This window comes from Xenopus tropicalis, chromosome 7 (assembly GCF_000004195.4).
Source record: "Xenopus tropicalis strain Nigerian chromosome 7, UCB_Xtro_10.0, whole genome shotgun sequence".
Taxonomy (NCBI): Eukaryota; Metazoa; Chordata; class Amphibia; order Anura; family Pipidae; genus Xenopus; species Xenopus tropicalis.
This window is the reverse complement of record NC_030683.2, coordinates 57,052,471-57,124,559: the sequence shown is the minus strand read 5'-3', so window position 1 is coordinate 57,124,559 and position 72,089 is coordinate 57,052,471. Positions and strand designations below refer to the sequence as shown.

Sequence of the window (72,089 nt, the reverse complement as noted above, 5' to 3'; positions counted from 1 at the left end):
CTTCAGCCATTCAGAGGTGGATTTGCTGGTGTGTTTTGGGTCATTGTCCTGCTGCAGCACCCAAGATTGCTTCAGCTTGAGTTGACGAACAGATGGCCGGACATTCTCCTTCAGGATTTTTTGGTAGACAGTAGAATTCATTGTTCTATCTATCACAGCAAACTTTCCAGGTCCTGAAGCAGCAAAACAACCCCAGACCATCACACTACCACCACCATATTTTACTGTTGGTATGATGTTCTTTTTCTGAAATGCTGTGTTACTTTTACGCCAGATGTAACGGGACACACACCTTCCAAAAAGTTCAACTTTTGTCTCGTCGGTCCACAAGGTATTTTCCCAAAAGTCTTGGCAATCATTGAGATGTTTTTTAGCAAAATTGAGACGAGCCTTAATGTTCTTTTTGCTTAAAAGTGGTTTGCGCCTTGGAAATCTGCCATGCAGGCCGTTTTTGCCCAGTCTCTTTCTTATGGTGGAGTCGTGAACACTGACCTTAATTGAGGCAAGTGAGGCCTGCAGTTCTTTAGATGTTGTCCTGGGGTCTTTTGTGGCCTCTCGGATGAGTTGTCTCTGCGCTCTTGGGGTAATTTTGGTCGGCCGGCCACTCCTGGGAAGGTTCAACACTGTTCCATGTTTTTGCCATTTGTGGATAATGGCTCTCACTGTGGTTCGCTGGAGTCCCAAAGCTTTAGAAATGGCTTTATAACCTTTACCAGACTGATAGATCTCAATTACTTTTGTTCTCATTTGTTCCTGAATTTCTTTGGATCTTGGCATGATGTCTAGCTTTTGAGGTGCTTTTGGTCTACTTCTCTGTGTCAGGTAGCTCCTATTTAAGTGATTTCTTGATTGAAACAGGTGTGGCAGTAATCAGGCCTGGGGGTGACTACAGAAATTGATATTGAAATTGAAAATTGAAATTGATAAACCACAGTTAAGTTATTTTTTAACAAGGGGGGCAATCACTTTTTCACACAGGGCCATGTAGATTTGAAGTTTTTTTTTCTCCCTTAATAACGTAAACCTTCATTTAAAAACTGCATTTTGTGTTCAATTATGTTATCTTTGACTAATAGTTAACGGTTTTTGATGAGCAGAAACATTTAAGTGCGACAAACATGCAAATGAATAAGAAATCAGGAAGGGGGCAAATAGTTTTTCACACCACTGTACATACAGATATAGTATCAGTTATCCAGAAAACCATGAATCTCCTATAGAGTCAATTTTAAACAAATCTAATTTTTAAAATTGATTTAATTTTTCTCAGTAATAAATTACAGTACAGGTATGGGACCCATTATCCAGAATGCTCGGGGGCCTCGGGTATTCTGTATAAGGGGTCTTCAGAACAGTAAACAGTAATTAAACCCAATAGCATTGTTTTGGCTCCAATAAGGATGAATTATATCTTAGTTGGTACAAGGTACTGTTTTATTATTACAGAGAAAAAGGGAACCATTTTTAAAAATGTAAATTATATGATTAAAATGGAGTCTAATGGGAGATGGGCTTTCCGTAATTTGGAACTTTTTGGATAATGGGGTTCCGAAAAGGGTCTGATACCTGTACTTTGCAATCAGTCCAAACTAAGCCACTTAAATCCATATTGGTAATCCTCCTTGCTTTATTTTATATTTTAATAATTTTTAAATATCTTCGGAAAACCCAAGGTCCCTGAGCCTTCTGTATAATATATACTGTATATGTGTGGGTCTATATATGTATGGAGGTGTCAGATTTATTGAACTGACTTGTGAATTATTTAGCTCTATGTATTTTCTCTACATATTTTGTTTTTTCTCTTTTTTTTCCCTATAGGTCAACTACCAGCACACTATAAAAAGCGGTGTTTTGGGGGAGGGGGGAGTTGCATATATGGCCCATGGCACAGAATTGTTTCCATAGCATCTAACGTTTTCAAGAAGTTGTGTGATATTGCAAAGTGCCTACAGAGGTCTACGTAATTACTGAAGTTTGGTAGGGCTGGTGTTGGGCAGAACTGGACATGCTTCCTTAAAAAAGGGGTTTTTGTGGAGGAGGCTTTATTTGCAGTAAAGAAAAGGATACCATACACTTGGAAAGCCAGTAACAAATTAGCAGTTATGATTATGCTGTGAATGATTTTAAAAAATTAGGAAATGGAATTACAGTCCCTGTTTATGTATAATGCAATATATATAAATAAATGTATAGTATTCTTAGGATGTGCTCCTAGGTCATAATCCTGTATTTTTAATCTATTAGACTGTGTCTGAATTTAAAAAAAGAGGTAAAAGAACAATCAAATGGGTTTCTATCAGTATCACTTCACATTTTAAAATGGGAAGACACTTAGTGATGCCCTTAAGTGTTTTTAGACAGGAAATACCCATTAATGATCAGTAAGGTCTAAGTGTTTTTTCATGTCCTACGTTTGCTTGCACAAATCTTTTTATTGACCTAGAATGGTCTCCAATACATTTAGCTTTTACCCTTTGTAAAAGAGTGTGAATTGTTAACTTGGTGGAAAGCTTCCAGCCAGTACATCAGTTTTCTCCAGACAGGCATTTTAGGTCACCAAAAGTGGTTATTCTCATCTAATCCAAGCCTGCAGTGGGGTTATTTTGCATGTCCAATGATGAAAAAAATGTACACATTCAGAAGCAGGTAATGATTCTCAATTAAACCCATTGCCACATGTGGCATGTTCTTGGCCTGCAGATAAACACATGCCAGGAATCCACCCCTATGCTTCTAAAAGCTTTTTGATATGCATTCACCCAGAGCCATTGCTTGAAAATCTGCTTTGTGCCTGTGTGCACAATGGCTCCAGGTGCAGGCACATCAAGTGTATAAGAGAGTAGGGATGAATTCTTGACCTGCAGAGAAACCGCCTCACATGTGGCAATAGCCTTAGTCATATTTCAAACGCAAACTATTATACTGAACACCATTCAGCTTTTATCACATCTGAGATTGTTTGCTTTTTTTTCTGAATTAGACATTTCAAATGTAAATCAAAACTTTCTGCAAAAAAAAGCCTATTTTAATAAAGATGATTAAAACTTGTTGTTTTTTTGTGTAATGCTTAATAATCAGCTTACTTTTAATGCTAAATACATAACTTTTTGTTAAGTTCTGACCAAGAACAGGAATGCGCATTGCTAGTCAATCTGCTGGAAACATTTTCTGTGCTGGAACTTAGGTTAACTTTGGCCTACTATGTTGAACATATGTTTTCCCAATGGCGATTTACAGCCAGTGGAAAAGCATTTTTTTTTTTTTTTGAAAGGTAATGAGAAAGATGCATTAGTCTTTCTTTTCCAGGTCTACCTTTTAGGAAAAGCATTTTTAGTTGCCAGCAGTAAAGCAGGTTCACTGTGGGCACTAATCTCCTGTGTACCCATAGGAAGATCAATTTTAAAATTTAGGTCTTTGCTCATATAACCTTAGCAGTTCTGATTCCCTATGTATGTAAACCTTTTGCAGGTAGATTAACTGCCGGCTAATATTTTACAATTTTAGCACCTTTCAATCATTGCAGATGCTTAGGTTTTTCCACAGAAAAACAACCATGAAATAAGGCAAATTTATACATCTTTGTTTCTGCAAAAGAATTGGGCTTTAACATATAAATCTTTGTTTCTGCAAAAGAATTGGGCTTTAACATATAAACATAAATATTTCTTTATTTTACATCTCTAGAAAAAATTCAAAATTTTGTTTGTTTATATGTTAAAGCCCAATTCTTTCCAGAAAAGGTGTATAATTTTGCTTGCAAGAAAAAATAGGTTTGCCGCAATGTTAGTTTTTGTAAAAGCCGTGATTCTCCTGGATCCAAAGGAAAATGTGTACGAACAACCCACTTTTTTCATTTGAAAAAAAATTGTTTTTTCCACAATACAAAAGCATATTCAATATACGTTCTGTACAACTAGATCAGCATTATTTTACAATTGTTCTGTAAGGACGTCTGTGCATGACATCAGTTTGAAAGGTAAGTATGCATACAAATCTTATGCTTGGATTTGCTTCCTAACAGTGTATCTTCTATCAGATGTCTCAGGTCGGATGTTACAATGTAATAAAATTATATTTTCCTTTTTTTTTTTTTATTTTTATAACTTAATCAAATAATAAACCAATAAAAACCTTCTTGTAAACATTGTGTGGTGTGCATTGTTTTTTCCCCATATACATATTGGTTATCCGGAGGGGTTGTTATCTATGATCCTTTTAGGGTTTGCTGCCAAAGATCTTAATCTATACCTGTACTGATGGGGTGCTTACTTATGGTTGCCAAATTTTTCTAAATTTTTTTACCTTATTATTCACCAATGCTGTAATTTTTTCCATCATCATTATTTCTCCTATTTTGGCCTCTATTGCTGCACATTTAAAGGAACAGTAACACCAAAAAATGTATATATTTCAAAGAAATTAAACTATAATGTACTGCTGCCCTGCACTGGTAAAAGTTTTGTGTTTGCTTCAGCAACATTACTAGAGTTTATATAAACCCTGGTATGTAGCCATGGGGGCAGCCATTCAAAAGAAGAAAAGGCACAGGTTATATAGCAGCTAAACCCTGTAGAATACAATGGTGTCTTATCTGTTATCTGCTATGTAACCTGTGCCTTTTTTCCAGCTTGAATGGCTGCCCCCAGCAGCTTATTTATATAAACTTTAGTAGTGTTCCTGAAGCAAACACCCCAGTTTTACCAGCGCAGGGCCACAGTACATTATATTTCAATTACTTTTAAAACACTTTCATTTTTTGGTGTTACTGTTCCTTTAATTATCAGGCGTTTAGTGCTTTCGTTATAGGGGTCTCTACCGGAAATAGGTTGAGTAGGGCAATATGTGGTTCGGGGGTCAGAGCCAGGCCATTGCAAGCATTTATTTCCTGAAAGACCATCTCCTAAACCTTCTTTGCGTGTGGGCATTCCCACCACATATACATATATGTTCCTATCTCCCCACATCCTCTTAAAGCATGTAGGGGGTAGGCTATTCTGTATTTTGTGTAGTTTTCGTGGTGTCATGTACCACCTGGCAATGGTTTTATAGCCATTGCTTCAATAGGGTATTAGTTGAGATTTTGGTGATGTTTTCATATACTTCATCCCATGCCTCTTAATCTAAGGGGCTGTCTAGTTCGGTTGCCCTTTGTTCTTGGTATTTAGGGGGTTTGTTATCAGTTTTATGTATCAAATGATAATATATTCGTGAAATAGAGCCCCTGAGTTTCACTCCTTTTTTGCATTCAGATTCATAGCAGTATAGCTTCCATCACAGCCCTCTTTTATGAAGGCTTTCAACCAGTGTGACTGTTGTAAGTAGCGGTAGTGTTCCTTCAGTGGGATATCATATTTTTCTTGCAATGCATTAAATGATTTAACTCTATTCCTCTCGACCAAGCCGCCCACTCTTGTGATATCTTTCTGTACCCACCATTGAAAATCAGATATAGTATTACCCGGGGAAAAGGCTGGCTTTTGGAACAGTGGGGTCATTAAGGTTTGCGGTTTACATAGTTTATCTTTATACTTATGGGTTGCCCATAACTGTAGTGAATGGGCCACACTTGGTGGAGCTTGTTTCTTTTCTACTGGGGAGGTAGGCTTCCACATGATTTCTGCTAGGTTTGCATCTGGGTATAGTGCTTGCTCTAATGTAACCCATCGCGGTTGCTCCACCTGCATGTGCCAGGCTTGGATTTGGGCTAGTTGAGCAGCTTTGTAGTATGTGTATAAGTCTGGTACTCAGAGGCCTCCCTTGTATTTGCTTTTCTGTAGTATTTTTCTATTAATTCTGGCTTTTTTCCCTTCCCATATAAACTTATCCATGGACCGTTGGTTATATTCCCTCTGACCTTGGGTACTTGATTGGGTGGGTTCTAAAGAGGTATAGGATTCTAGCCAGCGTATTCATTTTTAGACAGTAAATACATCCCAGCCATGATATGCTATACCCCTGCCAGAGCTGTATATCTTTTTTCAGCTTGTCCATCAGGGGCGTATAATTATGTTTCGAGAGCTCTAGGGAGTTTTTGGTGAGGATTACTCCCAGATATTTCACTGCAGTTGATTTCCATTTAAAATGAAAGGATTGGGCCATTGCTGTCGCTCTGTATAAGGGTATGTGCAGGTTCAAGGCTTCTCATTTCGTAAGGTTTATTTTATAGCCCGAAATTTTGCAAAAGTTGTCTAGTTTTCTATATAGATTGGGGGAGAGATATTTGGGGATTGACTAGTGTTAATAGGATGTCATCTGCAAATAGGCTTAATTTTTAGGTTTCCTTGTAATGTCTGCATTTAGTCTTATTGTCTAAGCCAATGGCTCAATGCAAAGTGCGAAGAGAAGGGGCTACAGGGGGCAGCCTTGTCGTGTTCCGCTCCTAATCTCAAAGGGGGGGGTTGACCTTTGTGAGCCTGTTCTGACTTCGGCCTGTGGGTTTGTGTATAGGCGTTAGATAGCGTTAAGAAATTAGCCTTTTATGCCAAATGCTTCTAAGGCTGTGTTTAGATACCACCAGTCTAAGTGGTCAAACGCCTTCTCGGCATCCAATGACAGTAGTATGGTCTGCCACTTTTTGGTATTCACTTGGTCTGTTATGTTTACTGTCCTTCTTATATTATCTGCCACATCACGGCCCCTTACGAACCCTACCTGGTCAGGGTGTATCAGACTTGGTAGTATGGGATTAAGGCGTTCTGCCAATATTTTAGCAAAAATCTTTATATCGGTATTTATTAATGATATAGGGCAGTAGCTTGAGCAAAGCTTAGAGTCTTTTCCCTCTTTATGGATTACTATAATCCGGGATGTTAGCATTTCTGGGGGTATAGAAGTATCTGTCAGAAATGCGTTATATAGTTTCGTCATCTGCGGGGCTAACTCTTCCTTAAATGTTTTATAATACTTACCCGTGAAAAACTACCCAAAAATAAAATAGTATTTTGTACAAATTGGTAAGTTGGGGGATGTTCTTTTTTCCCATAAAAACAATCAGCGCACCAGAGGTCACCCCTATAGATTAGAGGAACAGAGCTTCCATTTGAAGCAGCGTAGGTGGTTTTTCACGGTGAGGGCAGTGAGGCTGTGGAATGCCCTTCCTAGTGATGTGGTAATGGCAGACTCTGTTAATGCCTTTAAGAGGGGCCTGGATGAGTTTTTGAACAAGCAGAATATCCAAGGCTATTGTGATACTAATATCTACAGTTAGTATTACTGGTTGTATATATATAGTTTATGTATGTGAGTGTATAGATTGGTTAGTATAGGTTGTGTGCTGGGTTTACTCGGATGGGTTGAACTTGATGGACAATGGTCTTTTTTCAACCCTATGTAACTATGTAAGCAAATCTTTGTTTCTTTTTAAAACATTTTATTGAAGTTTTGCAATAAACATGTAAGATGAATAATGACAAATTATTTAAACATAGGTTGTACAACAATTGTCACATTCAACAGTTTGTTCTTCAAAAAGATAATAAATTAAGAAAATAGAATACTTACAGAGAAACAAAATAAGTAATTTAAATAGAGAAAAACAAAACAAAAACAAATTAACTAACTTTGCAGTGGATAAACTATAAAAAGAAAAGGAAAAAAGTTTCCTAGAGAGCAAAATCAAGGATAATTTTGCTTATATGTTCGTGAATTATTGAAATAAATCTATATATGCAGTATTTTATAAATCTGATCCTTATTTCTTATATCTATAGCATTAAAGAAAAATGATCATGTATTTTTAAAAGGAATCCTGGATTTAGGTTCACTTGTTTTTGCTTTGATGGCCTCTTGCCAGCTAAGCTGATTTAGATAAGAAATAATTTCTGTTATAGGAGGGGTTTCCTCTTTTAACCAATAATAAAATAATGCTTTTTTAGAGGCAGCCATAAACAAAAATAATAATCAATTTTTTGTGCTAAGGAGACTGGTAAAATGCTTGATAACACCTCCCCTTTTTTAATGTGTAATAGAGCGAAACTAGGAGATAACTTTATATTTAAATTCAACCTGTGGTTCAAGAATCTTTCCACCATGTTCCAGAAGTTACCAATCTTCAAACAAGACCATAGGTAGTGGAATAAATTAACACCAATTTCGTTACATTTGGGGCAATAAGAGTTTGTTTTAAAGCACTTATTACAAACAAAAAGTTTTCCATATCCTAAATGGACAAGTTTGATTTGCTGAATCCTCCAGCTTTCTGCAAAAATCAGATTGTTGAATTCATGCATAGACATTTATCAATTTCAAGTAACTCAATTTTTTCTTTAAACCATGGCCAGGGAATTAAAGAATAATTTTTTGGATCTAGTAGTGGTTTTTTTTTCTCAGATGTTAGTAAAAAGGAAGAAGACCTTAATGGGTCAGAGGTTTTCAATAGAAGTTTAACTGGCATGAAGGGAGTTTGAAAGTAACTGAAGCCATGTCTGGAGAATAGATATTTCCATACAAAAATAGTGTCCCGATATAGAGGATTCCTTTTAATATCTCTTGGTAAATTACTATGTAATGCAGAAAATATATCAGAATAAGGTTCATGGAGTAATTCTGTTTCTGGGTTGGTGTATTTGTTACTTTGAAAGATCCATTCAATAAGGTATCTTGTTAGAGCAGACAGGTTAAATGTTCTAAAATTCTGTATTTTTAGTCCACCAAGTTTAGCAGGTCCCCTTAATTTGGACAAAGCTATTTTATTTTTTTTTTTTCATTCCAAATAAATTTCACGTGCAGAATCTAGCTTTCTAATATCAGAATGTCTAATAAGTAAAGGTAAGTTGATTAAAGAATAAATCAGTTTAGGAAAGATTAAAGTTTTGAAATGCCTGCCTTTTAAATTTAATGGGGAATGCATCCTTTTTTTACACATTGAGATGATATTATTAATGGCAGGAGTGATGTTCAAGGAATACAACTTATTTAAATCTATGGGAATAGTTAAGCCCAAATATTTGAGTTGTGTTTTTTTTAATTGCACCTTCTTTAAAAGAGAGTTAAGATATAGAGCCAAATGGATTCATTATCTCAGTCTTGGCAACATTTACTTTATATCCTGAAAAGGACTGAAAATTCACAAGCATATCAAAAACGGCTTTAAGAGAGTTATTGGGATTTTTTATGATTAGCAGCAAGTCATCTGCAAAATGCTAGTACCTTAAGTTGCTGCTTGTTAATAGTAATACCTTGGAAAGCCTTAGAAGAATTGAAAGCTCTAATCAATGGTTCTAAAGCTATATTAAATAGCAAGGGAGATGAGGGGCAGCCTTGTCTAGTCCCCTTAAAAATTTTTAAAGGTTTGGATTGGGCACCTCCTAAAATGACTTGAGTTTTGGGATTAGAGTAAAGATATTGAATGTAATGATAAAATGGGCCATTAATTCCAAATAAATACAAACAACTGAAAAGATGGTCCCAAATCAAATTATCGAAAGCTTTCTCAGCATCAATATTAATTATGGAGCAAAGGAATCTTATGTTTCTTGGTATAAAATATTATATTAAGTAAAGCTCTTATGTTCTTAACCCCTGATCTATTTTTAATAGAGCTCCGGAGATAACAAAAGGAAGGATCAGGGACAATCTTTCAGCCAAAATTTTTGATAATAACTTAATATCTTGATTTAATAGAGATATTGGCCTATAAGATGAGGGGAGAGAAAGATCTTTATCTTTTTTCGGTTTAACTTTAAGGCTAGAAAGTTCACTAGAAGGAAGTTTTTTACCAGATAGAAGAATATCATTAAAGATTAGTTAGGAAAGGAGACATTTTGTCCTTCAGAAGTTTATAAAAAGTGGGGGGGAGGCCATCAGGACCACCCACTTTTCTAGATTTTAAATTGTCAATGGCATAAGTAACTTCAATTAAAATTGGCCAATTAAGATCTTTTAATTGTTCCAAAGAAATTTGGGGGATCTTGCAGTTAGTAAGAAACAATGTCTTTGTCTCAGAGTTGTTATGAGTGTTATGTGAGTATAGCTTTTCATAGTAATTTTTGAATATATCAACTATATTATTGGGATCATTAGTTAATACATTGTTTTTATCTGTAATTCTAATTAGTTTAGTATGTCATGTAATTTTGTTAGATTGGAAAGCATATAATTAGCTTTGTTATTTAAATTACTATATTTAGCATGTAAATATGAAGCAAAAAAGGTGTTTCTAAAGTCAATCCAGGCCTTGAGGTCTTCAGTAACTTTTTTGTATTTTAAAGCATTCCAAAGAGGGAAATTGTTTAAGGCGAAGATATAAATCTTTTTGCCTTTTACTTAAGTTTAGAAAGTTTTTTTGTACCTTACGATAATAATGAGACCTAAAAGATAAAATCTCTCCCCTAATCACAGCTTTCCAAGTTTCCCAAAACAATGGGAGATTATCTAAATGGTCTTTATTATCAATTAAAAACATATCCCATCTATCTTGAAGCATTTTGATGAAGTCAGGGTTATCTTTCGAAGGACCAAGAAACAAAACTTTTAGATGTGGTTGAATTGGAGAACTGGATAGAAACTGGTGCATGGTCAGATATATCAGTTACCTATATCAGCTCTTATAATTTTACTTAGTAAATTATTTGACGTCAAAATATAATCTATTCTAGTTCCTATATTGTGGGGAGAGGAGAAAAAGGTAAAGTCTTTCTCTGTTGGATGGAAAATTCTCCAAGTATCATTTAGGCCAGTGTCTTTAAAGAATTCATGTAAAAGTTTAGATTTTTTGAAATGATCTTTAAATTTCCAGATAGTTCCGTCAAGGGACCATAAATAAGATTCATTTAAGTCACCTGCTAAAATTAGATTAGTATGGAGAAGTGAAGAAATTTGTTGTTTAAGCCAGGAGAAGTATTCATTTTTGGCATTATTTGGAGCATAAGCAGAACATAAGTGCAATGGAGTATCATTAATAAGTACCTCTATGTAAATATATTGGCCTTGCTCATCTTTGACTGATTGTAGTATAGCTACATATAGTTTGTCGTTAGAATAGCTACACCACATTTTTTATTAACTGCTGGAGAAAAAACTACTTCTCCTACCCAACCCTTTTTTAACTTTCCGTTATCTGATTCATTCAGGTGGGTCTCTTGTAAAAAAGCTACATCACATTTAAAGCTTTTTAATTTTTGTGAAATACTTTTCCTTTTTATATGATGATTTAATCCATTGACATTCCATGAAACTATGTTCAATGGTGAAGACTTATGTTGGAATTATATCAGAAAAGATGAGCAAGAGCCAAATTTGATACTCTAACATACTTGTAATAACATCCACTGGGCAAAAATATTCAACAATATTAACAATTAATGCGAATAGCATAACTATTAGGTAGATAAAATAATAAGCTAAAAAGGCATAACAATTTTAAACAATACAATCTAATCATATGTAACTTCCTTTTTTCCTAAAGGATAAAGGTCTGAATACTCTCTCTAAGAGAAGAGTTATCAGGGAGAAAAGAATTCCCTTGTGGGTCAGGCACAATTAGGGCTCTGGCACACGGGGAGATTAGTCGCCCGCGATAAATCTCCCTTGTCACAGGCGACTAATCTCCCCGAGTTGCCATGACCCGCCATCCCACCGGCGAGATGGCACACGCGGCGGCGTGATTTACCGAAATCGCGCCGCCGTGTGTGCCATCCCGCCAGTGACTTACGTGTTCGCCGGTGGGATGGCGGGTCATGGCAACTCGGGGAGATTATTCGCCCGCGAACATGGAGTTTTGTCGCGGGCGACTAATTTCCCCGTGTGCCAGAGCCCTTAAGCATGGCTGATCATGTTTCAAATAACATTTCATCTTTGCTGATATGTGAGGGGTTAATTCCCCTGGGAGGATGAGGTGACCTTGATTTTGATCTGGAATTGGAGTGAGTTTGTAGTGTAGTAGGCTTCAGCTCTTCGGAAATCTTAGAATGGCGTGGTTTATCATATTTGTGGGCTCTCTGGCTATTAGAGTGGATTTTAGTTGTATTGTCTATTTTTCCATCAAGAGAAGTTTTGGTGACTTCCTTTCTTTCCAGATAGTTGACAAAAGTGGATGCTTCTAAAGGATAATTAAAGACTCTTGTACCTAAAGGCAAGAAGATTTTGAGTTTTGCAGGGTACATTAGAGAAAAGTTAATGTTGCGGTTTATAAGTGCTTGGCAAACCTTTGAGAATTCTTTACGCTTTTGAGAAAGGAAGAGTGAATAATCCTGAAAAGTAAGGATTCTTTTTCCTTCTAAATCTAGCATTTTCACATACATAGTAACATAGTAAGTTGGGTTGAAAAAAGACATACGCCCATCTAGTTCAACCATAATGCCTATATATAACCTGCCTAACTACTAGTTGATCCAGAGGAAGGCAAAAAACCCTATCTGAAGCCTCTCAAGCCATCTGAAGCCCCATTTACAAAGAGTGGTGGTAAATGGAACATTTTATAAGTGGGCCAGTGTTGTTAGTGGAGTACTGCAGGGGTCAGTCATTGGTCCTATGCTTTTTGACTTGTTTATTAATGACCTGGAGTTGGGCATAAAAAGTACCGTTTCTATTTTTGCAGATGATACTAAATTGTGCAAAACTATAAGATCCATGCAGGATGCTGCCACTTTGCAGAGGGATTTGACAAAACTGGGCAGCAAAATGGAAAATGAGGTTCAAAGTTGGAAAGTGCAAGGTTATGCACTTTGGTAGAAATAATATAAATGCAAGTTATACACTAAGGGGCTGATTTACTAATCCACTAATCCGCATCCCGAATGGGAAAAAATCGGATTGGAAATGAACATTTTGCAAATTTTTCGTAAATTGTCGCGACTTTTTCATAGCCATTACGACTTGCTCGTAAATTGTTGCGACTTTTTCATAGCCATTACGGCTTGCTCGTATATTGTCGCGACTTTTTCGTATTGAGCGCTCGTAAACGGCGGGAAAACCTTTGCGACTTTGCATGATTTTGGAAGCCTCCCATAGGACTCAATGGCACTCTGCAGCTCCAACCTGGCCCAAGGAAAGTCACAATACTGAAGCTAGAATGAATCCGAAACTTTCGTACTCGGCACGACGGCTACGAAAAAGTCGCGATAATTTACGAGCAAGTAGTAATGGCTACGAAAAAGTCGCAACAATTTACGAGCAAGTCGTAATGGCTACGAAAAAGTCGCAAAATACCGATCATTACGAAAAACTGCATTCGGACGCTTTTCGGACGTTCGTGGATTAGTAAATGTGCCCCTAAATGTTAGTGTGTTGGGGGGTATCGTAAATTTAGAAGGATCTGGCGATTTTTGTAGATAACAAGTTGTCTTATTCCATGCAGTGTCATTCTGTGGCTAGTAACGCAAATTAAGTGCAAAAAAAAAAAGGGCATTGACTCAAGGGAGGAAAACATCATTTTGCCTATTTATAGGTCTCTGTTAAGGCCTTATATTGAGTATGCAGTGCAATTTTGAGCTCTAGTCCTTAAAGAAGGATATTAATGAGCTGGAAAGAGGGTAGAGACATGCAACTAAACTGGTAAAGGGGATGGAAGATTTAAACTATGAAGTTAGACTGTCAAGGTTGGGGTTGTTTTCTCTGGAAAAAAAAAAAAGGCGCTTGCGAGGGGACATGATTACTCTGTACAAGTACATTAGAGGGGATTATAGGCAGATAGGGGATGTCTTTTCCCCCCCCATAAAAACTACCAGCTCACTGGAGGCCAACCCTTTAGATTAGAGGGCAGTAAGGTTGTGTAATGCTTTTCCAAGTGATGTGTTGATGCCTTTTAAGAGGGGCTTGGATGAGTTCTTAAACAAGCATAGTATCCAAAGTATCCAAGACTATCTACAGTCTACAGTCAGTATTGATGTTGGTATATATTTTTTTATGTGTATGAGTGTATAGATAGGTCAGTATAGTTTTGTGGGTTTACTTCGAAGGGTTGAAGTTGATGGTCTTTTTTCAACCCAATATAACTATGATGCGGCCGTCGGGTTGCTGGAGGGTCACCATAGCCCTCTACACTTCTTATAAACAAACACTTAACCTTGTAAAATTGTATATCATTTAGATTCTTAGAGCTAATGTTAAAAACTTTTGCTCCCAGGGAGAGCGAGTTGGAATGCAATCTGCCAACATTCAGACTGAAATTGTAGGATAGAGCCCTAAAAATAAATCTGAGAATGTTCTGAACAGGGCCGAAACTAGGGGTAGGAAGAAGAGGCACCTGCCAAGGGCACAAAGATGAGGGGGCTTCAGACAGGTATCTATCCTGCCTACCCCTACTCTATGCTCCATTGTCATTGTCCATGCGCACACATTGGGGGGGGGGGGGTTTCAGAGGCGAGGTGGCGGACCAGGTTGCCTAGGGTGCCCGATCAGCTTGGCCCACCCCTGGTTCTGAGCATGAAATAATTGGCACAAAAGTGACTTCTTGGAAGTGCATTGTAGGTCCCCTAAGGTTATTGTTACCGTCAATACATGCACAACTTTTATCTTTATCTGATTGGACATGCTATAAAACCCCTATCAACTAAGCAACTGATCACCATGGTACGATAATTCTGAGCCCACACACAGTCCATGTGTAAGTGTTTGCAAGGCTTACTATAGAAACGTAATGGTGCACATCTACATTCCTCTACATTGCTCTGTCTAGTGCTTTCTGGTGTTATTAATGATATTATGAACTTTACACATTGCTGGATGAAAAGTATGCAAAAACTGTATGCACTTACTGCCTACACTTCTAAATTTAGATTAAAGCAAAAATACACCCACAATCTGTCTTACTCTATTCACTTCCAATTGAAGAAAATCCAGTGGATATTCTCTCTGTATAAATGTATTAGTCATTGTTGACAATCTTTGATCCAGTATAGTCCTCACTCACTATCATTTTAAAACAAAAAACTGTATGAGGAGAGTTAATACATAATTGTGGATGAAAGGACTAATATTATAAAAGATTGTTACGATCTGAATCCATAACAAATAAGTCAGTCAAGATTCTACCATCTTTAATGTAAACTGTAGAACCTAAAAATGCAACTGATTTAAGGTAAAAAAAAAAGTAGGCAAAAGCATGTCATATAACTTTCAATGTTTATATTTACATGTTCTGATTAACCACTTGTGAGTTTAACAATTAAATTTTTTTAATAATAGAAATTTTAATCAAAACATTTGTATAAAATTTTTTGAGGGAAGGTTGTTTAATTTATCTTATAAGGTACTGGTTACCATAACGATTTTTTTTTTTTTTTTTTAGCAATGAGGGAATTTGTATGTAGTGTGGAAAAAAAAAAAAGACAACCATTTTTAGTAATTTATGCTGTTATACCCTTATTGCTACAGCAATGACCTGTGCAGAAATACCCTACATGGTACAGGTTCTTGAGAAACATGATTATGACTGCAAAAAAAAAATAGTAAAAGTTCCATTGTGCAGGTGCTGGCTCTTTCTAAAAGCTTTGAATCAGGAAATGGCTGCCTACACACAAACATTACAGCTAAAAATTATACTTATTGGTTTAAGAATAAAATTTTAAATGGTATAAATAATTATTTGCAATGTACATTAGTACATTATGTAATTTAGTAATAAAATCTACACCATATAAATCAAGACAGAATCCCTTTAAGCAAAAATCAGTCTAAGCAAAAAAGATGACCGCTCCACCAAGGTTTACATGAAACAAGGGAAAACTTCTGCCTCATGGACTGTTCTATCTCCAGTATGTTCTGATGAATTTGTACAGAAGTGCGCAAGTAATGTGCAGGCTGGCCCGATACCTGTGGGTTCGGGCTGCCCTCACCACATCATCTGCGGGTTGCGGGCGAGTTTGGGTTGAGCGCCTCCTCTCACCCTCCCTGCCCGCAACCTTACACTGCTGGCTTCCTCTTTGGCTCTCTAATTTATAGGCACGTGCCCAGCACGCCCCACCTCCTTTTGTGACATCAATGCATAAATAGAGGGAGAAAGCCAGGTTGGGTAGGGTACAGGTTGAGTATTTCTCGACCCGCACATCACTAAAGTGTGGCAATTGACCCAAGACAACCTGGTTGCTACCATTTCCCGAAAATTGTCCCACTACTGGCTATGTCAATAGGCCCAGCAGACTTGCATCTAAAAAAGCAGCAGAAATGAACTCGTGTATCCAATTTGTAAAAATGCACAAGGACAACTGTTCATGTTTTACCCCATCAGACACACTTGCACCAAGCACAAATCAGCAAGCCCTGGAATCTCTGTATTTTGGGTAAAAGATAGCAAACTGCAGGGCTTTGTAGGCAAAATATATATATATATATATATATATAGTGTAAAGAAGACCAGCAACACCGGGATTTCTTGTGAAAAATGAAAAACCTATATTTAAAACATTAACAGCCGACGTAACGTTTCAGTCCCCATCGGGACCTTTCTCAAGGCATCCATGCCTTGTAACACACATCCTTAAATAGCCAAAACCAGCAAACCAATAGGAAGTGACTTCACCGTGAGCTACCATAAAATGGCCGAAGCCATAAAAAAAAGTGCAAGTGCCGAAAAGTGCTGTGAAGTGTGCAGTGTTAGGCAACATCAGCCTAATAAAGTGTTAAACAGCATTGGCATAATAAAGTGAATACATTTTTTTTTCCGTGAAAGGTTAATATGCAACATAAGATACTTTGTCAACAGTGTACCACATATATAAAGTGCATGTGCAAGATATATTATTATGTATTAAAATCCAAAGTTAAACATATTCTTTATTACGCTGCGCAAGCTGATTAACTAACCTCACCATCCTGGCTATTGGGGGCCCCCAATTTCATATAATTCAACTATTTAGTTAAATATCTTCATATGCCAGGTACTTAGTGACACTTATAAAGCAAAAACACATTAATACAACAAATATGCAGAAAAAATAAATAAAACAAACAGACCTAAAATCCATAATTATTTAAGACATTTATAGGACCAGTTGATTTACAAGAAGCAGCTCAAGGACAATGAGCTATTTAAACCTTTAGGGGCCACACAGTTCAATTCGTATGTCCAGAAGGATTCCTTTTGTAATAAAATCCGATCTATGTTCCCACCTCTCGATAAATCTGGAACACAGTCAATAGGCATACATTTAAACGCAAAAGCAGGGTGTTTGGCTTGAAGCCAATGTTGTGCAACAGGTTGCTTAGAGATATCTTGCTTGCCCTCTTTTTTCTCACTCTTTATGTTAGGGTCCAGAGCCACCCTAATTGTTGCGCGGTGCATACTGATTCTCTCCCTTAATTGCTTACATGTCTTACCACAGTATAGCAGTCCACATGGGCATTTAATAATGTATAATACGTTACGGGAGGTACATGTCAATCTATGCCTGATAGAGTAGGTCTTGTGTGTGGGTAAGAGAATGTATCCCCAATAATCAGTGTGTTGCACATGACACAATTACTACATTTATAAACTCCCATTTTATTTACTCTTATTTGTGGGGTATATTTACTCACAGGGTATATTTACTCACAGCCAGAGAAAGGAGTTCCTTGAGGTTCCAGTTCCTCCTATAACCAAATTTAATCCTTTTACGATTGATAGCTGTTAACTCAATATCAGACTTCACGATGGGCCAATGCTGTAATACAGATTTTTTTAATCAGCGGAGTACGTGCATCGTAGGTAGTCATATAAAACAATGATGAATCATTATTACTGCCATCTTGGGTCTTCCTTGTACTGCTCATCAATGCTTCCCTATCCAGAGATTTGGCCTAAGTTATGGTATCAGTGACCAGTTTGGTTGGATACCCCCTCTCCAGAAATCGTACTGCCATATTGTCTAGGGCTCCCATCCTCTCATCCCTTTCACTTGTTAACCGGACCACCCGTAACATTTGGGATTTAGGTAAAGAATCCAACAGGTGCCGGGAATGGCTACTAGTGTAATGCAGTAACGTATTTCTATCTGTTGGCTTCTGATAAATCTTTGTATGCAATTGCTGCGATGTCAGATCCTTATACACTGTGACATCCAGAAAATTGACACTGTGGAAATCCCTGTGCACTGTGAATCTAATTGTGGATGGTAGCCTGTTCAAGTCATCCACAAATGTCATAAGGTCACTTTCAGAACCGTACCACAAGAAAAATAGATCATCTATATAGCGCCTAAAGTAACCGCCATGTTTACGGAAAAGTGGATGGCTTAATAGATTCAATGTCTCATACCAAGGCATAAAAGTATTAGCATATGTGGGCGCTACATTGGAACCCATCGCCGTTCCGGCTAGTTGTAAATAAAAATTGTTCTCAAATTTGAAATAATTATTATATAATACAAATTCCGTGCACCCGAGGTATGTTACATAGCGGTGTGCCATCCTTTGTGTATGTATATATATATATATATATATATATACACACACACATACACAGTATATTTCAGTATATATAAGTCCTCCCAATTCAAGCATTTTTAAAAGATAGCCCCCCAAATAAGGTCCTGGAGGACAAAATAATATCTCTCAGTGTGAACCATTGTATTTTTTATTACAGTTTCCTTAACCTTTATGATATAAAAAATTGTTAGTTTTTTTTCTGCCAATATTGTGAAGACTCATTTTAATCTAAACTGTCTTGCTGATGACTGTTAGTTTGGATACCCACAAACTGCCAATGCACTTTATAATTATCAGTATTTACTTTTTAGTCTGTTTAGGCTTTTTATTCTTTTAATATGTCATAGCCTGTTTGTTTTTGCATGTTAAACAATGCAATTGAAGACATACATACATAGTAACATAGTAAGTTGGGTTGAAAAAAGACATACGTCCATCACGTTCAACCAAAATGCCTATATATAACCTTCCTAACTTCTAGTTGATCCAGAGGAAGGCAAAAAAAAACCCCATCTGAAGCCTCTCTAATTTGCTACAGAGGGGAAAAAATTCCTTCCTGACTCCAAGATGGCAATCGGACCAGTCCCTGGATCAACTTGTACTAAGAGCTATCTCCCATAACCCTGTATTCCCTCACTTGCTAAGAAGCCATCCAGCACCTTCTTAAAGTTATATAATGTATCAGCCAGCACAACTGATTCGGGGAGGGAATTCCACAACTTCACAGCTCTCACAGTAAAAAATCCTTTCCGAATATTTAAACAGAACCTCCCTTCTTCTAAACGGAGTGGGTGCCCTCGTGTCCGTTGGAAGGACCTACTGGTAAATAAAACAGAAAAGGTTATTATATGATCCTCTTATATATTTATATATAGTTATCATGTCACCTTTTAAGCGCCTCTTCTCCAGTGTAAACAGACCCAACTTGGCCAGTCTTTCTTCATAACTGAGACTTTCCATACCATTTACCAGATTAGTTGCCCTTCAAGACCAGTTATAACTTATTAGGATTTGTTATTTCTTGGCCATGGAATAAAACCAAATGACTCTTTATGCCACTGCCACATGGGGCATTTTTTTGGCCTGTGCTTATATGCCCCTTTGCTCCTATCTGCTTCATGGTGTGTCTGCACCTGTAGACACTGCATTGGCCTGGATGCAGACACACAAAATGGATTTTGGCATTAAAATGCATACTCACACATTTAGGCAGCTAAGTCTGCTCCTTTGTCTCAGAGCTGAGGGCTGGTTTCTCAGCCTGCCCTTATATGTAGGCCTAAAAAATTTGCAGTGTGCAGTAACCTCATACATAAAAAAATCAGAAATAAAATACACAGGACAATTAAAGGGACTACTAAACAACAGGGTAATCGTAGCTAACTGGTAGAACAGTACAAAACAAAATGATTAGGAGATAGCAGGCTAGGATCCAAAAGAACATACAGCATAGTTAAGTTGGTTTGAAAAAAGTCCATCAAGTTTAACACCTCTAACAGAACCCCAGTGCACATATATAAACTCACTCTTACCAACATAGCTATATACTTGCATACATAAACCATATACACCAATATCTATACTAAATATAAATTTTAGTATCACAATAGCCTTACACATTATGCTTGTTCAATAAATTATCCAAGCTACTCTTAAAGGAGAAGGAAAGGAAAAAAAACTAAGTGAGCTTTATCAGAAAGGCATATGTAAATACAGCCATAAACGGTTACAGAACTGCTGTTTTGAGCCCTCAGTAAAAAAAAAAAAAAAAAAAAACACCACCTTTCCTTCTATTCTGTATACATGATCTTCTGTGTCATCCTTCTCTATCTTTCAGGGCACGGTAGGAGCCCCCTCCCATCTGTTCTCTCCCCCCCCCCTCTCTGCTTTGCTCTGAGGTGAGAGCTTTTCCTGGCTAAACCCTGCTACCTGGAAGCCATTTCAGGCTGCTGCTATCTTAAACAAACAGAGGGAGCTTCTAGGGCTGTTTACTCAGGTACTGTAAATTATTTTACCGAATAAATACCGGGTTCTAGCTTGCACTATTTTGACTATAAAATGGCAATAAAATGCTTGAGTAGCTTTTTTTTCTTCTTTAAAGGAACTGTAACACAACTTTTTTTTACAATTAAAATATCCTCTCTAAATATTTTTATTAGCAAAAACATCACAGCAAAATATCAATAGTATAGTGGTTTTTTTTCAGAAAATTAACATTATAGAGCTCAGGCAGCAGCTCTCTTCCAACTCTCGTAGCACACTTCCAGGAAGCTCCCCCCTCCTTTAAAGACATTAATAGAATCTAACATCACACAGGGGCATTCACAACCTCACTCCCCTCACTGTGAAAAACCACATATGCTGCTTCAAATAAATTATGTTCCTTTAATCTAAAAGGGTGGCCTTTGGTGCATTGGTCATTTTTATGGGAAAAAGTACACCTCCTATATGTCATTAATTGTACAGAGTAATCCTAGCCCTCCTGCAAGTGCCTTTTTCCATTGAGAACAACCCCAACCTTGACAGTCTGACCTCATAGTTTAAATCCACCCCTTTTGCCAGCACTCTCTACTGCTCATTAATATCTTTTTTATGGACTAAAGCCCAAAACTGCACTGCATACTCGAGGTGAGGCTTTACCAGACACCTATAAAGACAGAATTATAGGTTAGCCAGTTCTCTATCCAAGTACAAATATTATGTTCCAAGCCAATATTCATCAATTTTATCATTAAAGGGAAACTATCATGAATGGGAATCTGCTTAAAGGAGAATGCAAGTCAAAATTTAAAAAGCATACTGCCCAACAGTCCTCCTATTGTTTAGTAAAAACGCCACACTTTTGGCTCACCTAATCAAATATTTACTCAGTCACACTTACTTCACATTTTCTAGAACAGGCAGCCATCTCTAAAAAGGTATTCTCCCTTCCTTTCCCTCCTTGCTTCATACTGCACATGTGTTTCATTCCCTCCCCCCCTCCCCTCTGCCAGATCCGCTTCTGATTGGCTGGTGGGCATGTGTAGCTCAGAACAGGAGACAGGATCAAGTTACACACATGCTCAGAGAATAGGAAGGCTGCCGCTGGCACCTACAGGAAGGACAGAGATATTTTGGTGATGTCACTGTAGTCTTCACACTGCTGTAGGCTGCCAGCACCATATCTCAGAGAAGCAAGCAGGGATCTGGGAATTTAGATATGCAGTAAGTACATAAAAATAATGCCTTTAGACTTACTTTTAATTTATATTAACCTTTCATTGTCCTTTAACTTGGCTCAATTCTGACTGTGTTCTGAGCAGAGAGGAGTGGGAATGGTCCAACCATTCTTGACTGACATCTTAGGCTGATGCCACACCAGGCGTATGGCATGAAAACGCTTGCAGAACATATGCGCCATACACACCATATGCCCCTACCTGTGCCTGCAACGGAATGAATGGAATACGCTCGGGTGCAGGCACATGAAGCCGATATCTGCATAAAAAAGAGAGAGAATGCAAAGTCTCATGTTTTTATGCGGATATCAGCTACATGTACCTAAACCCGTGGGTATTCCATTCATTCTGGTGCAGGCACAGGTAGGAGCGTATGGCGCATATTTTCAGCAAGCGTTTTTCAGCTTGCCAAAAATATACGCCATACGCCTGGTGTGGTATCAGCCTCAAGTTCGACTGCACATGTTTCCTATCTGATAAAAAATCTGGAAAAGACTTTGAAGTCCAAAAATTCAGAATATATGGCCATTTCTTAGGCTGATGCCACACCAGGAGTATGGAGTATATTTTCGGCAAGTTGAAAAACGCTTGCCGAAATATGTGCCATATGCTCCTACCTGTGCCTGCACCGGAATAGAATACGCTCGGGTGCAGGCACATGTAGCCGAAATACACATAAAAACGTGAGACTTTGCATTCTCTCGCACGTTTATGCGGATATCAGCTACATGTGCCTGCACCCGAGCATATTCCATTCATTCTGGTGCAGGCACAGGTAGGGGCATATGATGCGTATGGTGCATATTTTCACCAAGCATTTTTCAGCTTGCCGAAAATATACGCCATACCCCTTAAGAATACAAGGACTGGCTTTAGCAGAGTAAGCGCTACAGACTGACCAAGGGGGCTGATTAGACTCAGCTGGCTAATCAAGAAGCCTGAAAGCCTGGCTGGTCAGTCTACAGAGGAGCTCTGACAGAGAAACATGGAGAGGTGTTTGTGAATCTAACATACTGGAGTCTATGTGCCTGTACACACACAGTTGCCTGTGCAGAGGTCTGTAATATTTCTGCAACTGATGTGTTACTGGTATGGAGGAAGTCTCTTTTATACACACTTTTGTTACATCTGTATCTGGCTAGTGAAGTAAGATTTGTATCTGCTCGTGTAAATTGCAGGAGGGTGACTGGCAGCTGCTTTACTGTTATATGTAAAAATGCAGTTTCATCAGCACCCAGCTCGGCTCCATTCCTTTACTTTCCCTTTGCAAATATTTGCTGTTAAGGGGTGTGGCCTCATGACATGCCACAGCAAATCAGCTTTCACTCAGGTCTGTCAATCACACATTTCTGCATCACTCACATAGACCAGGGAGCCATATATTCTAGAGGGTGGAGGATAGTAGACTGCTTTAATAATTAGCCATAACTTTGTAACTTTGTGCAAAATTTTTAAAAGCTGTACATTGTCAAAATGTTTGTCTAGACCAGGGGTCCTCAAACTTTTTAAGCAAGGGGCCAGTTCATGGTCCTTCAGACTGCTGGGGGCCCCCTGAGTAAAACTACAGCCCGCTCCTGCATCCTCTCTCTTCCAGCTCCCCCCACATTGTCCGGCCTCCCTCTCCCAGCTTCCCACTCCCCGCTGAGTCCTCTCTCTTCCAGCTCCGTCCGTCCTACCTCTCCCAGCTCCCCCTCCCGCTCCCCACTGTATCCTCTCTCTTCCAGTTCCCCCCACATCATCCGTCTTGCCTCTCCCAGCTCCCCCATCCCCATATCGTCCATCCTCGCTCTACCAATTCCCCCTCCCACATTTCCCGCTGAGTCCTCTCTCTTCGCTGCCAGGAGTGAGGATGCAGCCGGGTAAATTACCCTGGGGGGCCGAATTCGGCCCGCGAGATGAAGTTGAGGATCCCTGGTCTAGACCTTATATTTTCAATATCCTAAAAACATTTTTCATGATGTCCACTTTAACTTTCTGTGTGGTACTGTATTAAATGCTTTAGAAAAGTCCAAGTAGATGATATCCACTGCCATTCCAGAGTTGAGGTTCCTGCTCACCTCACCATAAAAGGCAATTAAATAAGTCTAGAAAGTCTAGAAAGATATAACCATGCTGGCACAAACTCACAGTACTGTGATTTAAAATGTATTCAAGTATCTTATCCCTTATTACTATAATTTTCAGTATGAGAACGTGATCCCTTTTTAAATAATGGCACCACATTAGCAAGTCGCCAATCTCTTGGCACCATGCAATGTCTGTGTGGCCTTTGGTACTGTGTATTGGAATGGGGGCCAAGATATTTTTGCTATTTGGGTTTCTGTGATTTCCTGTCATGGCAGAGCAGTATTGCCAGCGCATTATAGGGGTTTACACTGGAAACATTTGTTCTTAGGCCAACAAAAAGGCCCTTAATTAGATATTCCAGAAAGAGGTTGCGGAAAGGTGTCATTAAACTCTGTTTATTGATTTTTCAACTTACATTATCCATATAGTATAGCATTGCATTGGTAACAAATGTATCATCTTTTTCTCATGTCATAATGAAGATATGAAACAGTAAACATTTGGTCCTCCACAGTATGTTTAAATTTACAACCTGAGGGGAGGGGGTAAGTACAGTTGCAAGAAGTATGTGAACCCTTTGGAATTATATGGATTTCTGCACAAATTGGTTATAAAATTTGATCTGATCTAAGTCACAACAATAGACAATCACAGTCTGCTTAAATTAATAGCACACAAATAATTAAATGTTTCCATGTTTTTATTGAACACACCATGTAAACATTCACTGGTGGAAAAAGTATACGAACCCCTAGACTAATGACATCTCCAAGAGCTAATTGGAGTGAGGTGTCAGACAATTGGAGTCCAATCAATGAGATGAGATTGGAGGTGTTGGTTACAGCTGCCCTGCCCTATAAAAAACACACACCAGTTTTGGGTTTGCTTTTCCCAAGAAGCATTGCCTGATGCCTCGCACAAAAGAGCTCTCAGAAGACCTACGATTAAGAATTGTTGACTTGCATAAAGCTGGAAAGGGATATAAAAGTATCTCCAAAAGCCTTGCTGTTCATCAGTCCACGGTAAGATAAACTGTCTATAAATGGAGAAAGTTCAGCACTCCTGCTACTCTCCCTAGGAGTGGCGTCCTGTAAAGATGACTGCAAGAGCACAGCGTAGAATGCTCAATGAGGTGAAGAAGAATCCTAGAGTGTCAGCTAAAGACTTACAAAAGTGTCTGGCATCTGCTAACATCCCTGTGAGCGAATCTACGATACGTAAAACACTAAACAAGAATGGATTTCATGGGAGGATACCACAAACATTGCTGCATGTTTAAAGTTTGCAAAAGAGCACCTGGATGTTCCACAGCAGTACTGGCAAAATATTCTGTGGACTGATGAAACCAAAGTTGAGTTGTTTGGAAGAAACACATGGGGCAGATTTATCTAAACACGAGTTCGAATCCCGAATGGGAAAAATTCGGATTGGAAACGAAAATTGGAAACGCAAATATCACAAAAATGCTTATGAAAAAATCGTATTAGTCACGATAATATCGTATTGGCGATCTGAAAGTCACAAAATTTTCGTACCAAACGATTGTAAACAGCGGCAAAACCGATCCGATTTCTTCACGCTAAAAATACGAAAAAGTTGCGGAAAATACGATTGGACTGATCGAACGCACGCTCGGAGCGTTCATGGATATGCCCCTATGTGTGGAGAAAAAGAGGCACAGCACACCAACATCAAAACCTCATCCCAAATGTGAAGTATGGTGGTGGGGGCATCATGGTTTGGGGCTGCTTTGCTGCATCAGGGCCTGGACGGATTGCTATCATCGAAGGAAAAATGAATTCCCAAGTTTATCAAGACATTTTGCAAGAGAACTTAAGGCCATCTGTCCACCAGCTGAAGCTCAGCAGAAGATGGGTGTTGCAACAGGACAACAACCCAAAGCATAGAAGTAAGTCAACAACAGAATGGCTTAAACAGAAGAAAATACACCTTCTGGAGTGGCCCAGTCAGAGTCCTGACCTCAACCCGATTGAGATGCTGTGGCATGACCTCAAGAAAGCGATTTACACGAGACATCCCAAGAATATTGCAGAACTGAAACAGTTCTGTAAAGAGGAATGGTCAAGAATTACTCCTGACAGTTGTGCACGTCTGATCTGCAACTAGAGGAAACCGTTTGGTTGAAGTTATTGCTGCCAAAGGAGGTTCAACCAGTTATTAAATCCAAGGGTTCACATACTTTTTCCACCTGCACTGTGAATGTTTACATGGTGTGTACAATAAAAACATGGAAACATTTAATTATTTGTGTAGTATTAGTTTAAGCAGACTGTGATTGTCTATTGCTGTGACTTAGATGTAGATCAGATCACATTTTATGACCAATTTGTGCAGAAATCCATATAATTCCAAAGGGTTCACATACTTTTTCTTGCAACTGTATATGTGACTTGGTTTCCAACTCTTGCCTCAGGAGGAGACAAAGCAAATTTGGTAGTGTACATAGGGTTTCTCTGTGTTTTATTCCCTTTTATTTGATTTACTTATAACCTGTATGAAAGCTTGTGCCTAAGTGTATTAACTCTTTGTGTGTGTCGAAAGGGAAATTTATCGGTTTATATACTAATAAACTAGTCGAGTGCTAGCAGGAATGAGTGTTTGAATGTAATTTACCCTACTGGAGTATTTGTTTATTTAGTAGGACCTGTCCCTGACTACAGTGAAAGAAAGTGTGTACTGCATGTGTGTATTGTGAGATATTACCTGTTATAGGGAGCAAGGGAATAGTCATATTAGGTTTATATCACCTGTTAATTAAAGATGATCTGGGTGTTGGTATGTTTTGGGGTGTCTGATGTTAGTCTAACTTGTGTGTAAGGTGACTGAAAGTGTAAACCCTTGTAGGCACGTCCCAGAGTCACATGCAACAAAGAGTATTGTTTTTGTGATTCCTGTGATTTCCGATTATGGTCCTGCACACAATACTTTTACCAAAAAAAGTGACAACCCTTAAGCTGACCATACACCTACTGATAAAATCATACAAAACCTAGCTTTGTCCGCTTTTCGGTCAATCGGTTGTTTAGTCGGCCAGGTTAGAAAAGTTTGGTTGACCATGTAACAGCTGCCCTGGGTGCAGTTCAGAATGAGACCACAAATCAACAACAAAGGAGGAATCCACACTCTCAGGGTTTATGGTAAAAACAATTGTTTATTCGGTGGAAGCTAACGTTTTGGCTAATCCACTAGCCTTTGTCAAAGTACATACAACAACAATACATTTACTTGACTAAAAAATATGAAGCGGTGGGAGAGGTTTGAAAATTATGTCCTTAAACGTCACTTAAGTGAGAATGTAAAAGACTACATCACACTCCATTGTTTGATGTGTAAAAACCTTCACAGTGCATTCCTAGAGGTACTAACAGGAATGACCAGGAATCCCAATACTGGTCTAATTCAGAACACACTACTTATTACTATATAACAAAAACTGTATCACTTGCAGCAGTATCACTTGATGCAGCAGTAACTGTTACATTTTAGCTAAAAAAAAAAAAACAAAGAAGCACCTGCTAAGTGAAGAATATTAATAAGAAACAGAGGAAACTATGGACGAGGGAAGTGCAAACAAGTTACACCCAAAAGGTATTAGAGCTGGGTCCAGGTCAAAATCTTTATACATAATTTTATATATTATACTGTGCCCACATCAAAGATGTCGGTTGCCGATACCTACTCTGACCCAACTTCCTTTCGATTCCCAAACGTTTGGACCCCGCCTCTAAGGATGCACTTTCTCTGTACATGACGTGTCTTCTGGTTCCGGCGTCCCGGTTCCGGCTTGCAGCCGCCGCAGTGTATTTCGATGGCTGAAGTGCGCGCCGTTCCCGTCGCTTCCGGTACCGCTCCAGGTTCCGGTTCCGGCTCCCTATCACCGTCACAGCCCCTACCGCCCCCTCCGTCTGGACCCGGACCCGGGGGTGCACCACCGCTGCCACCCCCACCGCCTCCCCCTGGTACCGGGCCTGCCCAGACCAGGGAGAGTTCTAGTAGTTCATCGGGGTCTACCTCGGGTTCAGCCCGGGAGGGCTGGCTGTTTAAATGGACCAATTATATCAAAGGATACCAGAGGCGATGGTTTGTGTTAAGCAATGGGTTACTGTCTTATTACCGGTGAGTTGCAAGCCTTAAACCAACCCATGTTCTGTGTGTTAGGTAAATAGCTACAAGTTTATTCTTCTGTAAAAAAGCGCTTTCAAGGAAAACTGGCTTTAAGCTATATGCACACACTATAGAACTCAAGTAAGAGAACGCTAGTAGTTTAAAGTCCACATTCTGTCTATTTGCTGTAGATAATATTGTATTCTTTGGTGCTACTTTTAGAGATTAGCTTATTATTCAATTGTTAGGGCTATGGTATGCTTGTATGGATGTTTTTGTAAAGCATTTTCATACTCTACAGCACAGTAGAACGTGAAAATTGCATACAAATACTGACAGATATATGTGTTAGTATTTTGATTGCTTGTAAACTGCTGGTCCATTAGCCTGGAAACAACTGCTAATGCAATGGCACAAGGGTGATTCATCAGGGTGATTTCTGCCATGTTTCCAGGTGATAACTACCTGGCCCATGAGTGCACCAACAGTATCTGGGTGATAACCTTTCTGGTCAGATAAGAGGAAGTTGCTAAGCAGGCTGCAAAACTCTGACACATGACCCTATATGTCAGGGATCCCCAACCTTTTATACCCGTGAGCCACAAGCATGAAAAAGGTTCCTGGAGGTGCCAATGAGAACTATAATTGGCTAATTAATAGCCCCTATGTTGACTGGCAGCCTACAGAAGGCTCTGTTTGGCATTATACTGGGTTTATATGCAACCAAAACTTGCCTCCTAACCAGAAATTCACAAATAAGCACCTGATTTGAGGCCACTGGGAGCAACATCCAAGGGGTTGGGGAGCAACATGTTGCTCACAAACCACTGGTTGGGGATCACTGCTATATGTTATTGTCAAAATATGGGCCATAGCCTGGGGACACTTTGGCTGTTTTTAGTTAAGATTTATTTTGTCACTGGCATTTCATAGTAGTGCAAGAGATGCTTACGATGCAGTCAAACCTGCTATCCCAATGATTTCTTGTGGTGGCTCTGTTCATTACATTACTACTGCAGGAATCCTTGTCTATTATTGCAATTACTGCTCCGCTCACTTTATGGTGCTTTCCCTGAGTCTGCACCATTGCAAAGAACCATTGGGACAGTACAGTAAGCAAGGCAGTTCCTTAGTGCCAGTTTAATACTTGATCCTGCCCTAGGCACTGCCCTCCACCTACCTTCTCTCTCCGAGTCCGATGGGTGCCAACACAGAGAGAGTAAGGGAATTTTCTTTTTCTGTTTAGGCACTCATCGGCCACCATAGGCATATATATATATATAAATAATAGTACACAGGGAGGAGCACACCCTATACAAGTCCAAATACCCTTGGTGCATGTCAAAAACAAAAATATAATAGAAAGAGTGCCGCACACACAGGGACTTGATACAAAAGAAAAAGTGGTTTTATTGAAAAAAATCCAACGTTTCGAGCACAACCAGTGCTTTTCCTCAGGGACAAACAACTCAACTTGGTTTGTCCCTGAGGAAGAGCACTGGTTGTGCTCGAAACGTTGGATTTTTTTCAATAAAAACACTTTTTCTTTTGTATCAAGTCCCTGTGTGTGCGGCACTCTTTCTATTATATATATTTATTGTGTGTGTATATATATATATATATATATATATATATATATATATATATATATACTGCAGAAAAGATACTCCGCACTCACAGGACTTATGAAAAATAAAGAAATAATTTATTGGTCAAACAACTAACGTTTCGGCTGGCGCAGCAGCCTTTCTCAAAGTGACTCAGTGTCAAACAAATCCCCTAATTAAACCCAAAAAATGGCGCCAAAAAACCAGTATGACATCATCAAGTGGGAGTGTACAATATATTTTTTTTGTACACTCCCACTTGATGATGTCATACTGGTTTTTTGGCGCCATTTTTTGGGTTTAATTAGGGGATTTGTTTGACACTGAGTCACTTTGAGAAAGGCTGCTGCGCCAGCCGAAACATTAGTTGTTTGACCAATAAATTATTTCTTTATTTTTCATAAGTCCTGTGAGTGCGGAGTATCTTTTCTGCAGTATCTTTACCTTTAATTCTGCACCCAGGCACCCTAAATCCTGCTGTTACGTGAGTGCCTGATCCATTTGGACTTTATATATATATATATATATATATATATATATATATATATCTATATATATATCTATATATATATATATATATATATATATATATATATATATATATATATATATATATCTCTATCTCTATCTAACAAAGTCATCTTTTCGTTTTGAAGAACCTGCAGCCACAAAAATGGCAAATTCAATCCATCATAATAGAAATCAAAATGAACACTGTCTAGGCTTTTTTCCAGAGCCACAGCTTCCCAGCTTTCTCTCAGAGCAGATAGTACTTACAACCAGGTCACACCTTTTAAAGGAGAAGGAAAGGCTAATAAAGAGTTGATCTCAAGCTGCAGGCATACCTTCAGATGTCTCAATAGTGCCCTTAAGTCTCCCCATATTTCACCTGTTCAGATGATCAGAAGCCAAACAGGAAGAAAATACACTGAGCTGTGTAAAGAAAGTTCCCATAATGCCTCACTCCACAGACACCCAGACCAAGTGAACATGCTCAGTTAGTTAGACTATGAGTCAGCTTCCTACTGATTGGCTCAGATCCACATTCCTGAGGGGGGTTAGCGAGTTCTTAACATTCTTGAGGGAGGGGGGAGCAGGAGAGAGGAGACAGCAGGCAGCTGTGTGTCTGTGGCATATGAATTACAGACACAAGAAATCTTCTCACAGAGAAGGCAGTGCAGCATTTCTGTGAGTGCTTATGGTTATATTTACATAGACCTTTGTGATAAAGCTAACTTAGTTTTTACCTTTCTTTCTCCTTTAAAATCACATGTGAGGCTAATTAGCCCACTCTTCTGACTAGGCACTAATTTTTACTGTTCTCTGTGCTGTTTCATAGAACATTCTGGAAATGATGTACCTTTTTTCCATTATGTCTCCAGTAATCTCCAGAAAATATTTGCAGCAATGCCCTTTTCTTTCACTAATCACAACTTGCCAAAAGCCAGGAGAGCTGGTCTCCTCCCCTACCCAACTGCCTAGGACAGTTGTCTAGCAATGTGCCAAGGGGATATAAAGAAAATAGTTACATGTATACTGTCCCCCTAAAGCCTCTACCTTAGCTAATGCCTATTTATAAAAACAACATTGTCCTGGGAGCACTCAGCTTCTAGTATTCAATAATGCAGTGTTCCCCAACCAGTGATTTGTGAGCACGATGTTGCTCACCAAACCCTTGGATGTTGCTCACCAAACCCTTGGATGTTGCTCACCAAACCCTTGGATGTTGCTCACCAAACCCTTGGATGTTGCTCACCAAACCCTTGGATGTTGCTCACCAAACCCTTGGATGTTGCTCACCGCGACCTCAAAGCAGGTGCTTATTTTTTAATTTTTTAATTGGTTAGGAGGCAAGTTTTGGTTGCATAAAAACCAAGTATAATGCCAAACAGAGCCTTCTGCAGGCTGCCAGTCCCTGTAGGGGCTATTAGGTAGCCAATTATAGATCTTATTGGCACCCCCAAGAACCTTTTTCATGTTGCTCCCCAACACTTTTTCCATTTAAATGTGGCTCACAGGTATAAGTTTGGGGATCCCTACAATAATGCTAATGCCATGCGTTCCTGACAGCAGGGTGGGACTGACTAACATGCATCTGATTTCAAAGAAGTGAGCAAACCTTGGTAACTTGCCTTTTTGCTTGCTGGTGTGAACCACTCCCCTCCTGACCAAACTTTTTAAACCTTTGACCCTTTAGCTGTTAGTCACGTATAGATACATAGTTCTTTTTGTGTTGAAAAAACACAAATAGACAAAAGTTCATCAGGTACTAAAAGTGACTTTTAGTACGCTACAACCGTGTATGCAGGCATTTGTTGCTTAAAGAGATAATGACACCAGAAATTAAACCATTTTTTTTACAACTGTCTTAACACTGTCTTTGCATGCTCTTTATAAGTTTGACATAAAGGTATTTGTTCAATGCTTTTACATTACCTCTCTGGTCTATGAGGGAGTGGCCATATTTGTGCAGCAGGAGTCTGTTGTTGGCTTTAGAAGCTATAACTGACAGGTTGAGAAGGGGCAGTCACGTTGGCAAAACAGTCAGATTTAGGAACTTAAAGTAACAACTAGAAAAGGACGTTTGAGAACAAACTTCATGTTGGTTTGAAAAACGTGAAGTCACTGAATGAAATCTGATCTGTTGTTGGCCCCTCCCACTTTTTCTAACCTTGGACCACAGTTATATAGTAAGAACTACTGTGCAAAGTTTGGGGATCCTGGTTTTAATAGTGTCTGAATGGCAGCAATTTAAATTTCCCCACTGAAAGTCGAGTGACATCTGATTTGCGGCGGGTGGCTCAGCCCACTTTTTCTGCAAAGTTTAGGGACTCTAGGATTAAAAGTTAAAGAACGGCAGCAGTTTAAATTGAAACCAATAAAAGTCAATAGGTAAATTGTGACTGGTGGTTAGTGGGTGTGCCCACTTTTTCCAACCTTGAGTCGAAGTCACCCAGTGACAAACAGTGGGCACCCTGGCATGAATAATGTGAGAATGACAGCATTTTAAATTGAAAGCAATAAAATTTAATGCATGAAATCTGATTGGCTCTTAGTGGTCCAACCCACTTTTCCTATTTTTGAATTGCAGTTTCCCAGTGACAAAATTTGCAAAGTTTGGGGGCTTTATACACTTCACCATTGAAAGTAAATAGGTGAATGCGATTGGCTGTTGGTGGCTCCGCCCACTTTTTCCAACTTTGAGCCACAAATACCCATTGACTAACTTTGGAAAGTTTATCAACCCTGGAATTAATACTGAAATAATGGCATTACTTTAAATATGAACAAATGAAATTTAGAAAATGGATTGGCTGTTGATATATATATATATATATATATATATATATATATATATATATATATATATATATATATATATATATATATATATATATATATACACATACATACATATATATACATACATACATACATACATACATATATACATACATACATACATACATACATACATACATACATACATATATATATACGTATGTACGTACGTATGTATGTATGTACGTACCCACCCAGGATACCATTATTTTTGGGAACTACACATTCCGACAATTTGAAAAGGTTTCCTAAAATTAGCGTTTTTTATGACTTTTCTAAAAATCGCCTTATTCGCAATTTGCCGCATTTATCTCACAAAATTTCTTACATACAATGACACATCACTCTAAATATGAATGTTAGAGTCTACTGAACAGTTTGATGCCCACTATGCAAAGATTTACCAAAGTATGTGATATGTATGGTCCCCAAATAAAATTAGTCCATTTGAATTTTCTCTAACTGCTGCTAACTCAGTATCAAAGTAGAAAATAAGACCCCTTTTTGCGTATTGTTGTTAAACCCCCTAAATGTACAGCGACCCCTGAAAACCATATATTTTTTGAAAGTATACATTCTGATGAATCCAACATGGGTAAATAGTCCTCTCTGCACCAAAATACCAATCTGCAAAGCTTTCCTAAAGTTAGTGGGTTATAGGACATTTACGAAAATCGCTTAAAAATGTTGCAATTTGCCGTATTTATCTCGCACAATTTCTTGCATACAAAGGCAAATTACCCCAAATATGAACACCACAGGTCTACTGAACAGTTTGATGCCTAATATGCATAGATATACCAAAGTCTGTGGTATTTACGGACCCCAAAATTAAAATAGTGCATATGGATGCGATCGTGTCTGCTGCTTGGAGGTAGGTCCTGCGATAATCGCATTCCATGACCGACATCACAGCCCCCCTGGCTCTTTGCACAAGAACATATGCTGTACATGCTTGGCAGAGCCTTTTTCTGCCAGCATGTACATCGTACATGCTTGGCAGGCAGAGCCTTTTTCTGCCAGCGCGTACGGCATACATGCTTGTCTGTGAAAGGTTTAATACATATTAACAAGTAAACACCCATAGAATGTGCTTTGAGTTTTGTAAACATCATAACATGCTTTAGCTTCCTTGACTCTCCCAAACAAAATTACATTTTTAACTGATTTAAAAATAACAAATTATTTAAAAAAAAAAAAAAAATTTCCATCGTCTATATTTATATTTTCATAAAAGGAGAAGGAAAGGCTAATAAAGAGTTAATCTCAAGCTGCAGGCATACCTTCAGTTGTCTCAATAGTACCCTTAAGTCTCCCCATATTTCACCTGTTCAGAAGATCTGAAGCCAAACGGAAGAAAAAACGCTGGGCTGTGTAAAGAAAGTTCCCATAACGCCTCGCTCAGGCACAGACACCCAGACCAACTGAACATGCTCAGTTAGTAAGACAGCTGTCGCGTTTTTTTTGTATTTTGCGCAATTTTTTAGTCGCCATCACGACTTTATCGTATTTTGCGCAATTTATCCGTCGCCGACGCAATTTTTCCGTATTGAGCAATTGTAAACGGCGGAAAAACCAATCCGATTTTTTTCGCGATGACGACGAAAAAGTCACGGAAAATATACGATAAAGTCGTAGCGGCAACGAAAAATCACGGGACATACGAAAAAGTTGCGACGGCGACGAAAAAGTCGCAAAAATACCGATCATTATGAAAAAGCGCGTTCGGACGCTTTCGGTCCGTTCGTGGATTAGTAAATCTGCCCCTAAGAGTCAGCTTCCTGCTGATTGGCTCAGATCCACATTCCTAAGGGGGGGGAGTGAGTTCTTAGCATTCTTGAGGGAGGGGGGAGCAGGAGAGAGCAGAGAACAGAAAGCTGTGTGTCTCTGGCACAGGAATTACTGACGCAACTAATCTTTTTTCAGAGAAGTCAGTGCAGCGTTTCTGTGAGTGCTTATGGCTGTATTTACATAGAGCTTTCTGATAAAGCTTACTTAGGTTTTTCCTCTTTCCTTCTCCTTTTAATATAGTAATTTTTTGCCAGTCTAAGTAGCACGTGCTAATTTTCCCATTAATTATTCTTGGTGTGTTAGGAGAAGTCTGTAGGAGCTTTCTAAAACTGCTGCTTTTATACACAAGATGCTTATTGCTCTAATTGTGCCCACTGACATGTAATTCTTGCAGCTCCAAAGCAGAGATGCGTCACACCTGTCGAGGAACAATAAATCTTGCAACAGCAAACATCTCTGTAGAAGACTCCTGCAATTTCGTAATCTCTAATGGAGGGGCACAAACTTACCATTTAAAGGCTAGCTCGGAAGTAGAACGACAAAGGTGGATCACGGCACTAGAACTTGCCAAGGCCCGTGCTGTTAAGATGCAGGCAGAGTCAGGTGAGTGCAGTGACTCTAACAGCCATTCTGTTACTCTGGAGTATTTAAAAAATACTTGGTCTTCCTTAACCAGATTCTATGATAAAAAGATAAAGTTTTCATTTCTGACTCTTGTATGTATGTATATCTTTATTTATAAAGCGCTACTTATGTACGCAGCGCTGTACAGTAGAATACATTAATACAAACAGGGTGTTAATAAGATAATAGATAAATACAAAGTATAATAATAAATACAGATAAATACAGCAGCAATAAGTTAAGAGTCGAGGACACAAGAGGAAGGAGGTCCCTGCCCCGTAGAGCTTACAATCTATATCTGCATAGGTTTGTATAATCAAATTATGTTTCCAGTTTTCAGATTAATACAGGTTCTGCTTTCAAAACCACCACCAGGTTATTATTAAAGGGGTTGTTTAACTTTGAGTTAACTTTTAGTATGACATAGAGAGTAATATTCTGAGACAGTTTGCAATTGGTCTTCATTTTTTTTATCTGCAGTTTTTCAATTATTTTAGTTTTTGTTCAGCATCTCTCCCATTTGGAGTTTCAAAAGCTATTTGGTTGCTATGATTCAAATTACCTTAGCAACCAGGGTGTGGTTCCACTGTACCCAGACCGACACGCAATGGCTTCATGTGCAGGCACAACAATCTGATCACACAAGTAAATTGTTGCCTATGACAAATCTTTACTGTGGGTGACTCATCTCCTCATGTGTCAGAGCCTTTAGCATTAGCTCCTGAGTGATAGGTGAACAGCAATTGCCTGATTTAGATTTCTCTCTCCTTGCGAGGCATGTTTGGGACTTCAGAAGTCAAAGTGGTGCATGTGTTTTCCCACCGGCGATTTAATTGCCCGTGGGAAGGAATTTGATGGAGATCAGTCATCCCTGATAGAGGAGATTTATTGCAGCAAATAATCTTCTTGTGTGTTAGGGTTCTGTAGGTTACATGGTACCCAGTCACCATTTGTTTTTTCTGGTACTGCTGGAAGTCATTAAGTTGAGTAGTCTATGATATTAAGGACCTTACCAAATCTACTACCAATCCCATCTAGATTAAATTATTAAATTAGTTAAATTATGTGGGGCACAATACTTTTTTTAACATGAAATGCTTGAAAGTTTTTTGAGAGTGCAAATAGACTAAATTTAACCTAGTTTGGTCCTGAAATAAGTATTTCTGGGACAGAAATGTTCTACTTGACAGGAAAAAAGGTCATACAAACTCCAGATGTTTGTTTATTGCGGTTGGTGAGGACCTGTATACCCCACAGTTGAATAAAAATCTTGACCAACGTCCTGCTGTTCTATGCTTGCAAAAATGAAGCAAACAATTAGGAGAGACTTACACCCTTAAGGGAATACTGTCATGACGTTTTTCAATACTCAACAGATTTTTTTATATTTAAATTTTATATTTAAAGTGATACTGACACCAGAAATTTTTTTTTTTTTATAACATTGTCATAACATTGCCTTTGCATGCTATTTATAATTTTACCATAAAAGTATTTGTCCAAGCTTTTACATTCCCTATCTGATCCCCCATGTTCCTCTATGAGGAGGCGGCCATATTTGTCCAGCAGGGGGCCGTTAGCATTAGAAGCTGTAACTGTCAGGCTGAGAAGGGACAGTCAGGTTGGCAAAACAGTCAGGTTTTGGGATTTCAAGTAACAATTACTTACAAAAGCAAACCTATCAGCAAAAAATAATCAACATGACCTATAGGCAACTTTTTATGTAGATTCATATTTTAAAAAGTTGTTTTTTCGTGTCAGTATCACTTTAATTTTGAAATTACACATGGGGGCTAGCCATATTCTTTATTTCCCAGAGTGTGACCTGTGCGCTAAAACTTCAGTTACACTAATTGCAGTATTCCTTCAACTATGTCAGTGGACAATTATGGTGCCTAGCTTCCTAATTTATGCCCAGATATGAGGATCCTGGCAGAAATGTGAGGGAATTTGGCATTATTGTTTAAATGACTGATTACTTTTTTGTTTGTATGTGTAATATCTGCTTTATTTACCTTTCTTTTGTAGTGTAAAAAAATGGCAAAGTTTTAAAATGTGTCTTCTGTTAAAAGACTAATATGACAGATATATCACTACTGGTTCTGATTCCTGAAACAATGTAGCAGAAGCGGGGCTGGTTAGGAGTTAAAATTAACCTTTTATATTACTTCTGTGAAAATTGCTAGGGATGCACTGAATCCAGGATTTTGTTTGGTATTCTGCCTTTTTTGGCAGGGTTCGGATTGGGCCGAATTCACATTCCTGGCCAAACCGAATCCAAATCCTAATTAGCATGTGCTCATTAGGATTTGGAAGTGTTAAAGGAGAAGCAAAGGCTAATAAGGAGTTAATCTCAAGATACAGGCATACCTTCAGTTCTCTCAGTAGTGCCCTTAAGTCTCCCCATATTTCTCCCGTTCAGTTGATCAAAAGCCTAATAGGGAAAAAAATGCTTAGCTCTGTAAAGAAAGTTCCCAAAATGCCATGCTCCTGCACCAAGACCAAGACTCCTGTACATGCTCAGTGTGTAAGACTTTGAGGAAGCTTCCTGCTGATTTGCTCAGATCCACATTCCTAAGGGGGGCGGGGGCAGCAGGAGAGGGTAGAGAGCTGCGTGTCTCTGGCACAGGAAAACAAAAAGACAACAAATCCTGTATCATTTGATAGAGGACTCAGTGCAGCGTTTCTGTGAGTGGTTATGGCTGTATTTACATAGACCTTTCTGATAAAGCTTACTTAGTTTTTACCTTTTCTTTTCGTTTAAATGTTGCCACGTGAACACGGAAGTGGAACATTTTAAAGATTTGACCCTTCCAAATCAGAAATAGCTTTTGCTAATCCGGATTCAGTTTGGTTTTTGGCCGAATTCATTATGGTGGATTCAGGGGTTTAGCCGAATCTAAAAACTGGGTTTGGTGCATCACTAAAAATTGCTCTACAGCTTGCAATTTGTAGCACAAACAAGCACGAGCCACGTGTAACTGCAGACATGCAATTGCACCCCTTTGCCACTCATTGCCTAAGTGTGGGAGATACTAGCAATGACCCGGGGGTGGCCTTACAAGCCAGTTGAGCATTTCCTGTAGGTGAAAACTGCAGACTGTAAAAGTTGTTTTCCTTGAAGCAGAGTCTTTTATACTTTAAATGTATACTTTTGTACTGGAAATTTTACAAGCTGTGGCAGCTAAGGAATTAAGCCCAAAACGGTTCTATAGAAGATTTTGGATAAAACAGTAAAATAAAAATTATATGATCTGTTTTTCACAAACATTCTAAAACTATACTATGAGAAGCCAATTAAACAAATGAGTAAACACTGTGCATGTTTATTGAGGAAAGTTACATATTCTCATGAGGCAAAAGTAGGTGAACCTCTTGGATTCTTTGTCATTTGAAGGGGAAATTAGGTGTTTAAATAAATGGGATAATCATCAGGTGCAAGTGTGGGACATCCTGTCTTACTGAAAGAACCAAAATCCCGTGTTCTCACTAACCAAGTCTGGTTTTACCAACACAGTTTTGTTGAAGTTTTTCATGACTCGAACATAAGAAAATAATTCGGAGTTCCTCAGAAATCACCAAGTATTCAGTCTTTATTACAGTATATCAAGTATTTATTATTGATGCTTACCAGGCTGTAAGAGCTTTTTCTTTGTGGATTATGCCAACCCTCTGTCAGGCAGATTTTGTACAAATGGATTCAATGCAACACCACTGTTACCCTTTCTAGGAGTTGTCTGCGAACACAGATCACTCGAAAAGCAAGGAGACTAAAGACATCTCTTGCATTGCCAATCAGTCAGTGTTCATGAGTCCAACATTAGGCAAACAATGAGCTACAATGGTGTACATGGCAGGGTTGGAAAGAGAAAGCCACTTCTATCCTATTCCTATTTGCTGCCTGTCTACAGTTTTCTAAACACTAATCTAAGGGGCACATTTACTAATCCCCGAATCTGAATTCCAAATGGGAAAAAAACGGATTGGAAAATGAAAATTTAGCATTTTTTTTTTTAGTCGCCGTCGCAATTGTTTCGTATTTGACGCTACTTTTTTGGCGCCGTCACAGCTTTATCGTATTTTGCACATTTATTTTGTCACCGTCGTGATTTTTTCGTATTGCGCTATAGTAAACGGCGGAAAAACCAATCCAAATGTTTTGCAACGGTGACGGAAAAGTCGCGAAAAATATACGATAAAGTCGTAACGGCGACGAAAAAGTCGTGAAAAATACGAAACAATCGTGACGCCGACGGAAAAAATCGCAAAAATACCGATCATTACGAAAAAAACGCATTCGGACGCTTTCAGACATTCGTGGATTAGTAAATGTGCCCCTAAGTCTTTAGATTCATCCATGTGGTGTTTAGAAAACTGTAAAGACTAGCAAATTCGGCAGCAAAATATCAGGATATTTATGCATGACTGTCTTTCAGTTCATGGACAAAGACCATTAAGTAAAGAATAGTTGAAGGGGGAGATTTATCTTCATTCCCAAGCACTTTAAGGACAATGAAAGGTTATTATAAATTAAAAGTAAGTCTAAAGGCATTCTTTTTAAGTACTTACTGCATATCTAAATTCCCAGATCCCTGCTTGCTTCTCTGAGATACGGTGCTGGCAGCCTACAGCAGTTTGAAGACTACAGTGACATCACTGAAATCTCTCTGTCCTTCCTGTAGGCTGCCAGTGGCAGCCTTCCTATTCTCTGAGCATGTGTGTAACTAGAACCTGTCTGCTGTTCTGAGCTACACATGCCCACCAGCCAATCAGAAGCGGATCTGGCAGAGGGGAGGGGGGGAGGGAATGAGACACATGTGCAGTATGAAGCAAGGAGGGAAAGGAAGGGAGAATACCTTTTTAGAGATGGCTGCCTGTTCTAGAAAATGTGAAGTAAGTGTGACTGAGTAAATATTTGATTAGGTGAGCCAAATGTGTGGCGTTTTTACTAAACAATAGGAGGACTATTGGGCAGTATGCTTTTTAAATTTTGACTTGCATTCTCCTTTAACTATAAAAGTATAAGGCTTAAATAAAACTTTGTTTAACTCACAGCCACATACTTTTCAAGTTTATGGGACAGCTGTTTTCAGTTGCTGGGCATCACATGATTTTGTGATTCAACAAGAAAAGGAAAGCCTGCCAATATCAATGCGACAGGAATGTGACATCACTTAACCCTTACCCTGCCAAGCATGTAGGTACTACGTTATTTTAGAAAAGGCTTTATCTGCCAAGCACGTAGTACCTACGTTCTCGACAGAAAAGGGTATACATATTTACTTTTTTTTCTTAGTTCCTTATTTTATCATTTTGTCTTGTTTTTCCCCTAAAAACTATTTATTTCACAGCGTGACCATTGGATCACGTATTCTGACCACTAACCACACTGTAAAATAATTATTTATATTTCATTGATTTGCCTAATTGTATTTTGCATAGCTTTGCTCTTTGGTAGTTTGGTGTAGAAATCCATCTTCACCTGTTTTGGATTTGTCAGAATCTAGACTTTTCAAAAATATATGGTTTTCTTGTGTACAATTAGGAGTCTTAAGACACATAATATGCAGCAGGGGGCTCTGTTTGCAGAAGCTGAATTGGCAGGCGAACAAAATTCATATTCACTACTTTTATTTGGGGTCCATATATAACCACATACTTCGGTATATTTATTCATATTGGCCGTCCAACTGTTCAGGAGACCTCTGGCGTTCATATTTGGGGTGATTTGCCTTTGTATGTAAAAAAATTTTGTGAGATAAATGTGGCAAATTGTAACATTTTTAGGTGATTTTCAGTTTTAGTCTGTGGGCTCTGTTCGCGAAACTGAGTTGGCAGGCTAGGAAATTCGTACTTCCAAAAAATATATGGTTTTCAGGGGTTTCTGTAGAGTTAGGGGGTATTACAACTCATAATATGCAAGCAGGGGAGTCTTGTTTGCAGAAACTGAGTTGACAAATTTATATGCACTATTTTCATTTGAGGTCTGTACATACCGCATGCTTTGGTATATCTATGGATATTGGGCATCACACTGTTTAGTAGCCCTCTGGCTTTTATAATTAGGGTGACTTACCATTGTATATAAATTGTGTGAGATAAATGTGGCATGCAATATTTATAGGTGATTTTCAGAAATCACCTAAAAATCGCTAACTTTTTGCAGATTGGTACTTTGGTGTAGAGAGGCGTCTTTACCCATGTTGGATTTTTCTGAATGTGTACTTTCCAAAAATATGTTTTTCAGTGGTCACCCTACATTTTTGCCTCTTTTACCGCTCACAAAACTGCCCATGTGTTTATGAATTAGGTAAATGTAAGCCATGAAATTAATGTAACATAATAACATAGTAAGTTGGGTTGAAAAAAGACATACATCCATCACGTTCAACCATAATGCCTATATGTAACCTGCCTAACTTCTAGTTGATCCAGAGGAAGGCAAAAAACCCAATCTGAAGCCTCTCTAATTTGCCGCAGAGGGGAAAAAATTCCTTCCTGACTCCAAGATGGCAATTGGACCAGTCCCTGGATCAACTTGTACTAAGAGCTATCTCCCATAACCCTGTATTCCCTCACTTGCTAAATACCCATCCAGCCCCTTCTTAAAACTATATAATGTATTAGCCAGTACGACTGGTTCAGGGAGGGAATTCCACAACTTCACAGCTCTCACAGTAAAAAATCCTTTCCGAATATTAAAATGGAACCTCCCTTCTTCTAAATGGAGTGGGTGCCCTCGTGTCCGTTGGAAGGACCTACTGGTAAATAAAACATTAGAAAGGTTATTATATGATCCCCTTATATATTTATACATAGTTATCATGTCCCCTCTTAAGCGCCTCTTCTCCAGTGTAAACAGACCCAACTTGGCCAGTCTTTCTTCATAACTGAGACTTTCCATACCCTTTACCAGCTTAGTTGCCCTTCTCTGGACCCTCTCTAACTCGATAATGTCCCATTTGAGCACTGGAGACCAAAACTGAACAGCATATTCTAGATGGGGCCTTACCAGTGCTCTGTAAAGGGGAAGAATAACCCCTCCTCCCGTGAATCTATACCCCCTTTTAATACAGCTCAAAACCTTGTTTGCCCTTGCAGCTGCTGCCTGGCATTGCTTGCTACAGCCAAGTTTATTATCTACAAGGACTCCAAGGTTCTTCTCCATTATGGATTTGCCTAGTGCAGTTCCATTAAGGGTATAAGTGGCTTGCATATTTTTACATCCCAGATGCATGACCTTACATTTATCCACATTAAATCTCATCTGCTACTTAGCCGCCCAGATTGCCAGTTGGTCAAGATCCTGCTGCAAGGATGCCACATCCTGGATAGAATTGACTGGTCTGCAGAGTTTTGTGTCATCTGCAAACACTGATACATTACTTATAATACCCTCCCCTAAGTCGTTTGTGGGGAACGGTATCAAATGCTTTGGCAAAATCCAAATAGATTATATCTACTGCATCCCCACTGTCCAGCTTCTTACTTAGCTCATCATAAAAAGCAATTAAGTTGGTCTGACATGACCTGTCCTTTATAAAGCCATGCTGATTACTGCTCATAATGGCATTCTCCAGTACATAATTTTGTATGTGATCCCTTAACAAGCCTTCAAATAACTTGCCCACCACGGATGTCAAACTTACAGGCCTATAATTGCCAGGCTGAGATCTTACTCCCTTTTTAAATTAAGGAATGACATTCGCCTTCTTCCAATCCTTAGGTACAATACCTGATGAAAGCGAGTCTGGCCCAGGTGCCTTTTTTACATTTATCTTGCGTAACCCTTTAAGCACCATATCCTGTGTCAACCACTGCATAGTTGGAGCTGAGGCAACAGTGCAGCTATTGGGTGGGACTTGGCACTCTGGCTCCTCTACTGTATACATAGAAAAAAAGAACTGGTTAAGCACATCTGCTTTTTCTGTATCCGCTGTAACCATATTGTTACTATAACTCAATGGGGCCACACCCTCAACCTGCATCTTTTTACTATTAATATACTATTATACTTTTTGGGGTTAGTCTTGGCCTCTGCCGCAATGCGCTCCTCATTTTCTATCCTTGCCTTCCGGATTGCTGTTTTGCAACACTTGTTATAGTGTTTATAGTCATTAAACGCAGCTACTGTCCCCTCTGACTTATATTTCTTAAAAGCTTTCCTTTTTTTCCATATTAACTTCTTTACCTCAGTGTTAAGCCACATAGGGTCATTCTTAACACTTCTACTTTTTCTTATTAATGGAATAAATTGAGAACAGTATTGATTTAATATCATTTTGAATGACAACCATTTCTGCTCTGTATTTTTATCAGAAAACATAATGCCCCAATCTATGCCCTGAAGCGCTGCCCTTAAGGAGCTAAAATTTGCTTTTCTAAAATGTAGTGTCTTTGTTGCCCCAGTGTAAATTTGTTTCCTGCACCAAACATCAAATGAAATAACATTATGGTCACTATTACCAAGGGCTTCAACCACTTGCACATTTGCTATACTTTCTGGGTCATTATAGATCATTAGATCCAATATAGCATGGTTCCTAGTTGGCTCCTCAAGAACCTGTGACATAAAGTTGTCATGCAGCTAGTTTATAAACTTGTTCCCATTTACTGTCCTGGCAGTACTATGGCTCCAGTCAATATCAGGATAATTAAAATCCCCCATTATTATCATTATTATAGCAGCCTTTTCTATTTGCAACAGGAGCTGAGCCTCCTCCTCACTTACATTAGGGGGTCTATAGCATAGCCCTACAATTAATTTGGTAGATTCTTTACTATCTGTGAGAAGCTCAACCCATAAGGATTCAGCTCCCTCTGTTACCCCCATCACTTCCTTTTTAATATTTGCTTTTAATTCCTGCTTAACGAACAGACACACTCCTCCTGCTTTTCTATTGCGCCTGTCCCTCTGAAACAATGTATAACCCCCAATATTAACTGCCCAGTCATGCAAACTCCTTTAACCAAGTTTCAGCAACGCCAGTCACGTCATATTTCCGCTCCAATGCCAGTACCTCCAGCTCTCCCATTTTACCAGGCAGACTCCTTGCATTGGTAAACATTTAATACTGGTACCGGCGTGAGAATGACATGTAAACAACTTATGGGCCTCCCTGCCATTATCAGTACCCCGAAGCAAGTCTCCTCCCCACAAGGTATATTTTGGGGTCTGTAAGTGCCATGTACTTTGATAAACCTATGTATTTGTGGCTTTACCCCCCATATAATGCAGTAAAATGCTTGTGTTGATTTTGCAGTAACTTAAATGATACACCATATAGGGGTATCTTCATTCTGGGGCCCCTACATGCCACATACTTGGGTAAACCTATGTACATTGGGTATCAAACTGTTTAGTGGACTTCTGGCATTTAAATTTAGGGTGCTTTATCTTGGTACCTAAATGATATGTGGAAGATAAGAAGCTGTAGAATCGAAGCTTTGAAGCGATTTTTTCAAACATTTAACAAATTTTTATGAAAACTGGTACATTTAGGAAAGCATTGGAACTTGGTAGTTTGGAGTAGAAAAGACAGTTGCTTATTCTGGATTCAGCAGAATCTGTGTTTTCCAAAAATGTATACTTTTCAAGGGTAAACCTACTGTAAGTGGAATATTTGGCATTGAAATCTAGTATGCAGATTTCTGGAGTGCTTTGGAAAGTAGTCCAAAGTAGTGTACTGCTTGGACTTTTTGACCTATATAAGTGAGAAATCTCCATAAAACTATACATATTTGGTATTGGCGTGTCCAAGAGACATTGAACTTTCAACATCTGTTGTATTTTCTTGCATAAAATAATTCATGTTTCTGATATGTTTATGTTATGGAAAATATTATTTTTCTTCATTTTTTAGACGTTAGGCACTCCCCAGTGATTGTAATCCCTTACCTGATACCCTTGGCTAGTGCTTCTGTTAGGAGAACATATGCAAGGGAGGTATATGCAAGGGAGCGTTTTTCCTTTTGTCTTCTTTCTGCATCTCGGAGGCAACACACGCACTTGCCTGAAAAAGTTGCCTTTTTTGTTAAAGTTGGCTTTTTATTGGCATGCGCAAAGAAGGAAGAAGGAACACTTGCGTACACCTCGCCTCATGCAGTTTTCTCTTAACAGTAGCACTGGCCGGAGGGTTTCAGAGCACAAGTCACTTGGCAGTGGACACCTGGGAAAGTGAGGATCTTCATGTCAAATGACAAAATGAAATATAAAAAAAAACTGCTTGTTCTTTTATTAAATGAAGTTTAGTGCAGGATTAGCTCTAATAACTGAGCAAGCCACACAAGCTACTAATAAAGATTTAGTTCACCTTGTGAACATTTAATAGAATGGCCTATTAAGAGCATCATGTCAGTTGGTCTTCATTTTTTATTTTTATGGTTTTTAAATGATTTGCCACCTTTTGGTCACTGACCCCAGTCACCAAAAAAAAAAAAAAAAAAAAATAACTCTGTGAGCCTACATTTTTATTGTCATTATTTAACAAAAGATACTCTGCACACTCTGCATTTTTAATGTATGTAGGACTTTTAGACATTCTACGCATTGTTACCAAAAATGTCTTTTAAAATGTCTCCTTTAAACAAAACAGGCATTGCTTGTCCATATATTGCAATGTATTCAAGATACATCCATCATCCCCGGTCTGGCCAGTCCTACACTTTAATCTGATTCATTAAGAATTCTACTGCTTCTATTCTGTTTTCAACAGTACCAGATAACTGCTTCTATTCTGTTTTCAACAGTACCAGATAACTGCTAAAATTTTGTCTGGAGAGCCGCTAAATGATAAGCTAAGTAAAAAAAAAAAAAAAAAAAAAAAAGCGAAAAAATTACCAACTGCAAGTTGTCTCAGAATATCATTGTCTGTGCATATGACTGTTTCAGGCACCTCCTGAAACCTCAGATTTTTGTTTGGTTTTCAATAACATGCAGTAGAGCTGGGCGGTATGACCAAAAATTTATATGACGGTATTTTTCAAAATTATATCGGTATCACGGTATTTGACGGTATATAAATAAAAAATAAATAATAAATATTGGTGGCCCCCCAACCCCCCCCCCCAACAACCCCAACAACAACCCCAACAACCCCAGCCCCCCCAACAACCCCAGCCCCCCCCCCCCAACAACCCCAACACCAACCCCAGCCCCCCCAGCCACAGCCCCCCCAGCCACAGCCCCCCCAACCACAACCCCCCAGCCAGCCCCCCCAACCCCAGCCACAACCCCCCCAGCCACAACCCCAGCCACAACCCCCCAGCAGAACTTACCCAACTTGTGGTTCCTCCAGCTCCAGCGATGCGTCCTAGCGACGTCGCGTGCGCGCTGACGTCACATGCGCGCCGACGTCACGTACGCACGGGCGCAACCCGGATGTGATTGGAGAAAAACAGCAGGCGGCACGCATACCGGTATAGCGGTATGTTTAAAACTCATACCGTTTTTTTTTTAAAAAACCGGTATACCGGTTAAACCGGTATACCGCCCAGCACTAACATGCAGCTGTGTTTTATTAAAATGACAGTCACCCCAGTTATGATGTAGTGACCTTGGCAATACATTTCACAGTGCCTTCACCATTTCTTGACACTGAGTGCAGATAAAGAACGGAGCAGGTTGGCGGCTTGGCTAATGACCCTTAGAGTTCAGATCATGGGGGCGCCATATTTGCGTTCTGCAATTTAATTTTTTTGTACTTTTTCAGTTTGGATCTTTTAATGATTACTATATATTTGTGATTTTAGTGAAAATGAGTTGTGTGTGTGTGTATGCCCATTTTTTGTTCAGATCATGGGGGCACTATATTCCACTTAAAGGGGCAGGATAGCCCTTGTTCAACATGAATTCATTGAATGGGACTTTACGACCTTAATAGTTCACAGAACAGTACAAACCAGGGAACCCCACTATATGTTATGATATGCACAGTGATTCATTTTGCCTGCCTGTATGTATGGCATAAATGCTTTTATCAGCGTTGCCATTCAGAAAACCTCTTTTTGTCCACTTTTTCCTTCTGCAGACAAAATAACTAAACTATGCTCTCCACACACGCAGGATAGATGCACTGAGCTTAATTAGCATTTGTTGAGCAGATTGGAAGTCTCATCTTGACCACTTACACAAAGTAATTTGTGCCATTTTCTAAGCACCCACATACGCTTATACTTGGGTTGGCGAGAGGAAAACCACATTTATGAAGATAGTGACATTTACACTAAAGCGATTGTCGTTTATAAACGTTATATAGACACCTCATACTTGTATGGGAAGGTGAAAGGTCCACTTATAATAGCTTTTTAGAAAGTCTTAACCACAATGATTTTAACCTTAATTTCACAGGTCACTTTAATGCGAAGGAGATCTCTTTTTTTTAGATCTAACACTTGGAGTCCTTGTAGATAATAAACTTGGCTGTAGCAAGCAATGCCAGGCAGCAGCTGCAAGGGCAAACAAGGTTTCGAGCTGTATTAAAAGGGGTATAGATTCACCTGAGGAGCGTGTTATTCTTCCCCTTTACAGAGCGCTGGTAAGGCCCCATCTAGAATATGCTTTTCAGTTTTGGTCTCCAGTGCTTAAACAGGATATTATTGAATTAGAGAGGGTCCTAAGCTGGTAAAGGGTATGGAAAGTCTCAGTTATGAGGAAAGACTGGCCAAGTTGGGTCTGTTTACACTGGAGAAGAGGCGCTTAAGAGGTGACATGATAACTATGTAATAATGCCTTATTTAGGACATGAAGGCACCCACTCCAATTAGAAGGGAGGTTCCATTTAAATATTCAGAAAGGATTTTATATTGTGCGAGCTGTGAAGTTGTGGAATTCCTTCCCTGACTCAGTCATGCTGGCTGATACATTATATAGCTTTAAGAAGGGGTTGGATGGCTTTTTAGCAAGTGAGGGAATACAGGGTTATGGGAAATAGCTCTCAGTACAAGTTGATCCAGGGACTTGTCCGATTGCCATCTTGGAGTCAGGAAGGAATTTTTTTCCCCTTTGCAGCAAATTAGAGGGGCTTCAGATGGGGTTTTTTTTTTCTTCCTCTGGATCAACTAGAAGTTAGGCAGGTTATATATAGGCATTATGGTTGAACGTGATGGATGTACGTCTTTTTTTCAACCTAACTTACTATGGTACTACGTTACATCAAGAATCAAAAATAGTTATCACTATATTTAATAGAGAATGTGCAGGGAATACTTTGTTTTGGGTGTCAGAAGGCTGCATGTAACACATATTTAGAAGGCTCCCAACAGGCCAGTTTTGTAGGTTAAAAACGTAATTGCAGCTCGTAGTCTGATTTTTTGGTTAACACATGCAAACTAAGGGATCAGTTTGCAGCAAGAGGATACTCAGAAAATTACCTCAAATATGCCTTTGCTAGAGCAATGGATACAAATAGAGAAGATTTGCTACAAAAAAAAACAAAAAAGAACAAAAAGAAAAATACAATTATGGTTATCACCCCCATAGCTGGCAATTTAACTCAGTGGTGAAAATAGATCAACTGTTGGAGCAATTGTTACAAAATGGAAGAGGCTAAAGACAACTGTCAGTCTCCCTAGGACTGGGGCTCCATGCAAGATCTCACCTTGTGGATTATCACTGATGATAAGAAAGGTGAGGAATCATCCCAGAACTACAAGGGAGGAGATGGTCAATGACATGAAGAGAGCTGGGACCACAGTTTCAAAGGTCACTGTCGGTAGAACACTAAGCCATCATGGTTTCAAATCATGCATTGCACGGAAGGTTCCCCTGCTCAAGTCATCACATGTCCAGGCCCGTCTGAAGTTTGCCAATGACCATCTGGATGATCCAGATGAGGCATGGGAGAAAGTCATGTGGTCAGATGAAACCAAAGTAGAACTTTTTGGTCTAAACTTCACTCGCCGTGTTTGGAGGAAAAATAAGGATGAGTTGCATCCCAAGAACACCATCCCTACTGTGAAGCATGGGGGTGGTAACATCATGCTTTTGAGGTGCTTTTCTGTGAAGGGGACAGGACGACTGCACTGTATTATGGAGAGAATGAATGGGGCCATGTATTGTGAAATTTTGAGCAACAACATCATTCCCTCAGTCAGAGCATTAAAGATGGGCCCTGGCTGGGTCTTCCAACATGACAATGACCCGAAGCACACAGCCAGGATAACCAAGGAGTGGCTCCGTAAGAGGCATATCAAGGTTCTGGAGTGGCTTAGCCAGTCTCCAGACCTAAATCCAATAGAAAATCTTTGGAGGGAGCTGAAACTCCGTGTTGCTCAGTGACAGCGCCAAAACCTGACAGATCTGGAGGAGATCTGTGTGGAGGAGTGGGCCAAAATCCCTGTTGCAGTGTGTGCAAACCTGGTCAAGAACTACAGGAAATGTTTGACCTCTGTAATTGCAAACAAAGGCTTCTGTACTGCATATTAACACTGATTTTCTCAGGTGTTCAAATACTTATGTGCAGCAGTGCAATACAAATACATTCTTTAAAAATCATACAAGTGATTTCCTGAATTTTTTTTAAATGCTGTCTCTCACAGTGGGAATGCACCTACAATGTGAATTTCAGACCCCTCCATGATTTCTAAGTGGGAGAACTTGCAAAATCGCAGGGTGTTCAAATACTTAGTTTTTTCCCTGGTTTACAGTGAGGAACATGTTGGCCAATTCAGTGCAATGCTCCAACGCTGCATAACTATAACACCACAAAAATGATAAAAAAGGCACTCCTACTTAAGAATAAAGGATAATTTTTAAGTTAATATGATGAGTGGCTACTGCAGTACAAACAGCCTGATGTGTTTCTGGAAAGACCCTTAATCATAGGCTAATAGACATTGGGTATGTTCCTTTTAAGAATGAATTAACAGGGCCATCTAAAGGTCAAATACAGAATGTCAATTAAATAAAGTAATATAGACAACAGTGAAATCAAACAAAAATAGAAAAATTAAAATTAATAAAATTCCAGAGGGTATTAAGTCTATTTAAAAAAAGAAAAAGGGTAACACCAATAATGTAAATTAACATACATAATCAAAGAATAATTTACTATAGGTATATCACACAAAATGGGTGATATCCCATCTGAAATTTTGGCTCAGGGGAATTTGTGTATCTAATAAATAATCCAAAAAGCTTCTCTTAAAGAGTGTGTAGAAAATCACCTCCTTTGAGGGAATTCAGAACTTTTTTCAATTATTTCAACTTTTAGATCTCATGAACCTCTTAAAGTACAACTTTCATTTGTTAAATGTATATTGAAGCAGTAGAATTCTTAATGAATCTGATAAAAATGAGTGTAAAGGATGACTGATTTAATTGGCCAGCTTGAAGTATATTGCAGTATATGGACATACAATCCCTGTTTTGCTTAAAGGAGAGGGCATATCTTGGTAGCTTAATGCACAGAATGTCTTAAAGTGGACCTGTCACCCAGACATAAAAAGCTGAATAATAAAAGTCCTTTTCAAGTTAAACATAAAACCCAAATTCCTTTTTTTAAATAACACATCCATACCCTTTATAAAGACACATAAAACCCCCAGCTGTCAATCATATATTGCCTGCCCCCCTCTATGCCTTAGGCCTTATGCATAGAGGCGGGGCAGACGATACCTTTAGCTTTCCCTTCAGCACTTCCTAGATGTCGCTGCACTTCACACTTTTCCCCTCCCTCCCCATCACCTAATTATGTAGCCAGTGCATGGGTATGGGCATCGGGTCCTCCAACAAGATTTTGGTGTGATGCAAAGCTTGCCTTACTTAGGGGTATATTTATCATGCTGTGTAAAAAGTGGAGTAAAACATTACTGGTGATGTTGCTCATAGCAGCCAATCAGATGCTTTGCTTTGGTTTTCTAACTGTTGAAATCTAATTGGTTGCACTGGGCAACATCACCGGTAGTGCTTCACTCCACTTTTTACACAGCATGATAAATATACCCCTAAGTGTCCACAAAATGGCAGCTGCCTGCTTGCTGTGATTTAATAGTTCCAAGACTGAAGGCAACAAGATTTATACTATCTGTATAGTGTAAATAAGGTTTACTTTGCTCGACTAGCATGATAGAAAAGAATTTGGAGTTTTTTCTTGGGGCGACAGGCCCGCTTTAATGGGTGAATCCAGAGGACCTCTAGTTGTTGTCTGTAAGGCCCCCTGGCCTTAGCCCACACTTTCAGGTCCAGTCTCTCCTCCTGTAGGGTGATCCTGATACCCTGGTTAGTGAGTATAACCACATGCTCCAACATTGACTCATTTGCTCCTTTACAGGCGAAGTGTATTTGTGGTCAGAACCTACGCCCCTGGCGCTAAACTAAATTTTTACACTCCTGTGAAACGTATGTGGAAGAAATCCTGTATGCAAGCAGAAATAGTTTGTGGAGTCTTTATTTGCATTTATAATCATACTTATCTATTATTGTAATAACCCCCTGTTTGTTGTATTAATTTATTATTCTGTTGTACAGCGATGTGTACATAAGTATCACTCTAAAGATATAATAAATTACACTATATAATTATATACATACATACATAAACCTGTTAGTATCACTTTATTCCTAAACTTACCAACTTTTTCTGCCCTTTCATTTTAACATGAACACAGATGATTCAGGAGATGAGGACCCATCTTCTCAGACAGATAAGGCAGAAGTCCATAGCACTCTACGAGCTTTATCTGGGAAGGTGGAAGATTTGGGCACGTGCAATGATCTAATTGCTAAACATGGGACAGCCCTGCAGCGGTCACTAAGTGAGTTGGAAAGTCTGCGTCTTCCTCAAGAGAGCTCTGAAAAGATTAAGCAAGTCAATGAGAGAGCTACACTCTTCAGAATCACATCAAATGCAATGATAAATGTAAGTAAGAGCAGGGGCATTCCAAAAAATATGTAACCAACAGATAATTTTTTATCCTAATAAGTGGCCTATGAAAGAATCCTATTAAAATGGCATATACATAATATATATTGCCTTTTTACCTTTAGTCAACATTTTTGTTGTTTTGTGTGCTCACTCACTGATCTACATGTAACAGTAAGAAATGTGGGAGGACACAGCTGAACAGAATTTTTGTAAGATCAAGCAAGTGAAGGAAATTGTAGCAATGGCAAATCAGTCATGGTTTCTGTATATTTTACATCACAGTAGTGCAGTGATCCCCAACCAGTGGCCTGGGGGCCACCATCCTCTTTGATGTTTCTCCCAGTGGCTTTAAACTAGGTGCCCATTTTTACATTTCTGGCTTAGAGGTAAGTTTTGGAAGCACAGAGACACAATTTTACTCTAAGCAGAGCCTCCTGCAGGCCGGCAAATAGCCAATCACAGTCCTTATTTGGCAGCCCCAAAGAACTTTATTCATGCTTTTGTGGCTCACAAACACTTTTTATGTCTGAGTAAAAAAGGTCAGGGATCCCTGCCGTAGTAAAAGGGAGAAAGCTTAAATTTGATATTTTAGTATGAGGATTTAGCCCTCAGTCATATAGACTGCATAATAAACCAAAACAATGCCAATCCAGTTTCTTTTCTCTTTAGGCCCTGGGCTTTATTCTCTAATGCAGAGCTGTCTAACTTCTGTGGTGCCGAGGGCTGTAATTTATCTAGCATACATAGTGGAGGGCCGCTAATGGAAGCCAGTTTTGACCACTCCCCTTTTTAAAACCACACCCACTTCAAACCACACCCATGTTATCACAGTGGTGGTAGCGCAGCAAAAACCCAAATGCTTGGTCCTCACTGCAGGGGATATCAACCATCATTCATATGTGAAAGAATTATATTATGTCATATTAAGACACACCCTTATATCCATATGCCTCCCCAGCAACCCCCAGCACATAATTAAACACCTTAGGAACCATTTATTGGCTTTTTCCAACTGCTAACAAACTCCCAGAACAAACCACTGCCATGTTCACCTCCCACAGGCGAGGTAGGGCAGGCAAAGTGTGGCACACACAGGCAGTGCTTAGCCTGCCCTATGCTGCCTGTATTTGCCATACTCTGCCTGCCCTATGCTGCCTGTGTGTGCCATGCTCTGCCTGCCCTTAGCTGCCCGTGTGTGCCATGCTCTGCCTGCCCTTAGCTGCCCGTGTGTGCCATGCTCTGCCTGCCCTTAGCTGCCCGTGTGTGCCATGTTCTGTCTTCCCTATGATGCCTGTGTGTGTGCCATACACACAGGGAACATAGGTCAGGCAGTACATACAATGACACAATGCTGGCACTGCTCCTACAATCTACAGTCTGAGATGTGAACAGGTGAACAATGTGAGTGCTTACAGCCTGAGGTGTGAACACTGCAGGGGGTGAACAATGCAGAGATTAAAAGGTGTGAACAGTACAGGGGATTACAGGTTTAAACAATACAGGGGGATTACTGCCTGAATCTGTGGTGTGAACCATGTAGGGGGGCAGTTAATCTCAGTTCTGATACCATCTGATACATATAAAGGTAAGCCATTGAAGCAGACACACAGATGGGGGGGCCACACAGAGGGGGATCACGGGCTGCCAGTTGGACAGCACTACTCTAATGTATTAATGCTTTTTTCACTAGAATCTCCCCCCATATCACTTAGCTTAGCTTTTGGCACCAATTTGAAGAGTACTTTACAATTTACTCAATGGTTTATTCATGCTTTCAGTTGTGTTTCTAATACTATTACAAAAATCCAGAAGAGGGCATGATGAAACCATCAAAGGGGATTGCCATGCTATTAATGGATGTGTGGACAGTCAATCGAGGCATTCTGCATAACATTTTATATAGCTAGCACAAATCGCACAACCATTTTAATTTGGATTATCCATCACCAATTCAGAAAAAAAAGGATCTGTTTCTGTCAGCAGTGACTCTTTGTGGATCTCATAAAAAAAATTTCACTGCGGTTTGCCAGACCACACCAGATTAAGACACATTTCTGGTAGAATGTCTTGTGGTCAAAAATTCTAGCTTTATGTTAATGGATGAGGTTCTCTTGTGTTTTCTGGATGTGCTGCTTCTGAATCTGAATGCCTTGATTTTGTGCATGGTATCATAAAATGAGTAGATTACCAATACATTTTGGAGCTCAACATTAAGCCCAGTGTAAGAAGGCTGGGCCTCCATAGCAGAGCATAGGTCTTATAGCAGGACTGTGACCCAAAACATGTTTCAGAAAGCACCAAGGAATGGGGGCCGTCGCCAGTGTGTGCATGTGAACACACGCTTTCTCTGCAGCTCCTGCTCCGGTGCCATAACAAAGCCGTTACTAGAGCTACTTCAGGGACCCCTACTCTGCAAAAATCGGAGGGGTAAACTCAGTAGACAAGACAAAACAAAAGACCAAATCATAATCCCTACAATTTACCACGTTTTACGGGTGCTGGAGGGAAATCAAGATGACGCCAAGTCCTCTTCAAACGAGTCCTCCCAATCACGCAGCGAGACTGAAACGGAACAACAGGCAGATATGTGTTGCATGCGCGCAGTATACTTAACAGAATCGAGCCGAAAAGTTTTACCTACTCAACTACAAGAGGACATCTGCACCGACACCAAAAGAGTCCTACAGGACCTAAAAGAAGACATTCAAGCAGTTGCTGAATGCACTGACCATTTAGAATCCAAAATGGTGGAGCTGGTAGGGGTGTACAACAGGATGGCAGACAGAGTCAATTGTTAAGAATCAATAATAGCAACACTACAGAATAAAAGATCAAACCCATAAACGCACCCTGAGATGTTGTACTCAGAATCCACTTCTACCATGTTAAAGACGACCTTATGGGATATATCACACATCACAAAACGCTCTCACAGCCATATGGGAGAATACAAATATTTGCAGACTTATCAGCAGCCACAATGGCCAAGAGACGTGAGCTAGCAGGAATAACTGCAACATTACACCAACAGGGGATACCATATAAACCTTCCAAATTTCCTGACAGTAGTCCGAACACAATGGAACAACTCCTGGCACTGGAGCAAGTTGTCCAACAATCACCACTAAAAACTTTATCACCCCCACTGCATACCCAAGTTGAGCAAAACTACCTGCCCTAAGGCATGCAGACAACATGGAAAAAGCCTACTTATGTAGCAAAAATGTATATAAGTTATGTTGATATTTTACACCTTGACTTATCCTTCTTAACCTTCTTCTTTTACCTGAGCAGGAGACTGGCACCAAATGTTGATTTTCTGTCTAAAAAGAAAACCAGTAGAGACAGCCAAATGTACACACATAAATATAAATACCACACCCAATGGTACTTAAATGTATGAGCATAAATACGAAGGGTTTAAATACCCCTCGCAAACGCCTCTTAGCCCTGGCAGAATGCAAACAGCAAAATGTGGATATTATATGGATGCAAGAAATGCACTTCCTCACAAAAGACCAAGTTTCCCTAAAAAACTAAAATTACAGGATGTTAGCTTATGCAACATCCAAAACAAAAAAAAAAGAGGCATAGCACGAATAGTCAAGCATTCTTTAAACATAACAAATGTACAACATTTGGCTGACCCTAATGGAAGATGTCTAATTGTGGTATGTAAAATAAACCAACAGCAATATACTCTGGTGAATGCATACTCCCCCAATACAAACCAGACTGGGTTCTTAAAACAGGTCCTAGAACAACTTACAAATATCCAGCAAGGCACCCTTGTAATAGGAGTGGACATTTTAGACCCATATGTAGACAGATCACCATAAGCATTACCCAAAACATACCGCAAAACAGTAACTAGAAAAGCTCTTAACTTTACCAAACTATATGTACAATATAACCTTTATGATGTGTGTAGAGTCCTGAACCCAACAGCTAAAGACTACACATACTACAGGTATGGGATCCGTTATCTGGAAATCGGTTATCCAGAAAGCTCCGAATTACAGAAAGACCCCTTATCCGGCAAACCCTTGGTCCCAAGCGTTCTGGATAATGGGTCCTATACCTGTACTCTCAACACAACAAATTGTACACTAGAATCAACTTATTCCTGGTACATCCACAGACACTGAAAAACATCAGACACTGAAACATCAACGGCACAATATGGACAGACCACTTAGCGCTTACCTTTACGCTACAAGAATTATACCAATTCACCGCTAAACCCCCTTGGAGATTGAATAAATTACTTCTCGAAGACATCACCACACAGGATAAAATAGCAAAATGCACATAGATGACAACCTCACACATTGGGACAACAGAAACCTGCTATGGGCAGCCGCAAAACCAGTACTCAGGGGACAAATAACTGCATACTTAGCACATCGCAAAAAACTATTTAACACCAAATACATAACTCTCCAACAGAAACTTTCTCAGGCCTACGCTCAACTAAAAAACCATAGCAACAAAGAAACCCAAGCTAACTACAAAAACATTAAGAACTTCTTTGACACATTATTAACCGAGAAAGCACAGCTAAGTCTAGATTATAAACACAATAAATACTTCAGATGGGGCAATAAAGCAGGCAGACTACTGGCAAATATAGTAAAAAGACAAAATCCGCAATCCCACATACACAAACTCCAGGGAAAACAAGGCTGGATTACTGAAACAAAAAAAATAACAGAAGAAATGGCACAATACTTCCAATCCTTTTATAATATAGAACAGGATAACCCCACAGAAGCAATCAAATTTCTACAAGAAGCACATCTACTAAAACTAACAACAGAGGAAAGAGACATACTAGATGCGCGCATCACAGAAGCAGACATCCAAATGGCCATCAAAAAGCTAAAACAAGGCAAATCTCCAGGCCCAGATGGCCTAAGTGCAGAATTCTACAAAATCCTCAGTCCAGAACTTATCCCACTTCTCCTAGATCTATATAATAATACACTGCAAGGCCTCCCTCTCTGGCCAGAAGCCAATGAAGCCAGAATAATTCTTCTCCCAAAAAAAGACAGAGACCCAACAAACCCACAATCATATTGCCCCATTTCCCTCCTAAACCAAGACCTCAAAATCCTTGCGAAAATTATGGCAGACAGACTACAACAAATCTTACCCAGAATCCTATCTCCTTCCCAATTAGGCTTCACAAAAGGACACCATTCGGTTAAAGCAACATGACAGATTCTAGCTCTTAATATATCAATATAATATAGAAAAACGCAAACACGGGATCCTGGTAAACTTAGACGCAGAAAAAGCATTTGACCGAATATTCCACACCCACTTGCTGAGAATACTCAAATTTCAACACTTCGGCCATCAATTACTGAAATTATTTTGAGCCTTATTCTCCGCCCCAACTGCCTTTCTTACTGTCAATAATCTAAACTCAGATCGCTTCCCCATAAAAAAAGGTACCAGACAAGGCTGCCCTCTCTCCCCCCTATTTTTTAATCTCGCACTGGACCCTTTACTCAGGCACCTAACGCAAAACCCATTATTTAAAGGATTTACGACAAAACATTCGCGCCACAAGATTGTAGCCTTTGCAGATGATATCCTTTTGTTCATCGGTAAACCCAGGCAAGATATCCCAATAGTCCTTGAGACCATTAACAGATACTCAACCTTCAAGGGCCTAAAAATCAATTACGACAAATCAGAAGCCATAAAGTTAAAACAGACCCACACCTTTGACTGGACACACAACTTTTCCTTCAAAAAAAGCTCAACACTATATCACATATTTGGGCATTAAATTCACGAACCACCACACCGACACTTAGAAACTGAATATAACTCAAGCCATCCTAGATTTCCAGCGCAAACTAAATAAATGGAAGACAACAAACTTAACCTTTCTAGGCAGAGCCTATCTTATAAAAATGATATATTTCCCTGCATTACTATACAAGATCCAGATGTTACCCTACTACCTTAAGCAAAAAGACCTCAAACTAGCAAACAAAATATTTCGAGAATTCATATGGACAGGCAAAAGACCTAGAATTGCTATGCACAAACTCCAACAAAAAAAAATCAACAGAGGCATTAACTTCCCAAATCTACATAGTTACAATGCAGCCGCCCTTTTACGTCATGTCGGAGACTGGATATACAATACCAACACACAAAGTAACCTAGAAATTGAAAATAGCCTTATGGAAACAACAAATCTCAACTCTCTCCTTTATTTACCCCCAAACGAATTAACAACCAATCAAAAAAACAACCTGTTATTTATTCATACATACAAAGCTTGGCATACAATCCGACATAAACATAAAACTACCCAAAATCTCTCTCTATATCTACCCTGGACAGGAAACAAGAATTTCCCCAGTGGCCTAATGACTAACATTTTTGCAAAATGGAAACAAGAGGGACTTCACTGCATCAGAGACATACTCAACAGAAAACTCTCCCCCATGACATTCTCAGAAGCAACCGCTAAATTCCCCTTTCTCCGAACCCAACACTTATATTTTATACAAGCTACTTACTATGCGAGAGAAACTTTGCGGCAACTAACAGAGCAAGACCTCTCCTGCCCCCTAAACCATATATGGAAAGGAGTCAACACCCATCACCCCACAGCATCTATCCATAGACTCATCAGACTAGATCTAGACCACACGCACAAAGACACGTTTTTGAAGAAATGGACAGACATTATTCCAAACACTGACGGACAATATATCCTCAAACTTCACTCATATGCTATGAGACTCACTCCCTCCAGCCAATACCAAATCATGGCTTTACAATTACTACACCAATCCTATCTCACCCCCTCACGGAGATTCAAAATGGGGCTACTTGATGACCCTAAATGCCTAAGGTGCAAAAAAGACGAAGGCACCCTATCCCACTGCATCTGGCAATGTCCAATCATCCAACCCCTATGGACACAGGTGCATGACTATTGGCATCAACTGACAAAACTTTACACCAGACATCAAATGGGCCCTCTTTAGCAAAATAAAAGGGGGACAACAGAAAACCAAAAATAATAAACCATTAGCAGGAAAACTAGCGGCAGCAACCAGAAAAGCCATACTCCAAGAATGGCTATCAACCACACCGCCAACCATGAACCTTATCAAAAGTAAAATACACTTTCTTTTCCACATGGATTGGCTTGAGGCCTCAATCAACAAAACTGCCCAAACGCATAGATTCTTTGACACATGGGCAACCTATATCCTGAATCTCCCCCCAGACATCAGACAACTGACAGTAGACACATTTAAACACACAATTTGGTACGACCAAGAGAGTCTTAGAGGTACTAATCCCCTACTGCAAGCCACAAAGGTTCCAGGAAGAAACTAATCACTGCTGCCTCCCAGGATCCAGAATGCAATAGAAAACAGGTACCTTAAATAACTAAGTTCAGAGCCGGTGAACTGAAATGTAAATAGTTCTTCTTTTCCTTTTATTTTACTGGTTTTATTGGAAAATCTCATATTGTATACCTTCATTTGTTCTAATTTAATTATAAATTGGAATTTCATCATAACACATTCATTTTAGTCTGGCACACCTAAGTGTGAGACAGCCAACTACCTTGCCGGTTAAATTATGTGTCTGTTCAATCTCAATAAGCCTACGAATGTAACTGTTCTGCATACCAAGACAAGTAGGCATAAGACAACCCATGCATATTATTACTACTGGAATTGATATTATATGTACTAAGCTTCAAGCTATACTATCTTATCTGCAAAGGACACTATCTTGTATGTATGCAATCCGATTGTTATAAAAAAAAAAAAAAAAAAATAGCAAAATGCATCACAGAGTTCTTTTCCCTGAATGAGATATACAAAACACCATGCTCTGGTGTGCACACAAGGCAGTAATCAGAGCCCACCTAATCAGCATAGCAGCCCATTCAACCAAACAAGCAAAGGCCAAACAGAATCAACTGTTAAAATTAAATAAATTAGAACAAGAAAAATAAACTACTTCCTCCCCTCAAATAGTACAGCAACTCAACCGTGAAAAAGTAAAGTAAAAAGGAGATCAACCACAGATGCCACAACCAGTTAGTCAAGATAAAAAGACTTACGCTATGGGTAACAAAGCAACAGCAATCTTAAAAAAAACAACTAATCCAGCAAACAGTACAACACAGAATGGAAAAAATTATATCCTCAACACAAGGACCCAGAATAAATCCCTCAGACATAGCAAACACATTTGCCCATTTCTATAGTGAACTATACAAGCTACAAAACCACCCTCCACTACAACCTTTAGAAACAGAAAACAGTACTTTTTGGAACTAAATCTGCCCACCCTGCAAACCACAACCTTTCCTGCCCTAACAGCCCCCATCACAACAGACAAAGTATTGGCCACAATAAAGAACATGCCGCAAAACAAAGCCTCAGGCCCAGACGGATAACAAATAAATAATACAAAACCTTTGCACCGCTAGCGACTCCTTACCTCACAAGGGCCCTACAGGTATATTCCCTTAAGAAATGCTGGCATCACACATAACTACAATACCAAAACCAGGCAAAGACAACACCAAATGTGAAAATTAGATTGGCAACCCACAGCTATCAACTACCTGGTAATTAAGATAACAGCCAACCTGAAAGACTGATACCAACAAAACTTCATCAATACAACAAAGGATGTACAACTGACCCTGCAAAAATGGAAAACTACTTGCATGTCCTGGCTAGGATGGATCAACGTGATAAAAATGCTAATACTCCCTCAACTACTGTACAAATTCAGGGTACTACCTATCTCACTACCAAAATCCTTCTTCCAACAACTACAAAAAGTGTTAATGACCTTCATCTGGAGTACAAAAAAAACTCAGGATTCTACAAAACGTACACTACTAGACCAAATGGCAGACTGGGATACCCCCCTTGGAACCAAAAAGTGGGTAGATATGATAGATTCTAATTTGGCCACACCCTAACAAACCTGGCCCTAGGAACAGCAGCCCTACTGACCAAAGCAACTTTACATGGTATGTAGAGAAATCCAACCAAACCCTTACAGAACCACCATCGATCACACAAAACTAGAGGATGTCATTCCAGACCTTAAACTAACACAATGAATACAAAAAGGCATAACAAAAATGGGTAACCTATATGACCAGGACGGCCTAAAAACATTTACCACATTGCAAGCGAAATTTGGCCTCCCAAACAGCCAACTATATACATTCCTGCGTATATAGCACTATCTACAATCCGATAGACTGATAACCACCACTCACCTGACAAGATTTGAACAAAAATGCTGGCTAACCCCAAACAAAAAGAAAGGAATTGCCACCATATACAACCTACTGATACAAAAACACTCTAAAAAAAAAAAAACCCAGCAGCAACCCAAAAATGGGAAAAGGACCTTCATATATCACTTAACTCTGAAATTTGGAAACAAATATTCAATCAGATACCTTACGTGTATTCCTGGCCCTCAACCACCAAGAAAGAACTATAGAAATTTGTTACAGATGGTATATGACCCCAAAATGGATATACACAGCATACCCAAATACATCAGATCTATGCTGGCGATGCCAAAGAGATAAAGGCACACTACTGCACATATGGTGGTCATGTCCAATAGTCCAGAAATTTTGGTCTCAAACAGAGCAACTTATCAGAACCCTCACAGGTATAAACATGGCAATATAGCCAACCCTAGCGCTACTAGGAATGCTAAACAACTAAAAAAAAATAAAAAAACGCATGCAAATAATGATAGCAAGCAGGTGCCTATTTGCTAGGAGCTGGAGGAAACGCACCCTGCCCACCCTATCTGATATCCGAACAGAGCAAGAGCGCATCCAATTGTATGAGACAGTGTTTGCCCGTACATCATAAAAACCGAGACAGATAATATACAACAGACTGGGAATCCTACCCTAAAGAACTAACGAGTATACAAAACGCCACCGATACCTACTCCACAGAACTTAATTTAATACCTAAGGATTGTATAAGGTTGCATGTGTATATATAAGAAAAAGTACTTACCTCTCCTGTCCAGGTGCCAGTACTCCCCAGGTCTCCTCTCCTCCTCCTTGTTCTTCTTTAGTATCGTTTGTTCTCCCCCCTTTCATTGGTTATAAACGGTAATCAAGCTGTGTAATAAAATGCAAAAAAGAAAAATAAATAAAAAAAACAAAACAAAACACCAAGGAATGGTGAAGTGGCCAACAAATTCCAAGTTCTTATTTCTTTATATTTTTTTATAGCCTTTAGCCTTCATCTGTTGTTTTCTTTAGGCTTGCAGAGACTTTATGTCTTTGGCTGAAAGTCACAGTAAGCGCTGGCAGAGAGCACTACAGTATGAGAGAGACCAGCGACTACGTCTGGAAGAGACACTTGAGCAACTAGCAAAGCAGCACAACCATTTGGAACGGGCATTCCGTGGGGCCACAGTCTTGCCATCTGTTACCCGCACTGGGATTTCCAAAGGTATACATTTCTTGCATGTGTAGCAAAAAAACAGAAGCATTGTCTTTGCACTTTGGGATTTTACTTATGTTATGTGTATACATTTCTTCTGTACACTCTTAGACCCTTGTGTGACAGGAAAAGGGGACCTCAGTGATGAAGATGATGACAATGAATTCTTTGATGCCCCTGAAATCATCAGCAGCCCCTCCCAGGATGGGCTTGGACACAAGTATGATTCTAAAGGGCATATTTATTTTAGTGTTAAAACCAACATCACTGGTGATGGTGCCCATCAGATCGTCAGCAGTCAGATCTTTGCTTTTATTTTCTAAATTGCAGGTGACCATTCAATTCTAATTGCTGATTGGTTCCTATGGGCAACATCATTGGTGATGTTGGCTTACACACTATAATAAATATGCTCCTCAAAGTTGTCTATAAAAAGTATCTATAACTGGATAATTACATGCAATAAGATTTTTTTAAGAGCTTAAAGTGGATGTCATCCCAAAATGTAAATAATTGTTCTGTGCTTTGCTATAAACTGCATGGTATAAAGCGCCTGTCTTTTGAGCATGTAAATACCGTATCAATTACTTTTAGGCTTTCTTTATAAACTCCAGCATCATGGTAGAGATTTTGCACCAGGGGGCACCCGCATCTCCCCTGGAAACCTCTAGTGCACAGCCTTCTCCAGTTTCCATTGTTTATTTCATATTTACATCATCACTTCTCTCTAACACAAATAGTGTTAGCTCAAGCCTGAGCTGAGGAGCCACATGTCAATTTGAGCAGTTTAGAATTAGCCAATCACTTAAACTCTTATCTGAGACACAGAAATCAGTGCAGGTACTTTCAGATCACTTAAAAGGAGCAGATCATAGTAATCTGGTCAGAATCACTAGCATTCATTTTTACATTAAGCTATGACAGCAATATTCTTAGACAGCTCTTACCTATCCTTTGTATAGGTCAGTGATCCCCAACCAGTGGTTTGTGAGCAACATGTTGCTCACCAACCCCTTGGATGTTGCTCCCAGTGGCCGCAAAGTAGGTGCTCATTTTTAAACTTCTGGCTTGGGGGCAAGTTTTGTTTGCATAAAACCCAGTGTAAAGCCAAACAGAGCCTTCTATAGACTACCAATCCACATAGGGCTACTAAAAAAGCCAATTATAGCTATCTTTGGCACCTCCAGGAACTTTTTCCATGCTTGTGTTGCTCCCCAACACTTTTTCCATTTGACTGTGGCTCACGAGTATAAAAGGTTGGGGATCCCTGGTATAGGTGTATGTATTGCTTTCCTAGCTGGTTTCTATCCTTCCCATGCTTTCTTACACAGCATTCTACCGAATTTCTTTGCCCCCACTCAATAAAATAAAATTGTCTATTTATTTATATTTTATTCCTTATATATTTATATATAAGGAAAATGAAAACTGTTTATATAGTTTTGACAGCTAGAGGCAAAGAGGCAGTATTGGGAATCCTCTATAGCAGTGCTGTCCAACTTCTACGGTGCCGAGGGCCGGAATTTCTCTAGCATACATGGTGGAGGGCCGCTAATGGAAGCCAGTTTTGACCACTCCTCTTTTTGAAACCACACCCACTTCAAACCACACCTATTTTATCACAATGGTGGTAGCACAGCAAAAACCCAAATGCTTGGTCCTTACTGTGGGGATATCAACCATCATTCATATGTGAAAGAATTATGTCATATTAAGATATACCCTTAAATTCCATATGCCTCCTCCTCCCCTGTGGATAGCAGAGCAACCCCCAGTACATAATTACACACCTTAGGGACCATTTAATGGCTATTTCCAACTGCTAACAAACTCCCACAACAAACGCCTGCCAGGTTCACCTCCCACAAGCAGCATAGGGCAAGCAGAGTATGGCACACACAGGCAGCACTACCCTACCTGTGTGTGCCATACTCTGCCTGCCCTACCCTGACTGTGTGTGCCATACTCTGCCTGCCCTACCCTTCCTGTGTGTGCCATACCCTCCCTGACCTATGCTGCCTGTGTGTGCCATACTCTACCTGCCCTATGCTGGCTGTATGTGCCATACTCTGCCTACAGTACCAATGTCTGAGGTGTGAAGAAGTGAACAATGGGAGTGATTACAGTCTGAGCCTGAGGTGTGAACACTGCAGGGGGTGAACAATGCAAGTATTAAAAGGTGTGAACAACACAGGAGATTACATTTTTAAACAATACAGAGGGATTACAGCCTGAATCTGAGGTGAGAACCATGCAGGGGGGCAGTTAATCTCAGTATTGATACCATTTAATGCTTACTCAAAGGTAAGCCATCAAAGCAGCCAGACAGGTGGGGGGCCACACAGAGGGGGGTCGCGGGCCGCATGCGGCCCGCGGGCCGCCAGTTGGACAGCACTGCTCTATAGTACTGATTGGGAGGGGAAAGGAGTCATCTTCAGGGGACCTTGGTCATACAGTATAAATGTTACTCTTCTAAAAAAAAAAAAAAAAAAAAAAAAAACACACCATAATGTTTATTTTCAACTTATGGGGAGAATTACAAGAGAGATGCCCCTAAATTTACTGCCTAAAGCAAGCATTCATAGCAGGGCTTTCTAATGCTTTACAGGATTGTGGTCTTCAATCTGCACTGCAGGCACAGATTTTTGTGCCAGAAGCAACTACTAAGTGGGACCTAAGCTGCAAATTTGCATTTTTTTATTGCTATTGCACTTGCGCCTTGTTATGGATGGCTGAGCATAGGGCTTCTAGATAAAGCTATTCCATGATGAGCAGGCAGAGGTACACAATCATTTGATGCATTTTATACAGTTTTGCAACTCTTTATCACAACGTGTCTTTCATACCCTGTCAAAGCTGGGCAAGCCTGTTCTGAACACATGTAATGAATTCTGATGCTGTATAGTTCCTTTCCCTGTCCTCATGGATGGGACTTCTGATAAGCTACATTCCGCAATTACAAAGTTAATTTTAAATTCTTTCTCTAATTTACACTTTTAGGTTGACATCCTCTTTAATGTTAAAATGCACTTAGCAGAACACTGTTATTTCGGGTAGGAGGAATGTTTCCACTAAATTTTGAGGCCAGCGCACAACAGATAGTGATGCGCACAAAGAATTTTGTATGAAAACAAAAACAAATTGTATCTATTCTGATTTGAGCACACCGCCTTTAAAAATGTGCACACAAATTTAAAATGTGCATACAAAACAATTAGAGAGAACATTGGGTAGGAGTAATATAGAAGCACCGCAAGTACAGGCTAAAAATATTTAATCTAGATCATTTCTTTACAGGCGTTCTGGCAGCAACATTAGTGCAGCAAGCTGTGACATAATGGAAGAACATGTGAGTTGTGAAATACATACATATGATCCTTTAATGGAGCCCCTTATTTTGCTTTACTAGATTCCTTTGCTTTTTCCATATCATAGCTGTTCATACAGCCTTCTGGTGCATGCTCACTGTACCAAGAAAAATAATCTATTTATCATTATTTATAGAGTGGCACAGTAACTAAAAACCCTATTAGGAAGCTATGTCTGTTCCAGGGGCCTATCACCTGTAAAAACATTGTGAGCTCATTTGATGTCTTCAATAAACAGGCCTAAAATCCCAACTCTTGTTGAATTTTATTCCATAGCTTTTCAATTTAATGCTCTGATACTGTTTGTCTAAAGATGTCTACACATAGCATGGCTCTTGAAGTAGCTTAGCACATTGTGCAATTACGTGAAATGTTTAGGTGGCCAACTTGCACAGCCACAATAAATTCTCTCACTACCAGTAGGACAACCCTATCAAGTATTAATGCAGGTTAAACAAGACAGAATTGGGTGACCATCTTGGTTTGTACTTGGTCAGCTTTAAGGCTTTTTCATTTAGGTGCCTGATATTAGGTTCTCGTGGGTAATTTTTTAACCTATCATCTAGGATAGCTTTTCACCAGGTTTCCAAAACATTAATGGTCTATTATTATTTTGTGGCCCTCAGGTGCGCCCTACCTCTGAGGATCTCCGGAAAGAAAGACGAACTAGGATTCCTTACAAACCCAACTACAGCCTTAATTTGTGGAGTGTCATGAAGAATTGTATTGGAAAAGAGCTTAGCAAGATCCCCATGCCTGTGAGTAAGGGATAAGGGAAGTTAAAACCTCACTATATCTTCATTTATATATTGCCTCACTATTGTTTCCTTTTACTATCTAGCTTCCATAAGACTAATGTCACATGTAGTATTTTCTCTGCGATGTAAATACACTGTTGGATAATATGCCAATCTGCTCCCATCTGCCCCACATATTCCCGCAACTGTCTATTTTAGGGCCAAGTATTGCCCTATGCGTGGAATGACAGAAGGACGCTGTAACATGGGGCAGATGGCAGATGATTGTTGTTTTTTCTGCTACTGATTCAGCACTTTTTATATCCCCATTACAAGAAACTTGCAGAGGACAAGATCAAATGAAGGTACTAAGATTGCAAAAAGTTATGAGGGTTATAAATAGAAGACTTCATTGCTGGGACACGTTTTCAAATAACTGATACTGGCTCAGGTCCAATTCTATAGGACGACATTAAGGTATGACAGCCCTAAGGGCCAGGCTGAGAGAAGCGGATCCACTTGCCTATGTTCCTCTGTGTGCCTGCATTAAAAAATATAGCTAACGCCCCAGTGCGGGCACAAAGAGCGGATCAGATGTTGGCCTGAAAAACATGAAAGCTGACACTTTCCAGGCAGACCTCTGATCCACTCCACTCTGTGCCCATAATCGTGCTGTTGCATAGTTTTAAATGCACGCACATGTAGGAGTGTAGGCAAGCGGATCCGCTTATCTGGCCTGGCCGGAAACGCAGGTCTGAGAGGAGTGGATATACGCACCATGTGCCCTCGCCCTAAAGAAAGATGGCAATGACAGCTAGATTAAATTATAAACAATTTTAGTTAAGGGAGATTTTAAGAAGAATGAAAATATATATTTTTATTCAGTATATTTTATGTATGACTTTATTTGAATCCTTTACAACTCTTATATTTGTTATGTCCTTGTCTCTTATACCCACCTTCCCATCTTTTTCTCAACAAGGTTAATTTTAACGAACCGCTCTCAATGCTTCAGCGACTGACTGAGGACCTAGAGTATCACACCCTGCTGGATCGGGGGGCTCAGTGTGAAAGTGCTCTTGAGCAACTTTGTCTTGTGGCTGCATTCACCGTCTCTTCATATTCCACCACTGTCTTTCGCACAAGCAAACCCTTTAATCCTTTGTTGGGAGAAACCTTTGAGTTAGATCGGATGGAAGAGAGCGGCTACCGCTCGCTGTGTGAGCAGGTCTGAATGAGATGCTGCACATTTTATTTAGGGGATGGAGCACTGTAGTTAAAATGCTTGGCATTATTCAGAAGCCCGTATTTTATCTTACCAATCTGAATAGACATAGCTAATGCAGTCTGTTTTTGCTCAGTTCTCTGTTCTTAGATTAACAAACTTTTGTTCTAGGTCAGTCATCACCCCCCTGCAGCTGCACACCATGCAGAATCTCGCCACGGCTGGACCCTGAGGCAGGAGATAACGGTCACCAGCAAGTTCAGGGGCAAATACCTTTCAATTATGCCACTAGGTAAATTTAAGTGGTGAGAGGGAAACAGCTGAGGAGATAATAGGGTTGTTTTGGCAAGCAGCAGCAGTGTTGAGCAATGAACCACATCCTGTCATATTTACTTGTTGTTTCTTACCCTTCATTTTCTCTCTTCAGGCACTATACACTGTGTATTTCATAACTCTGGGAATCATTATACATGGAAAAAGGTCACCACAACTGTTCACAATATAATTGTTGGAAAACTCTGGATTGATCAGGAAAGTAGAATTCTTATCCTATCCACTTTAATTGTCACTACTGCCTGAATTCTTCTTTAATTCTACTTATTTTTCTTTGCAGTCAGGAGAGATAGACATTGTAAATCACAAGACAGGGGATAGGTGTAAACTTAAGTTTGCTCCATATAGCTACTTTTCCAGAGATGTGGCCCGGAAGGTAAGTATATTGCTGTATTTCTATCATAATACTTCTGTTTAAACAAACCCTAATAAATAATTTTCCTAATACTTAGGTTTCAGGGGAAGTAATGGATGCAACTGGACGGGTGCATTACACTCTCATGGGTACATGGGATGAGCGTATGGAGTGTATACCTGTGTATTCTGTTAGTACTGTGTCTGAAAATGGAGGAGACAAGGCTGCTGATAACAAAATTCTGCTATGGAAGAGGAACCCCCTTCCGTTAGTATCTACCAGCTGTGCTTACAATGTTTTCAATATTGCAGACTTTACTGCGTCTTGCTTATTTCTTATTTTGTGTTTTATTAATTGTTTCTACCCACAGTAAGAATGCAGAGTACATGTATTACTTCACTGAGTTTGCTCTTACTTTGAATGCCCCTGAGGAAGGTACTGCTCCATCGGACAGCCGACACAGGCCAGACCAGCGTCTTATGGAGAATGGAAACTGGGATGAAGCCAATTCTGAAAAACAGAGACTTGAAGAAAAACAGAGAAATACTAGAAAAAAGAGAGAGGCAGAGCGGGAGAGAGCTGGGGAGGATGGTAAGAGGATGAAAATTACATGTTAGCCACACAGATTAAATGGTAGCTGTTATCTTACATAATTTCCTTCATCTCTTAGGTTCCCCTGTGGACACATACAAACCAATGTGGTTTGAAAGAAAGATGGATCCTGTAAGCAAGGAGATGACGCACATTTGCAGAGGCATCTACTGGGAATGCAAGGAGAGGCAAGATTGGGCATCCTGCCCTGATATATTTTGAGGATGAAGGAGCAGCATCACGTCTTCTTGCAAATCCCATCTCATTGTCTCCATTGCCATTCTTTATCTACAGTGATGCCTTACTGACCCTAATATTAATGTACTTCCCCAGATAAGCAGTGCTCTGTAGGTCTCTAGCACAAAAAGTAAGAATGATAATGATGATGTATTGTGAAGAATGGCCATATGGTTTCAGTTCTACCATATCATAAAAATATATATGTACACACTGTAATTACAGTGATTTAGTGAATTCTTGCTTCTGCTACATATTCTTAATTATCAAAAGGGTAATTACGAGATCCAGAAAGTTCCGAATTACGAAAAAGCCATCTCCCTTAGACTCCGTTTTAATCAAATAATTCACATTTTTAAAAATGATTTCCATTTTCTCTGTAATAATAAAACAGTACCTTGTACTTGATCCCAACTAGGATATAATTAATCCTTATTGGAGCCAAAACAATCCTATTGGGTTTAATCAATGTTGAAATATTTTTTTAGTAGACTTGATGTAGGAGATCTGAATTACAGAAATACCCTTTATCCAGAAAACCCCAGGTCCAGAGCATTCTGGATAACTGGTCCCATACCTGTATATACATATACACACTGTGCCCATGTGACTATAAGATACCACATTTTATTTTGCCATTTTTTCAAAATCATTAATATTATAAAAGAATGTGTGCACAATGTATAACTTGTAGCAGTAGAATTAATCTGTAATGGCTTGTGCTGCCTTGCTGTGCCTGGTCTTGACCTACAGAGCAGTGTTTCTTTAAACCATCATCCCCAGTTATCATTGGATCAGAGCAATACACTTTGATCATTAGTAAGGGTTTGGGGGTACATTCTGCCTTATGTTTGCTGGTTTAATTTTCTTTGATTTAAGTTTGTTGAGTGAAGTATCATTTTGTTCTGCGGGATTTTTTTTTTTTTTTACTTATTTGAAGGAGGAGTTGGAAAGGCAAATGATCTCAAACTTCTGGTATGAGTTTTTTTTTTTGGTGTTTACAATTATTAGAATTATTGATTTTTTGACATCTACCCCTACCTGGTATATAAATATATATGTATATTTTTCATTTCTCTTTCTGTCTCTCTACCTCTTTTTGTGTGTTCTTCTTTGTCTGGTGTCTCTCCTTTCTCTCTGTGCAAATACTAAATTAAATAAAAATAAGATGACACCTCTCAGTTTCCATATAATTGCACCATGTCAATACACTTCTATTCTGAGCAAGGAAACCTTACATTCTTTGTAGTAAAAAAGCTAGGAATACAGAAATACCAAATGTAAAGGTTTTCTTTGTGTTTTAACTACACAAGATTGCAGCCTTATTGTAAAATAAGATTTTATCACTAGCAGCATTCTGTGTAAATGGTTATTATGTAAAAGGAAGATTATCTCTGTACAAACATGGTTTTAAAACCACACTTATATCTCATTAAAGGGGAATATATCCTGTTACAACTATGTGTATTTTCTCTTACATTGCCTGTTGTGTACACATTATTTTCTATGCATTTTCACTTTTGTAGGAAAATCCATATTACCGGTACTTGAATTTTCCTAAGGTTTAAATAAAACTGCTTTACCAATTTTATCCCAAACTTAACAAAAAGTCAAAAAGAAAATTCAAAAAAAGGAATTGCATTTTTATTTTAAAATCCATATTAAAAACGTACAAACCCCAAAATACGCCGCCTTACTCGTTTTGTACCCCAATGATACTTAGTCATAGGCAGTTCTAACCCCGTGGGTTCCAAAGCATATATTTATATGCTTTAACTGTTTTAATATGCTTTATACAGAACCCTGTTATATAAACCCTGTTAATGTATTTGTAAAAAAAACTTTAAAGAGAGCGGTGTCTCTTTAAGTAATAATCGATTTAATGATGTGTGGGGTTATCTTGTGCTTAAATATATGCTTTGGAACCCCTATTTTTTTTTAAAAAATTCTTTCTGACTTTTTGTTAAGTTTGGGATACAATTGGTAAATTATTATGTTGGGCTGAAAAACCCAACACACTGTTCTTTGACTTCAGCTTATTCTTTCGCTTTTTCTTCTTCGTATTGTAACGCCCCCTCTTTTCTAAACGCTACTCCTCCTACAGTTGTAGGGATACAACACCCAAACTCTCCACACTTCTTCGCCCTATAGCAATCCTGCCCCCCCTCTTTTTGTGGCGCTGCTCCAAACACCCTAATTTTCCCATTGACTTTGAAAGGGAAGATTTTCAAACTGCTGCCACTCTTACAGCTTTGAAGCTACACTCCCCAAACTTGAATAACATAATAATGGGGTCACCCTGAATGAAACAGCGACATTTCTTAGATGACCCAAAGTGGGAGGGGCCAACAACAGCCAATCAAATTTCACTTATTGACTTTAATGGGGAAATTGAAACTGCTGCCAATCTAACAGCTTTGAGGCTGCACTCACCAGACTTCACATAGTCATGGGGTCAGCGTCCATGAAAATATGATGATTGTTGGATTCCCAAAAGTGGGCGGAGTTGTGAACAGCCAATGAGATTTTACCTATTGACTTGGCAGAACTTCAACCTTCTGCCATTCACACAGTAATAACACCGGGGTCCCCAAACTTTGCAGAGTTATGCACCAGGTAACTGCGGTTCAAGGTTAAAAAAAATTGAGCCACCAATAGCTGATTAGATTTGAACTATTGATTATCAATGGGGAAATTCAAGCTGCTGCCATTCTCACAGAATTAACACCAGGGTTCCCACACTTTTCACAGTTGGTCACA

At 39.2% G+C, this 72,089-nt stretch overlaps 2 protein-coding genes and 1 long non-coding RNA gene across 3 annotated transcripts in view; 2 read left to right on the top strand and 1 right to left on the bottom strand.

Moving 5' to 3' along the window:
• Positions 1 to 3,050, top strand: part of patl1 (protein associated with topoisomerase II homolog 1) — a 94,807-nt gene extending 91,757 nt beyond the window's left edge. Inside the window, exon 18 of the mRNA NM_001102823.1 lies at positions 1,822 to 3,050. The gene's annotated coding sequence lies outside the window, so the exon portion shown is untranslated. The remainder of the gene's footprint in view (positions 1 to 1,821) is intronic.
• A 13,849-nt stretch (positions 3,051 to 16,899) lies between these two features.
• On the bottom strand, positions 16,900 to 17,606 carry LOC116412417. Its single transcript, XR_004223684.1, has 2 exons — positions 17,475 to 17,606; positions 16,900 to 17,061 (listed from the first exon to the last, which is right to left on the bottom strand). It is a non-coding gene; the product is annotated as an uncharacterized LOC116412417 (long non-coding RNA).
• Positions 17,607 to 26,787: 9,181 nt separating this feature from the next.
• On the top strand, positions 26,788 to 70,787 carry osbp (oxysterol binding protein). Its single transcript, XM_031905357.1, has 14 exons — positions 26,788 to 27,764; positions 34,887 to 35,095; positions 51,725 to 51,975; positions 62,300 to 62,492; positions 62,595 to 62,703; positions 65,781 to 65,832; positions 66,478 to 66,609; positions 67,571 to 67,816; positions 67,985 to 68,105; positions 68,241 to 68,344; positions 68,427 to 68,522; positions 68,599 to 68,768; positions 68,872 to 69,092; positions 69,172 to 70,787. The coding sequence occupies exons 1-14, from the start codon at positions 27,457 to 27,459 to the stop codon at positions 69,312 to 69,314; spliced, it is 2,355 nt and encodes a 784-aa protein (XP_031761217.1). The 5' UTR covers positions 26,788 to 27,456; the 3' UTR covers positions 69,315 to 70,787.
• The last annotated feature ends 1,302 nt before the right edge of the window (positions 70,788 to 72,089 follow it).

Excerpts from the sequence above, each read along its gene's own strand:
- osbp (XM_031905357.1), top strand. The coding sequence starts at position 27,457 with ATGGCTGAAGTGCGCGCCGTTCCCGTCGCTTCCGGTACCGCTCCAGGT. Across the intron at positions 35,096-51,724 it reads TAAGATGCAGGCAGAGTCAG|ATGATTCAGGAGATGAGGAC; the intron begins GTGAGTGCAGTG and ends ACATGAACACAG. Across the intron at positions 68,106-68,240 it reads CCTTTCAATTATGCCACTAG|GCACTATACACTGTGTATTT; the intron begins GTAAATTTAAGT and ends TTCTCTCTTCAG.